This window comes from Henckelia pumila, chromosome 2 (assembly GCF_033568475.1).
Source record: "Henckelia pumila isolate YLH828 chromosome 2, ASM3356847v2, whole genome shotgun sequence".
Lineage (NCBI taxonomy): Eukaryota > Viridiplantae > Streptophyta > Magnoliopsida > Lamiales > Gesneriaceae > Henckelia > Henckelia pumila.
Genome location: NC_133121.1, coordinates 108,174,331 through 108,244,125, shown reverse-complemented (window position 1 = coordinate 108,244,125; position 69,795 = coordinate 108,174,331). Strand labels below are relative to the sequence as shown.

General features: G+C 34.8%; 8 protein-coding genes across 13 annotated transcripts; 4 read left to right on the top strand and 4 right to left on the bottom strand.

The window, feature by feature from the left end:
- The first annotated feature begins 6,118 nt into the window (after positions 1-6,118).
- Positions 6,119-8,078, top strand: LOC140884117 (probable 2-oxoglutarate-dependent dioxygenase SLC1). Of its 2 annotated transcripts, none has more exons than XM_073290791.1 (5): positions 6,119-6,139; positions 6,352-6,633; positions 6,810-7,057; positions 7,205-7,535; positions 7,651-8,078. In XM_073290791.1, the coding sequence occupies exons 2-5, from the start codon at positions 6,379-6,381 to the stop codon at positions 7,894-7,896; spliced, it is 1,080 nt and encodes a 359-aa protein (XP_073146892.1). In that variant the 5' UTR covers positions 6,119-6,139; positions 6,352-6,378; the 3' UTR covers positions 7,897-8,078. The 2 variants fall into 2 exon arrangements, with proteins under 2 accessions (XP_073146892.1, XP_073146894.1); XM_073290793.1 differs by having other exon boundaries at positions 6,131-6,183.
- A 7,343-nt stretch (positions 8,079-15,421) lies between these two features.
- LOC140882354 (uncharacterized) lies at positions 15,422-24,962 on the top strand. 2 transcript variants are annotated; one of them, XM_073288309.1, is made up of 21 exons: positions 15,422-16,342; positions 17,010-17,081; positions 17,206-17,410; positions 17,493-17,592; positions 18,198-18,293; positions 19,094-19,180; positions 19,307-19,450; positions 19,548-19,640; positions 19,746-19,827; positions 19,903-19,962; positions 20,050-20,102; positions 20,200-20,366; positions 21,754-21,967; positions 22,071-22,128; positions 22,223-22,279; positions 22,385-22,630; positions 23,382-23,446; positions 23,551-23,607; positions 23,698-23,791; positions 24,213-24,353; positions 24,440-24,962. In XM_073288309.1, the coding sequence occupies exons 1-21, from the start codon at positions 15,815-15,817 to the stop codon at positions 24,569-24,571; spliced, it is 2,751 nt and encodes a 916-aa protein (XP_073144410.1). In that variant the 5' UTR covers positions 15,422-15,814; the 3' UTR covers positions 24,572-24,962. The 2 variants fall into 2 exon arrangements, with proteins under 2 accessions (XP_073144410.1, XP_073144409.1); XM_073288308.1 differs by having other exon boundaries at positions 19,307-19,456.
- A 2,228-nt stretch (positions 24,963-27,190) lies between these two features.
- Positions 27,191-33,769, top strand: LOC140879964 (phosphatidylinositol 4-phosphate 5-kinase 9-like). 2 transcript variants are annotated; one of them, XM_073283962.1, is made up of 9 exons: positions 27,191-27,486; positions 28,404-29,786; positions 30,811-30,978; positions 31,465-31,630; positions 31,792-31,902; positions 32,119-32,306; positions 32,650-32,807; positions 32,922-33,084; positions 33,362-33,769. In XM_073283962.1, the coding sequence occupies exons 2-9, from the start codon at positions 28,516-28,518 to the stop codon at positions 33,636-33,638; spliced, it is 2,502 nt and encodes an 833-aa protein (XP_073140063.1). In that variant the 5' UTR covers positions 27,191-27,486; positions 28,404-28,515; the 3' UTR covers positions 33,639-33,769. The 2 variants fall into 2 exon arrangements, with proteins under 2 accessions (XP_073140063.1, XP_073140062.1); XM_073283961.1 differs by having other exon boundaries at positions 28,396-29,786.
- A 497-nt stretch (positions 33,770-34,266) lies between these two features.
- On the top strand, positions 34,267-36,298 carry LOC140883849 (small ribosomal subunit protein bS16m/bS16c). Its single transcript, XM_073290448.1, has 3 exons — positions 34,267-34,519; positions 34,705-34,750; positions 35,796-36,298. The coding sequence occupies exons 1-3, from the start codon at positions 34,387-34,389 to the stop codon at positions 36,055-36,057; spliced, it is 441 nt and encodes a 146-aa protein (XP_073146549.1). The 5' UTR covers positions 34,267-34,386; the 3' UTR covers positions 36,058-36,298.
- A 1,731-nt stretch (positions 36,299-38,029) lies between these two features.
- On the bottom strand, positions 38,030-41,269 carry LOC140879224 (serine/threonine protein phosphatase 2A 57 kDa regulatory subunit B' beta isoform). Its single transcript, XM_073282898.1, has 2 exons — positions 39,737-41,269; positions 38,030-38,682 (listed from the first exon to the last, which is right to left on the bottom strand). Exons 1-2 carry the CDS (start codon positions 40,910-40,912, stop codon positions 38,380-38,382), a joined length of 1,479 nt encoding a protein of 492 aa, XP_073138999.1. The 5' UTR covers positions 40,913-41,269; the 3' UTR covers positions 38,030-38,379.
- Positions 41,270-42,153: 884 nt separating this feature from the next.
- On the bottom strand, positions 42,154-44,721 carry LOC140884511 (uncharacterized). The gene is made up of 6 exons (XM_073291285.1): positions 44,246-44,721; positions 43,630-43,727; positions 43,314-43,385; positions 43,095-43,219; positions 42,554-42,626; positions 42,154-42,446 (listed from the first exon to the last, which is right to left on the bottom strand). Exons 1-6 carry the CDS (start codon positions 44,505-44,507, stop codon positions 42,342-42,344), a joined length of 735 nt encoding a protein of 244 aa, XP_073147386.1. The 5' UTR covers positions 44,508-44,721; the 3' UTR covers positions 42,154-42,341.
- A 514-nt stretch (positions 44,722-45,235) lies between these two features.
- Positions 45,236-47,832, bottom strand: LOC140883440 (uncharacterized). The gene is made up of 5 exons (XM_073289900.1): positions 47,413-47,832; positions 47,091-47,191; positions 46,092-46,208; positions 45,909-46,010; positions 45,236-45,586 (listed from the first exon to the last, which is right to left on the bottom strand). The coding sequence occupies exons 1-5, from the start codon at positions 47,660-47,662 to the stop codon at positions 45,416-45,418; spliced, it is 741 nt and encodes a 246-aa protein (XP_073146001.1). The 5' UTR covers positions 47,663-47,832; the 3' UTR covers positions 45,236-45,415.
- Positions 47,833-54,182: 6,350 nt separating this feature from the next.
- On the bottom strand, positions 54,183-60,372 carry LOC140882889 (uncharacterized CRM domain-containing protein At3g25440, chloroplastic-like). Of its 3 annotated transcripts, XM_073289129.1 has the most exons (7): positions 60,084-60,372; positions 59,516-59,694; positions 58,306-58,464; positions 56,548-56,776; positions 56,043-56,373; positions 54,962-55,369; positions 54,183-54,865 (listed from the first exon to the last, which is right to left on the bottom strand). In XM_073289129.1, the coding sequence occupies exons 4-7, from the start codon at positions 56,658-56,660 to the stop codon at positions 54,347-54,349; spliced, it is 1,371 nt and encodes a 456-aa protein (XP_073145230.1). In that variant the 5' UTR covers positions 56,661-56,776; positions 58,306-58,464; positions 59,516-59,694; positions 60,084-60,372; the 3' UTR covers positions 54,183-54,346. The 3 variants fall into 3 exon arrangements, with proteins under 3 accessions (XP_073145230.1, XP_073145229.1, XP_073145231.1); XM_073289128.1 differs by lacking the exon at positions 58,306-58,464; XM_073289130.1 differs by lacking the exons at positions 58,306-58,464; positions 59,516-59,694.
- Between the last annotated feature and the right edge of the window lie 9,423 nt (positions 60,373-69,795).

The following is a 69,795-nucleotide window of genomic DNA, read 5'->3' as shown; positions in this document are numbered from 1 at the left end:
ATATAAACATGTATACTCGCTGGCAATCTCAGTCAATGTGTACGTACCTCTAGGCTAATTCAAGTATAGTAGGATCCTAGGTTCCAAGCCTATATTCAAAAGTTCACCGTATCACTACATAAATTCTATAAGCCTTAACTAAGCTAATAAGTACTCCCAAAACTTAAATAGATTTCCGGACCATACCTTCGTCCATAGATAGCCCTTTGGAGTCGCTAGACCCGGATGACTATAACCACTCCTTGGTTATTCCAGAACCTCTATTATAACCGATAGGGCCCTCAAGTGTATATCTCACACTATATAACTGAAGAAGGAACCTCGGGAATTCGTATTTCAAAATGAAATCGAATGAGCCCTATTTATAGAAAAAGTTTCGGACGAGTTCGGGCCCTCCGAACCTGAGTTCGGATCATCCGATCTAACTCACTATCTGCATGCGAGACACGTTGAGTTCGGATCGTCCGATCTCTACTTCGGGTCGTCCGAAGTTCTCTAATTCCGACACTTGTCAAAATTCATTGCTGAGTAATCCTGCCTACTTGGCACAAACAAGTTCGGGCCGTCCGAACTTGAGTTCGGATCGTCCGAACCAGCCTTAAATCCGAAGCCAACAAGCTCACCTGAGGAGCCCCCGGTGGTCAAGTTCGGGCCGTCCGAAGTCCTCTTCGGATCGTCCGAACTGGCTCAGACAATGAAATTTCATTTTTTGCTTCTGAAGTCCGATTAAATCCCGGAATTGGTTAATTACCAACCTTTAATCATGTTTAACATATTATTATCTTAAAATGAGTTCTGGGTTACTACATTTCAAAAAATATATCCAAACCTTTCTTGTATAATCATCAATTAAGAAAAGGAAATATTGACATTTAGATAAGGATAAAGGTACCTGTGGAGAGCCCCAAAGATCAGCATGAATGTAATCCAAAGGAGCTTTAGTACTGTGAGTGGCTGTTGAAAAACTGAGTCTATGAGTTTTCCCAAGGACACAATTTTCACAGAATTCCAAATTAGTGATCTGTACTTGATCCAAAAATCCTTGTTTGCTGAGTTCTTGAAGTCCTTTTAAACTTATATGGCCGAGTCTTTTATGCCACAGCTGTGTGTGATTCTTGTCAATTGTGGTTACATTGATTTCAGATGACAAAGTTGTTCCTTGGAGAACATACAATCCATGCCTTAGAATGGCCTTTATGATAACCAATGACCCTTTTACTACTTTAAGAGTTCCACCTTGAGCCTTATAGCTAAGTCCCTTTTGATCTAAAGTGCCCAAGGAAATCAGATTTCTCTTCAACTCTGGAATGTATCTGACATTAGTTAAGATTTTGATAGAACCATCCCAGATTTTCAGCTTGATTGAACCAATCCCTTGGATTTTGCACGGTTGATTGTTACCAAGAAGAACATAACCTGAATCTGTTTCTTGAAACTCGGTAAACCAGTCTTTTCTTGGAGACATGTGATAAGTACATCCAGAGTCTAATATCCATTCCTCCCTAGGATCTTCAGTGGATATTGTCAAGACTTCAGCTTCTTCATATCCTTCAAGGACATTTGCTGTGTCAGAAGTTGGAGTGGCTTCCTGTCCTTGATTTATCTTTCTAAGGGGACAAAATCTTCTGATATGGCCTTCTTTCTTGCAAGACCAATATGTTCTTTTTGGCCTTGACTTGGATCTAGACTTAGATCTCCATCTACTAGCTGACCCCTTTCTTTCGAGTGACCTTCCTCTTACATTTAGACCTTCTACATCAGCCTTTTGAGACTTTCCATCTGCCTTCAGATCTAGCTCCTTAGAATAGGCAGCCCCTGTCACTTCATCAAGAGTAAGAGTTTCCCTGCCATACTTCAAAGTGTCCCTCAGCTGATCAAATGTTTTCGGCAGAGAGTTCAAAAGAAATATAGCCTGATCTTCTTCATCTATTTTCACCTCCATATTCTCAAGATCGGATAGCAACTTAGTGAACTCGTCAATGTTTTCATCAATTGATTTTTTTTCATCCATTTTGTAGCTATAAAACTTCTGCTTCAAATATATTCTATTAGGCAGCGCTTTTGTCATATATAATTGCTCCAATTTGAGCCACATATCAGCAGCCGTTTTCACCCTTACTACCTTCCTGAGAATTTGATCACTTAGGCTAAGCACTATCGTGTTTCTTGCCTTCTTTAGAATTTTAGCATTGTTCTCTTTTGTATCTGGAATTTTAGATTCCCCTAACAGTGCTTCATCTAGTCCAAGATTTCCCAGATGTGCCATCATCTTCTCCCTCCATAGATTAAAATCATTTTTCCCATCGAATTTCTCCACCTCAAACCTTGACGTGGACATTGCTAAAGAATGTCTCTGGCGCCAGTAGACATTTTAAAGATAATTCACCCAAGAATTTGAAGAGATGAACAAATGATTCTATCGACTGAGAAGAAGTAGTAAAACACCTGATCAGAGTCTTTAGCCCCAAGATCTTAATCTTGAGGCTCTGATACCACTTGTTGAAATTCCGAGCTCAAGAACCCAATACCAATTCACAGAATACGCAATGAACAAGCACTCAAGAACAGAGACATAAACTATCAATGAAGGATAGAGAATAAAAACAAAAGCGAATAAGAACACAAAAGGAATTACTTGGTTCGGATATTAAATCCTACATCCAAGGTTATGGGTTATCACCCATATGAATTCACTATCAATCAACTTCGAATATGTTCAATACAATCCTCACAAAACAAGATGATCACAAGCTGTAAATCTACTTTGGCTAATACACAAGACCAAAATCACTTTACTGAGTTCATCGAAGTCCAAACTCCTCAAGCTTTGCTTCGATCTCAACCTTCAATCTTGAAGATAACTGTTTGTGATATCTTTGAGAATATATCCGATTTCCAGGAGAGAAGAATATGACTTTGCTCTTATTAGATCTGCAGAAAGAATTATGCCCCTTTATACCATCGATCAGGATCCAATTCCCTTAAGTATAAGTTTAGCTCCTTAACTGCCACAACTAACCGTAGTTATAATCTTGGCCCTTAGATCAAGTCTTTTAACCCTTGAGCTGATCCAAACTGTTCATTACAACTAATGCTTAGTCAACAAAAGTCTTCACAATCTTGTCCAAATACATTGATTTATTATCTTTAATATACGTCATTCATCATTTATTTTTTACTTTTTTATCACTAATTAACTCGGAATGTTATTTATTTATTCTACTATTTACCATAAATAATATCGCATCTGCAAAACTGATGGACTGATTATTTTTCATATAGATACAGCCGTGCACAAAAAACAACCATTCAATCCCTTATTTAAAAAAATTTCATAAATAATTTACACAACAAAAAGAAAACAACCAATAGAATATCCCCGACTGAAAAATTCTATAAAATAATAATCCAAACTCAATAGATAGATAGATGCATACAAAAGTCAACCATGTAATTACAACAGGCGATATTCAAAAAGTCAGCCATTTTGTGCGTGAAATTTTAAAAGGGAGAGACGTGAGTCTTCGGCAATGGGATTGATCTCCAATATGTATTCGTAGTCACAATTCTTCGGTTTAATATATATAGATAAATCGACTCAAATCAAAACTACTACAAATAAAAGTTAATATTTTTTTATGTAAAAATAATATTTTTCATGCGTCGGATCAAGATTTATATAATAAAATTGATCTGTGAACAGTATGGATATATAATATATACATACATACACGTACATATTATATATATATATATATATATATATATATATATATAAAGACCATGTTGCTTGACATTTTTAATATTAAATTCAAGTGAACTTTTTTGAAATTATTGTTGAACATAAATTTATGCTTGTTGTTTGTTAAAATCGTAGGTTAAAATTGATTTTCTTTTGATATTAAATGAGTTGACTTATTATATATGTTAGAATTAATGCATGGCGGGCATGGCGATTCTAACAATTTTTGGGCCTGAGTCTAACTTTTAAAAGAGGCCCCTAAATCATAATGTGTGTTCATATTCTTTTAGACTAATAACAAATTTTTCGATTTAAGAAATGTGCAATAGTTAAAATATTTTTATTTTAATTGAGTAATAAGATCAAACATGTACAAAATGATTACTATAAAACAACTCGTCTAACAGTTTAGAGCTAACAATATTGATCAAATTGTTCAGGAATTTTTTTTCTTAATTAATAGCATAACCAATTCATTCAATCTTTTCATATAACATGGTTTATTGAGAAAATGTTTTGAAAAGCTTTAAATTTGAGAAATTTTGTTTTGCACTTACAACTGTAAAAAATATAGTCAACAAAATTTTATAAGCAATATGAGTATTTGAGAAATATCCATCAATTTTTTTTCAAGTAATTTACTACATCCATTGTCGATTTTGCTTCTCTTGGTAATGAGAACTTCAAGAATGTCAACTCCGAAAATAAATCGTGCTCATTATTATCATAACAACCCTTATGAGTCAGAAAATATGTTTTTATATTTGTCCAATTACACTAATATATAATAAATTTAGGGAATAAAAATATTTTTTGTTTATATTGGGCACGAGAAAAATAATTTATATTTAAAAAAAATTATCAAGAGACATAGGAATAATAAACTTCATAAATGAATTTATCAAAAAGCCCAGAAATAATAAAAAATAATTTTATATTAGGCAGTAGGCAAAGAAAAAATAATTTTCTGAGATATGAATGAAAAAAGTCCAAGAATAATTAATTTATATTGAATCAATTTACACTTTTATATAATATTTTTTCAAAATTATGGGCCCCGAAAAAAAATGAGCCCGAGTCGGACGACTCTTTGGCCTCCAAATAGGAACGACCCTGATGGCGGAGCCAGTGTTATTAAAACCGGACCGGACCGGCCGGTTCGACCGGACCGGCCGGTTCGACCGGTTCGACCGGGAACCGGTCGCCGGTCCGGTCCGGTCCGGTTCTCTCCTAAGAACCGAAAAACCGGTCCAACCGGTCAAGAACCGGTTGGACCGGTCAATAACCGAAAACCCGGTTGAATCGGTTTTCCGAATTTTTTTTATTTTTTTTTGAAAATTTAAATTTTTATTTTTAAAACTTTAAATTTAATTTTTTTTATGTATATACATTATTATTTAAAATTTTTACTTCATTAAAAAAATTTATTTTAATAGTTATTTGTTTTTTTAAAATTAAATATTTCATTATTTAAATAATTTATAACTATAATTGATATTTTGAATATATTAACATCTTTATTTAGCTTTCAAATTATGACAAATATATATTTTTTTGTCTATTTAAATATATTTTTGAGTTTTTAAAATTCAAAATATATTATTTATTATATTATATTATATAAACGGTTTTCCGGTTGGACCGTCCGGTTAAAACGGTCCGACCGGTTGGACCGTTTTTTTTAGGTAGACCGGTTCGATCACCGGTCCGATTATGAAAACATTGGGCGGGGCATCTCCTAAACCTACTTTTTATATTGAGATTATACATGTATATATATACACACACTAAACATTCACTTTTAGTTAATTAATATCTAAACAAGTATCGTCTCGCATATTCTTGTCATGCTGAATATATATAGATATATCCATGTGATTTACAAAAATAACTTGAAAACAACAAAAACCACGAAATTTCATGCTAACATATTTAAAGTCAACTCAATTCAATATTTTTTAAGTTATAATTAAATTGTATGTATGAGAAAGTTCGTGTATTATAAAATCCAGACTTTTCATGAAACCGTATATGTTGAAACGGAGAGAATTAATAATGTTTACTTAATTAATTAGTTTATTATTATTCATGTAGAAATTAGAATCTTATTTGTGGTCAAATTGTGTGGTTTTTCATTTTTTCTGATTTTGATATGATATGATATTTCACGCGTTGACTTGTGTTAAAAATAATAAGTATAAGCTATGAATAAATGGCATGGCGTATTTTGTACCTACTGGTAAACCTATACAAAATGTCAACGGTTCCCGATGCCTGGAAACTAGCTACTCACTTGGAACAATTAGCTCCACACAAATCTCCCCTGATTCTTCTATAAATAACATTCAATGTTCATCAATTCCCACCATTCCCAATTTCCAATAAAGTCCCACGCAGGTTGGCACATAATCCTATCCAAAACCCCTCATCCAAAATATAATGTAATAGTATATAATATGATTCGGGCTTATTATTATTATAATATAATACTTACAAAACTCGAAATCTTTTGTTTTTGGACTGGATCACTATCCCAACATAGCCCTGTTTCGACTGCTTTATTACAATAAGTTGAACTAATATGTTTGATTCGTTTTCGTGTGTCCCAGGAATCCTTTCGACCCCGTGAATTAACAATGTCTCCGATGCAACACGAGTTGTCACATGAAGCAGAGTACCAGAAAGGAGTGAAGCGCCTGTACGAGAACGGTATCCAGCATGTTCCCAGGAAGTACATTTTGCCCGAAACCGATCGCCCCAACGAAAGATCGAGCCGCGCCGAGCTTAACCTCAAACTGCCGGAGATCGACTGTGCCCAACTCAATGGTCCTAACCGGGGCCGAGTCCTGGCCTCCCTCTCATATGCTTGCGAAAACTACGGGTTTTTCCAGGTAGAACGTCGTTAGACGTCTCATGTCGGTTGGATTAAGTACACTTGGACAAGTTCAATTGTGACAGCTGAAAAATTAACCATATTTTCTATTTGTGACCTTACTTTAATTAGGTACATTAGTATAAACTATAAAGTTCGTAATATCCTCATTGGGGTACTAATTAATCGATGCAGCTGACGAATCACGGCATCCCCGAAGAGATAATAAACAATATGTCGGACATGAGCAAGAAGTTTTTCGAGTTGCCCTTCGCCGACAGGGAGAAATACATGTCGTTGGATATGAGGTCTCCGGTCCGGTACGGGACGAGCTTCAATCAGATAAAGGACGAAGTGTTTTGCTGGAGGGACTTCCTCAAATTAGTTTGTGATCCTCAACCAGACGTCCTCTCCCATTGGCCATGTGCTCCAATTGACTTGAAGTAAGAGTCAACTCGCGTTAACATAAAATTATGCGTATACATGCACGTATATATTTATTTATTTTCTTGACATAGTCCATAGTCAATTAATGTAATAAAATGGGGTGGGTGCTGACAATATATAATTGGTATGCAATTTATAAACAGGGAATCGGGTGTTGCTTACGCTAAAGCCACCAAGTTGTTGTTTTTATCACTCGCACAAGCAATCCTAGAAAGCCTTGGGATAAGAAACAGAGACGATGATGGGATGCTAAAAGAATTGGAAAATGGCAGCCAAATATTGGTTATGAACTGCTATCCGCCATGCCCCGAACCCGAACTGACCGTGGGCATGCTGCCACATTCGGACTACGGATTCCTAACGCTTCTGCTCCAGGATGAGATCCGGGGATTGCAAATACACCACCAAGATCATTGGGTCACTGTCGAACCCCTTCCCGGATCCTTTGTTGTTAATGTTGGAGACCACCTCGAGGTATGTATTCATATTTGTGTAAATATATATACTTGTGTTGTAAAATTGTTGGAACTATATATTAAGCTGAAATTAAACTAGTAGTTTTGATCGAGTTATTTGTATTGGGGATCAGATATTCAGCAATGGACGATACAAGAGTGTTCTCCATAGAGTTCTGGTGAATTCTTATAACTATAGGATATCGGTGGCCTCGTTACATAGCCTCTCGTTCGCGAGTACGGTCCAGCCATCTTCTGCTCTTATCAACGAGTCGAATCCAAGGCGTTACAGAGGCACTGATTTTTCGGGTTTTCTCGAGTTCGTGAAATCTCGTGACTCCACGAAGAAGAATTTTATTGAGTCGATAAAATTGTCATAGCAGATAAGGCGAAAAAAAAAAATCCAATACTAAATACACTGAATTCATATAGCAATATATACATCGTTAGCACTAGAATTATTGGTATTCTACTGAGTTCATCAGTAGAGAAAGTCAGTAATGCCTTTTATTGTTACCGAATAGCTCGAAATAATCCGCATTGATTTCTTCTTGTGAGATCATTTGAAGCTTTTGGTTGGAATACAATTATTATAAATGTTTTTGGTCCTTTTACTTAGAAAAGAAGTTGTGGAGCTCTGGTTCTTATTTTTATTTTCCCCAAGAAATACTGGTGTGTGCGATTAGAATTTAGATGAACCTTTATTTGTTAAATAAATAAAAAGTTAAAAAAACATAGATAAATGAGTCATACCAAGAATTCCAAAAATTCCAGTCCATAAATCATGTGATTATCTTAGTTCTAAACAAAAAATTATATAAGATCCCCGGTGTCCAAGTTGGTAGAGTAGGTGAACTCTCGGCTAGAGGTCAGGAGTTTGATTATCCCTACCAACATCTTCTTGGATTAGTCTGTCACACATGACTTGCCTAGTGTGATTTACCGCCTAGTGTGATTTACCAGACTAACATAGTTTGCAGGCTATTACATTAGTCCGTGTGCACTAAAAAGTAGCGGCTGCGGATTCCCACGTCACCGAAAAAAAAAAAAAATTATATAAGATCCAGTCAAAATGATATTGTTTCACCTACACTTGTTTTACACGAAGACATGTAATGTTTTTTGTAAAGTGTAATAAATTAACTTGAAGACCTGCGTGCTTTCAATTTGTCGGCCCTAGTTTTCCGAACAGTAATTAACCCATCAATTAATCATTGTTTATTTACGGCCCATAATGGTGATCGTCAAGCCCATTAGGCAACGACCAAAATCCGCATCAAGCACGATTGTAATTTGGTTTGGGCCTATGTAAATATTTAAACATAGAGAAGAGTTTAATGGCTTTTTTGTCCCGAATAATATTTAAAATCTTATTTTATATTTTGTAAGAACTTCAACACTGGAATATCTGGAAAAGAATATACTCTCGAGTATGATTCGAAAACCATGTTTAGTGCTTACGTACCCCTCCTATGGCACATAAAAAATCAAAAAATTTCTCGATTTGGATACAACCCCAAAAGAATAATTACATTACAATATATCCCGATTATTTTATCTCTAGTCGTCCAAATAATTAACACATAAAAACCTATAAGACGATCTCACGAGTCAATTTTATGATACGGATCGATCAAACAAAGTATTAGTTTTCATTGTAAATTTGAATCAGGCGACCGTGTGAGAATAACAAGATTCACAATCCTAAGAAAAAATATTTATCTCTTTGTTTATTGTCCTTAATCTTGTGTAAACATTAAATTTGTGAGCTCTTGAAATCTAAGACAACGCCAGAAATTCGATTTGCATCCATCCCATGTTTCTTATAATATTAAAACTATTATTACATATTAGGAAAAAGAATTGGAGTAGCAAATGGCATATCCTATGGAAGATGCCAATTAGATCCCACGTACACTTTGATCTCACTCTCTTTCTCCACCTTTTCCCCTTCTCTTTACCCAAAAGTGACCACAAATTCATTCACTCTTTTATTGCTTTCGTGACTTCCAACTTCTTTATAACTCCCGAACAACCCCATCTTCATCGAACCCTCTTAATATTGCCAACACCTTCCACACACACACACATATACATACATACATGTATGTATGTCTATGTGTTCAAAGAATTGGTTGTGTTAGCTAGCTAGCTAGCTAGCCACCCCCGCATCGATCACTTATTCTGATGGCTGAGCTCGGAGGAATCGAGGGGTGACGGTGGCGGTGGCGGAGGCGGAGTGGAGGTGGCTCCACTGGTTGCATGAATAGTGTGGATCAAGTGGTGGCATCATGATGTTTTTATGTAGGGCAACTTCTATCCTTTGGCACTCTCGATTCTCTTAATTATATGTATTCTAGTGTTCTGATTGTATGACCGGAAGCTCCAAGCTTGGTCTCAACTATAAATTATTGTATTTGATTGCTTTTATTTAGGCACACCTAAGCTTATTATATCAGAGGTCAATGTATTTGGGGAATAAACATTTTAATTTGTTTCCTTAAATAATTATTATTCAAATAAACATGCATATGTACTCATATAATATATATCTATATATATATATATATATATATATATATATATATATATATTTTACTATTGTAAAGTTCAAGTGGTTTTTACCGACCGATTTGGTATGGTAAGGAAGTCTTTTTCAAATTAATATTCCATAAACGTAAAATGTGGTAATGTATACAAGAAATCATTATGCGAGAGTATCCAACATTGGATGTCTAGAACTTAAGGAAGATATAAGAATGAATCTATCCGAGGAGATGATCAAGTTCCTAAATATGTATTACTATCAGTGTCCTAATACCAATTATGAGAAATAATTAGTCATATGTAGTACATTTAAGCTATAGATTTAGTAAATTATAATGTGCGCTATCATTCGACGCTAACTAAGAGCATTTCCAGTGGGTGAAGAAGCCCACCATCCATTTAATTTTCTCGCCCCTTCTAGGGGCGAGAAAGTTGCATGAGGACCATCCCTTCTACCTGCGTTGCAGGCGGGCCCCGCGCAGATTTCTTCCACGTAGTGAAGTTAACAAACATTTTTTTAAAAATTTTATTTGTTTTTATTTAAAAAAGCTTTTTGATCTAACGGTCAGATAGAGATCAAACGACCAGATTTAATAATCGTTTTAAATATTTAAAAAATATTTTTAAATAAAATTAATAATAAAATATTATTTAAAAAATATAAAAGAGTGAATGAGATGATTTTGTCGTAGTAGATCAATGTTCAATATCATTTTAGTCTTCAAAAAAAAAATTTAATAGAAAAATCTTTTTAAAAAATTTGCATAAAAATCTCAAACGGCTAGTAATTTCAAAAAATCAATATTCTTCCACTTTCATTCAAAAACAATCCAATTTCTTTCAATCACATTTGTTTCTCGTTACATCAATCCAATTTCTTTCAATCACATTTGTTTCTCATGACATACAAGAGTTATTCTTATTCTTCTTCATCATCACCATCATCAGATGATGAAATTTTCGATCCCATGATTTATCAATTTCTATTCACGACAACCAATCTATCGATTTTTGGAGCACACCGTTTTTTTGCATGAAATGGGATAGTCGACCTCAAACGTGGCTACAAAAGACACAAAAAGATCGAGAATGTATTTTCGGGGCTGGAAGATTATATAAATATTAATTCGTTGATAGTCCTCTCTACGACGAGAAAGATTTTCGAAGGCGATTTCGAACGAGGAGATTTTTTTTTTTTAGAATTTTTGAACCTTTATAGACAAATGTGTAGCTTACTTTGTCCAATGGAAGGACGCAACTGGTATGCTTGAGTTGTCATCACTTCAGAAGGTTACTGATAAGTACAATTTTTGCACTTATATTTTATATGATTTGACTTGACTTTTGTTATGTATCGAACGATATTATGCATTTTTTCTTGTTGTTGGTCTTGTTTGCAGGAATTAATTGGAGTTATGAATATTTTATTTGAATTAAAGGAGTCAGAAATATACGAAAAAGAAGAAGAAAATAGCGCAAATTAGGAAATTAAAGTGCACAGATCAGCGCCCTGGCGCCTACTTTCCAACGCTAGAGAGCGCCCATAAAGTTTGAGTTCTAGCACCCCAGCGCCGAAGAGGCATCGCTCCAACGCTGCGCTGTATCAAAATTTGGAAATTTTTTAGGTAAATTTTTAAGGAGATTTCTTGACTAAATTGGGGCATTCTCGAGAGGGTTAGCAACATATTTGGAGAGAGGACGATGACTTGAAGGTTTTTGGAGTGCAAAAGAGCCAATGAATTCGGTACGAAGACGAAAGATGGTGGCATTCGGCGACGGACTCTAACTTCGTTCTTGATTCACTTTGATACTCTATTTTATTTTTATGAATTAAGTTTGAAAGAACATGTTTATTTTATTGATTAAATTCATTATGAAATAATTTCTTAGCCTAGAGGTAGATGGATTTTGACTTGGAACCATGATTTGGATATTTTGATTTATGTATTTGAATTCTTCGCACAGTTAATTTGGGTTTTTTATTTTAATGATTTAAATTTACTGACCATATATTGAATGATTTATTGTTTGGAATCTATCACTCTAGATAGGGGATTTTGAATACGACATAGGAAAAAGAAAAAATACATCTTTGGTATTTATATTATTCGAAAGACATAAATCCACAGAAGTCGTTAGAAGAATCACATATGAACTCGTCGTTAATTAATTTTATTTATTTCAATTTTTAGTTATTTAAACTCAAACAATCATCGTAGCTCTACATAAGATTAAAATTTTATTAGTTACAAATATTTAATATAATATTGTTTTATTTATTCTCTTTATGATCGACTTGGACTCATTTTCTAGATTAAAACCCGACATCATACGCTTGCAAGCGAAAATCACGCAAAAGTTACGGATGCAGCCCGACTGCTTGCATATGATGTAGCAGGTGATGTTTTTGACGAATACTTGAGAATAGGCGCATCACCATCGACAGTGTTGGAATGTTTGAAAAAATTTTGTAGGGCGGTGTATGATATATTTTCTGAGCAATATTTGAGGCAACCAGCACATTAGGATGTTGCTCGGCTAACTGCTGAGAGTACTCGAAGGGGATTTCCCGAGATGCTTGAAAGCATTGATTGTATGCTATGGGCTTGGAAAATTTGTCCAACAGCTTGGACACGACAATATCAAAGTGGACATGAAAAGGGACTTTCAATCATACTGTAGTCCATTGCATCGAAAGATTTATATATGAATTTGGCACGCATACTTCGGCGTACCGGGATGTAATAACGACATATATCAATGTGCTGGAGAGGTCCAATATATTCTTAAACCTTGCAAAAAGTGAAGCCCCTCCAGTGGGGTTAAAGGTGAACGAGAATGAATACAACATAGGGTATTATCTTGCCGATGATATTTATCCATTTTGGGATGTCTTTGTCAAGAACATCCCTCGGCCTCTCTCACAAAATAGGACTTTTGCAAGATATCAAGTGGGCGTGAGAAAAGATGTTGAATGAGTATTTGATATACTCCAAGCACATTGGCACATTGTGAGAGGTTCATCCCGCATTTGGAATCCAATTGATTTAGATTATATAATGAAGACTTGCATAATTCTCCATAATATGATTGTGAAGGACGAAAGAGATGATATGTTCGAAGATTGTTATCTTCATGCTCGAGATTATTAATATGTGCCACCAGATATTGTTCATTCGAGAAATCATACAGTAGAGTTTAACGCCTTTTTGTAGCGACGTGTCGGCATTTGGAACAGAGATTTGCATAATAGGCTTAAGAAGGATTTGATCGAACATATATGGAATTTACATGGGGATGAATAATTAATAATGTATTTTTACTTAATTATTTGTGTTTTTTATATTTATATGTGTGTTATTTTTATTAATTATGTTTTTAAAATTATGTGTAAGCTTTTAAAATTTAATTATGTGTAATATTAAACTTTTTCAATATGCAATTTTATTTTGTGTTTAATTACTCATATATTCAATGAAAATAAAAATTTAATATTTAAACATCATCTCATGCACCCTGACAGATCCAAGCAATGAAGTTATCATCGCTAACATCATCATGCAACGAAGTTACCAAATTCATCGCACTAACATCCTCACACCATTGAATATGCTCTAAGACACTAGCCATTCCGCAATGGTTCATCTCTCGATTGAAATTATTCCGTTGTTAATGAAAAATAATGATGGAATAACGAATTAATGTTTGAGTTTATAATATTAACCGCGACTTCTAAAATTTGTTATAGGTTATTTCAAAAATATATAAGTACTTGACTATTTGCAGTGTTCTAAAAAGCACGAAAAAACGTCACTTAAGCGCGATTAAGCGTGAGCAAAAAGCTTCGCTTTGGACAAAAGCGTGAAAAAAATGGTCAACTCCTTGGTTGACCATATTAAGCGTAAAAAAGCGTAAAAAATCTTGAAAAAAGCTCGAAAAAAGCGTGAAAAAATATAATTTTTTTAAAATAATATTTAATTAAAATTAAAATTTTTAATTTTTATTTTAAATAATAAATATTTAATAATATATATATTTTTTAAAAAACATTTAAATACATCAAAATTAAATTTGTTTCGTACATTTCCTTTATTTGCAACTAAGAGATGAAATTTGATCTAACACAAACATTTTATTCTAGATAATTTGTTATTTTGATACTTACGTTTTTTATAACTTGAAAATTTATTTATTTATTCTTAAAATCTTTAAGTTTATATGTTATCGGTTATTTATTCTATTAATTAATTTAATATAATTAAAATTATAAAAAAATGAAAAACGCTTTTTCATGCTTAAGCTTGTTCTAAACTCGCTTAAGCTTGTAAAGCTTGAAGCTTGACCGTAACGCTTCGTCACGCTTCACGCTTTTTAGAACTTTGACTATTTGTAACATTATTTTTGCATGGACATGTCGGAACTTGAACATCTAATCGTGCCGGGATGAAAACAAGGTGCACAATCTAACTTGTAAACAAACAACAAAGAGTTTCGAACTGAGAATTCAAATCTCTTTGATAAATGATCAAAAACTAAAATGTTGAATTACAACGGAATTGAAATCAAAACTAAAAATTTAAACTGTTTTGCACATCTAGTGCATTAGAGTTTAAAAACTGTTTTAGGATAATAAGTTGTTAAAAAATTTGAATGAACTTATTTTAAATAATATATGTTTGATATTATAAGATGTATTTAATATCAAAATTACTAAAATTAGTATAATACGATGAAGATAATGTAATAAGTTATACATATACTAATACAATTTTAGAGTAAATTATATTAAAAAATTAAAATTATTTTATATTTTAATCTACAAAATTTTATGTTATTTGGAATTTTTTGGAAAATAATATTTAGTGAGGAGATGATAGAAATTTATTAAAATAAGTAAGACTGTAAGGGTATTTTGGAAAGAAAAATGTTAGAATAAGAGTTTTTTTTTTAAAAAAAAGATCATCCTTGTGTCTTTGTGTTGAGTATTGACGACTTTTATAATGTTTGAATTTTTTTAAAAAACAGCCTCTTGAGTCTCAAATTTGTTGATCCAACAATATATATAAATTTAAATTGCTTCTAAATTTTTTTAGACTGGAATGAAACGAAAAAATCATTAACTTAAACATGCAAAAAAATATTAATAAATATCGAAAGTTTGGTACCATGATTTTTCTCTTACGTTTCGCACAATCTGATGAATAAGACGTGGCGTTTTTTTTTATAAAAGCCTTGGTGTGAAATGCGACTTTAGTTGTAATTGTACTGTACCACACCATAGGCACCGCAGCGAGTCCGCCCCAACAAGGCAGAATGGCGTGTGTATATAAATCTATGATATTTATATTCAGTAAAAAAAACCTTCTCTCAAAATCTTTAAATTTGTTTATTCCAAAAGATTTTCGAAATTTGTTTCATCGCCAATTTCTCTCAATTTCGAGGGTTTCGCTCTCTAATTTATCCTCCGAACCACCGAGAAATTTGAATCAACCCTATTTTTTTTCTTTAATGCACGGAATTCAATCGCGTTTTTGACGCAGATCCGTACGCTGAATCCCTCTGTTTCCGTTTGCTGGTGCTGTGTTCCTGGGCACAGCATCAGTGAATTCAAAAAACAGATTAACAGGACAAAGAAGCAGAATTGAAGCCCGGATTTGGGGTAGAAATTGTTTGTCTGGGACAGTTAAAAGCGACTAAATTTTTAGTCAGGGGATTCGGGTTCTCGGACCCGAGACCGACCGGTCGGTTTTCATGGATCACCGCCATGGAACAGGGGTTAGGGCGAGTGAGGCGAATGGTTACGCCGTTTATTCGAGGAGTGGGCGGTTGAAGAGTGGAAACGGGAGAAGAATTGGATATTTTGACAATGTCGTAGAATGTTCGGGAATCTCTACTAAGGCCGCGGAGGTAGTAAGTTCGGACTGTGATGTTGCAGCCCGTCGTGGTGACTTTGTAAGTATTGGTGGAAGTGTGGATAAATTAGGCGCCATTAGTGGTACTGAAGGGAAGCAGAAACCCATGGCGGTGGGGATGAGAGATGGTCACCGGAGATTTACGCGATCAGTACTGAACTTAAAGGTTGAGGATTCTAAAGCTGAAAATGGGGAGGGTTTTGAGGTAGACGGATCGAAGGGTGCGACAGTGGCTGCATCGGGTAGTCCGATGACATCGAAGATGTCCGAAAATATCCTGATAAAAGGATGCCCTACAACTGTTCGAGAGCTCTTAGAGACTGGGTTGTTGGAGGGGTATCCAGTTTTCTACAATGGTGGCAAGAAGGTAGTATGATTAGCTACCAGTTTTGTCTTGTGATTGTTATTATTGTTGTTATGGTGGTGGTTGATTATGTTTAAATTGTCATTTTTATCTAGCTTTCATTAAAAAGAAATTCTAATTTTAATTTTAAAATTTGAAATGGGAGAGTAGAAGATGCTAAGATTATAACCTTCTTTAATAGTTTTTATCACATAGTATAGATCAATATTTTGTTTCCTAGAGATTTTTTGTATTTGAAAACTTTTTGTTGAAAAGTAAATATCGTTAAAAAAAAAATCTTCCTGTTGATGCATTATTGATACTGTCTCAAATCTCAATGTTATTTTTGTCCCTACAAAGAGGCTTTGCGAAGGACCGCAAAAGCCTTTTAACATAACTAATCAGGCAATTGACTTAGAACTTTGGATTTGTTAATCTGTGAAAATCACGGATGCTTATGTTGTTATGTGATAAAATCGGGAAGTTGTAAAATATAAATATTTGTGGGAACGTGTGTACAAGAGTTAAAAACTGAAATAGATTTGTCTCCTTAAAGGATTAACATGACTTTTTTTTAATGGTATTACAGATTGTATGAATTATGTTTAGCCTGTTGCTTTTCATCAATCACTATTTGTGCATGAAACAGTTTTGTTTCAGAGTCTTAACTATTTCGTGCTCTCTTTTCTAGGGGTTTCCTCTGCGGGGGACCATAAAAGACGGTGGTATCAGTTGTTCTTGCAGTTTGTGCAAAGGAGTTGTGGTGAGGGCTTAATTTATTTAGTAGTTTGGTGTGATCACCACCATGAAGAAGTGTGGGTGCTTATTGTTTTTTTGCTTCCGTGCTTGTAAATATATCCTGAGATCATGTCGTGTTTACATTATAGGTAGTACCTCCTTGTAAATTTGAGATCCATGCCTGTAAATCATATAGACGTGCATCTCAGTATATATGCTTAGAGAATGGTAAAAGTCTCCTGGACATTGTCAAAGAATGCGGCAAAGCTTCTGTGAAGGAGTTAGAAGAAACCATACGAAACTTCATAGGTCCCGTGCATGTGAAGGAATCTTTTGTCTGTCACAGTTGCAAGAGTGAGTGTGGTTTATCATCTCTGATCTTCTTACGTTTCATGTATTCTTATACAAAAGATAATTTGGTACCTTTGTATGCCAGATACGTATCTTGCGACATCGCCTGCAAAGGTGGAGCAACGTTGTGATTCTTGCTTGATTAATGTGAATTTGGACGCTGTTGCGGAATGTGTGACATCTGGGTATTCTTTCTATCTGAGAGATCTTGAGTCTATTTGCGTTTTTCTCAAACTCTTCGTGGATATGACCTGCTTGGAGGCTCTATAACTTTTTTTTATTAACTGCTGGACATGTACCATGACGAAAATATACATGAAGCCTGATGCAAGGTTTTTATAAGTTTTGGAAAAAAGAAATAGTTAACATGTATCGGACTCGTGCCCAGAATTGATGGTTGCGAGTTATGGATTTATTAGTAACCAGATGTTAGAGGTATGCTCCGGATAGTCCTGATGTGAGAGCTAGGGCCAACAAAAGCTCTCTATGGCCTTTGTGTCAAAATCAGAAGGCCTGTAGATGCTGATTTTCTAAATTCTTGAATTTCATTCTGACTATGCAAGTGATCTCTATACTTATCTCTTATAACTGCCAGTGTTCAATGCTATCGTAACTAAATCTTAAACACAAATTCTATGATTACTGATGAGCTATTTCAGTTTTTTCTGTTGTGCCTGACTGATGTAACTATACAGCAATTATCAAGTCATTAACTTATACATGTTGTTTATAAATCATAATAATTGAAGTTTTCCATTTTTTAACTTAATTTTTGGTTTGTCTTATTCAGCCCTTCGGAGCCAGCTCTTTGTTTTACAATTTCTGAAAATACTGAAGATCTCAACACTCCCCAAAATGAAAGTCATCAAGGAAGGAAGAAAAGAAAGTGTGTATATTATATGTTTTTTATTATTAATTCTATATTCTATGTAACACGGATACTCCAGAATTTTTTTTTTGAAGTATCGGATACGGATACGATACACAAATACGCGTATCGGATACGGTAAAAAACGTGTCATTGACTTTTTTGAAGTTTGACCAGTCGGATACGGCGAGGACATGGCGAGGATACGGCTAGGATACGTTTTTAGATACGTCAGGGCTCAATTTTAAAAAATTTAAAATTTCTAGGGTTAAATTAAAAAACAATAAGACTTTGAGGACTATTTAATAAATATACCAAAATTAATTGGGCCTAAAAAGCCCTAATCAGTAGGCTTTCTTCTCCGATTATTTTTCTGCCCAGTGCGTCTTTCTATCATCATCGACATCGTCCATCTATCATCAGTCATCCCATCGGCAGTTGCTGTCCCTCGCCGCGGCCCGCCGATCGCTGCTGCCACTAGCCGCTCGTCGCCGCTCCCCTTTGCTCGCCGTCGCCTGCTGCTGCACTCAAGTTTCTAGTACATTTTTTTTCTTTTTCCTTCTGAAATCAATGCCCACTGCCCAGATTATTTTTCTAATACTAAATTTATATATATTTAATATTTTTATATTATTTAATATTCGCCGTATCCTAGCCGTATCGTGTCTTATATTTGTAAAATTTGTCGTATCGCCGTATCCGTGTCGTGTCTGATACGATACTCGTACCCGTATCCGTGCAACATAGTCTATATTGCTTTTCCATATGCTGAAGGAAATCTTAGATTTAAAATCGTGCCACTGTGTTTTTGTCTGTAGGCATCTGGAGTTGGCTTCTGATTCTAAGTATTCCAAAAAATCATCGCCAATGTCAACGACAAAAGGAAAATGGGAGATAACAAATATGTGAGTTTTTAATTTTTATTGACCACTTTTCAAGTGAAAAGTAATTTTCATTACTTGCTGTTTAGTTTTATACTTATAGTAATAATGCAATCACTTTTTTGATATGCTTTTGTTTGTTGTTTGAAGGAGGTCTCAATCATCTTCTGCATCTAAATCCGGTGTACGTGCTTCAGTGAGGTATACAAGGTCTGTGTCATATGTGGATACAGATGGTAGTGATCCCTCACATGGTTCCCTGAAGAACAAGGCTAGTGGAAAGCTCTTAAAGAAGTTAGTGTAAACGTCTATCCTTTGTAAATTCATGCATTTTGTCTCTGGTCAAACTCGAGCAATATTTTGTACCTGAATGTTCCGTCTTGTGGTACAGGTTGTCAAATACAAATTCACTCTCCAAGTCCTCAGAAACTGAATCTCCATCTATATCAGTTCAATCAAAGAGTTCATGGAAGATAACTAAAAAGTTGTTTCCACTTAGATATTTAAATATCATTTTTACTTTGCATTTCATGTATATGTTTTCTACTTTGGCATACAAGAAAATATTCTGGTGTTGTCCTTTATACAGGGATCAGAGGATGCACAGGCTAGTTTTTGAGGATGGTGGATTACCAGATGGAACTGAAGTAGCATATTATTCCCATGGCAAGGTGAGTTAGATAACAGCTAGATTCTTAATCTTATTTTGAGTTTTGGGTTTGTTATCTTCCTTTGTTTGTACGCAGAAATTGCGTGAAGGCTATAAAATGGGATCAGGAATAGTTTGCCGTTGTTGCAACGCTCAGGTATCAAACTATCAATTTGATTTTTTTAAGTTGAAAGTTCTGATTGTTTTTGCTAATGTGTTGATTCTTGTTACCTCTTTTGAGCAGATCAGTCCATCTCAGTTTGAAGCTCATGCTGGTTGGGCAGCCCGCAGAAAACCGTCAGCCTCTCTATCTGTTTGTCTGAAATATTGTGATCAACACGTTCTATTTAATGCATATATTTTTAGCCCTGATGCGTTCCCATTTATTCTGCAGCTATATGTATATCTACACATCTAATGGGGTGTCCCTCCATGAATTCGCTGTCTCTCTGCTGAAAGGTCGTGATGGTTCGGCCAAGAATAATGATGACTTGTGCATCATTTGTGCGGATGGTGGGAAACTTGTGCTTTGTGATGGATGTCCTAGGGCATTTCACAAAGGTAAATTTTAAATTTATATGTAGATTGACATTGATTTATTGCTTGCCACATTTTCCAATTGAAATGGCACTATTATTGTCATATGATGAATCCTAATGATAACCAACATTTTTTTGTATCCTTTTGTTTTCTCCCACCCTGGTCTTGTATTTTGGTGGAAAAGGGGCAGCATTGGATGCTAGAATAACTTGAAATTCTTCTTACTATGCACTGCCAGTATGTTCATCCTGATTCATTGTTCCCCATTCTTTTGTCTGGTTTGAGTACATCTCAAGCCATGGGAGATCAATAACTTTCAGTGACTGGCAATATTGATAGCTGGTTTTGATTGTCGTGCTGCTTGGACTTCTTTTACAGGATTCTGCAGACTTGAACTGCCTAGGTTTTCCCGTGATTCTTTGTTTATTTTTGTGGAGAAATTCTTATTTATTTTTACTACTGCACCTCTTTCATGCATACAATTTAAAAGAAGAAAATACTGTGGAATTGATCTTAATAGAAAAATTATTTGCAAAAGGGGACTTCCTCGTGGCTGTTAGTTTTAGGGTATCTGGCACTTTAATAACAGTTCTTATGTGTTTTCCTAGAGCCATTTATCGGAACAATTAATTGTCACGTCACATCATCAGGAACCTGGTTGAGTTCGTTACCCAGGATTATAAGGTCTTTAAGTACTATTTCATATTTTCATTGAGTCCCTACTACTAACAGTCTAACACCCTGCCATGGGCCATCTATTGCGCTTTACGCCTTTACGAAGCCAAAGGCATTTAAAGCCATATATCAACTCATAACTCTTATAGTCTTATCTCAGTTGCCACCTTAAATAATGTAAGAATTTATTCAGTCAAAAAATATAATTTTCCGCACAATTCTGGCAGAACTTTCACCAAAAATTGAATGACGAGCTTGGATGAACTTTTACCAAAAATTAAATGTAGGAGCATTTTTGTGGGATATTTGTATTTTGTGGGTATCAATGCATGTGCATGCATCTGCCTGCAGTATGTTGCACTTATATGAGACTATGAGCTTTTGTGTTGAAGTAATGAAGGTTTTAGCCTGCAATATCTTCTAGAGAAAAACCTATTTATTTTGTACACAGAATAAGGTTTTGTCGTATATGGCTGGGGCCAAAGATTGGCATTGAATTTAAAAATTGTGCCAGTACCCAAGTTCAGTGCCGGTCAGTGACAAGACAACTGTGACTTATGTGTGACTATACCGTGGTTCTGTTCTCTCACCTGCTCATTTTCAGTGCATCATTTTTCTCAGCGACGGTTTTGAATTTTTTTTATGATGATGTGCCATTAAGGCAGAGGTATGCACTTGTGTAATGTGTCTTATTGAGTTAATTTTTGATTTGCCTCCTCGTGTCACTTTTCAGAATGTGCATTGCTGCCATGTATCCCTCGTGGTAAATGGTATTGCACATACTGCCAAAACATGTTTCAGAGAGAGAGATTCGTTGAATCCAATGCCAATGCTGTTGCAGCTGGAAGAGTTTTAGGTATTGATGCGATAGAGCAGATAAAAAGCCGTTGCATTCGCATTGTCAGGAGCCCTGAAGAAGCTGAGTTAATAGCATGTGTGATCTGCAGGTAACATACTTGCCCCTAGATAATTGGCTTGGTATTTTGGTTTTGAAACTTGGTGATAAATTTTGTTCTTTTGTTTGTATCTGAACTTCTTGTGGATAAACAGAGGCTATGATTTTAGCAAATCTGGTTTTGGTCCACACACTGTTATACTGTGTGATCAGGTATTCTTCCTGATTCTCATCTTTGTTTGTCCTTCTTAACTGAGTTACTGTGAATATGGAGACCATTTTCTGATTATAATTTCATATTTCACAGTGCGAAAAGGAGTATCATGTTGGCTGTTTGAAGAAATGCAAGATGTCTGATCTAAAGGTGCACTTTCAATGAAAAGATCACCTGTGGCTGTGTGCTGTTCTTTTGTAATGTTCTTCTTGTTTCCCTGTTTCTATTTCTGAGTTTGATCTGATTCTTCAACAGGAACTTCCCAAAGAAAAATGGTTCTGTTCTGTGAATTGCGGGAGGATATACTCTGCACTGCAAAATTTGCTAAATAACGGGGCGGAAAAGCTTCCAGAAGCTACTTTAGATGTCATAATGAAAAAGTGGGAGGGAAAGAATTTAGTTGCTGATCCAGATCTTGATGTGAGATGGAGGCTCTTAAATGGGAAAAATACTTCTCGTGAAACCCGAGTGTTGCTATCACAGGCTGTGGCAATATTTCATGTAAGTTTTGTCGCATCTTAATTTAAATGCTTGTGATTTCACTTTTGCACTGTGTCTAGAGTTTAGTTTCTTGTTCTCATAAAAGAAAAATTATTAGTTTCTTGTCTTCGAGTAGGTGCACAAATTGAGTGAGCAAGGTTTAGTTTGCTGTTGACTTGAAACATATGGTAATAAATAATAATAGTCATTTTTTGTTAATAAATGGAAGGAGCATCCAGTTTTCTTAATAGCTATAACTTCATGATTTCAATGTTCACGACCTTCTCTAGCTGTGACTTGAAGCTTCATCATAATGCTGAATGCTGGATTTGTGTAGGTTCTGATTGTCTATTCTATCCTCTGTGGCTGTTGGTAATGCACAGTATCCAAACGTGATTTTTGAGTTGTGTTATTAAAGAATTTGAATTGCATCATTATGCTAATCAATTTCCCTTGATAAAATGGTTAAATACATTGTGCGAAAGTTGGTATCATTGTTGGGCCGTGTGTTTGAAATCTCAAGAGCAGTTGGATTACTAACGAGGAAATGGTTTTGGGTGGGCTATAGTTGCCCTCACTGTCTTATCACTTATGTGGTTATTTGGCTGTATATGCGAGAATAACAATCAAATTGTGGTACTTTGGCTGTGGTCCAGTTCAGAGTATTTGAGCTGTTCATTACAATTCATTAGATATAATTCGTGATTTCGTAGTGTTATTTGTAGGTTTTTTTTTTTATGGACTTCTCTGTATTAATCTGTTCTGTTTCCAGGAATGTTTTGACCCAATTGTGGATTCAGAGACTGGAAGGGACTTCATTCCGTCTATGGTTTACGGGTATGGTTAACATCTTTTGCCTTTTGCCATGAATTTCTCTGTTGCATAAATTCGTATAACTTTGTGTTGTTGGGTGTTGCTCCCAAATCTCTCTTCATTGACAGGAGGAATATAAGGGGTCAAGACTTCAGTGGAATGCATTGTGCTATATTGACAGTAAAGTTAGACCCGCTTCTCACATCCATGCTTTCGTTTCGTCCAGCACTGCTGATGTAACATTGTGTTTTCAACAATTTTTTCCTACATTGCAGTTCAACAGTTGTATCAGTAGGGATCCTGCGGATTTTTGGGCAGGAGATGGCTGAACTTCCATTGGCTGCAACTCGTGTTGGTAATCAAGATAGGGTACGTACCCTTTTTCCTTCTTGTTTGACTCATCAAAGAGCAGTAGTTGTAGGTCTTTGGAGGCAAAAAGCTATTAAATGTTGGTGCCTTGTGTCAAAATTGAAATGACATCTATTTTGAGTGTATTTCAAACCTATATCAATTACTATTGTATTTGCTGAAGTTAATAAAAATTGGATTTGCGATTCATCCCGTATAAATGTATCCAAACAAATCAAATAGGTATAAATTCATCCAAATGTGCCCTTTTTGTATTTTAATAAAATGAAAATATTTAGAAATGATGGTGTTTGTTGATCACATTCAGTAAATACCAAATCTTGTTCGAAAACATCATTGAAAGACTGTCCTTGGTTGTTTTCTTTTTACAAGATTTTCCCTCTGCAATTTATGGTCTGTCTCATGTTGCATGCCTTTGCAGGGATACTTCCAAATTCTGTACACATGCATCGAAAAATTGCTTGCTTTCTTGGGCGTGAAACTCTTTGTTCTCCCAGCAGCTGAAGAGGCGAAATCAATATGGACAAAAAAGTTTGGATTCACAACGATTGCTGAAGAGCAGGTACAACTAGCTAGAAGTTAACCAAACCTCGCCAAACTCACTCTCCCTCGAACATGTAATGATATTTGATATTCTGTTTGTTGCAGCTCTTGAATTACAAAAGAACCTGTTGGCAATTGATTACTTTCAAGGGGACGTCCATGTTAGAAAAACAAGTCCCGAAATGTCGTATTATCAACCAAGATAAATCAGATTCCCCGCCCCCCGGCAGTAACTAACAAAGCAAAACCATTCGTCCTCAATAGCTTGCTTTGCAGGTTTGTGTAAATTTTGATGATTTGCCTGCCCCGTTATTTATTAGTCTAGATAGTTAGTTAGTGCGTGCGTGAGTAAAGTACTTGCAGTTTGTTTGTGGGTTAGCTGAGATGCAAAAGGGGACAGAACCATTTTGCCTAGTCGGAAAAAGGTTGAACTGTAAAGTTTTAGTCGGATAAAACAATTCTCCACCTGTCGGTTGGTTTGTTTCTGAGTTCTAACCAACCTTTTTTTTTTCCTATTATTATTCGAGGCTCAACTCTTTATCTTCTTTGGAATTCCTTATTTGTAAATAATGTAAACTTAATTTATTTGCTGTTTTATTTCTTTCTAAAAAAATGATAATAAAATTATTTGGTGTTTTTTTTTTCTTCTTTTCTTTGTGTGTGTTGTGTGTGTGTGTGGGTGCTGGTGGCTTTTGTTCTCCCTCTCCCGGCTACGCATGATCCCAAATGAAGCACCATCATCATCATTAATAATCCATGGAAATGATTAAAATTTGTTTTGGTTTTTTATGGAGAGTGGAATGAAATATAAATGGCGGTGGTGGCTGGCGGCCAAGATGATGGGGATTTTCGAAAATGGATTATACAAATTTACAATCGTTTTTTTTTAAATAATTATTATTCCGTCACTCAACAATTACGTTTGTCATGATTTATGGACAAACTTTATAATATTCCGGTTTTCTCTGGTGATGATTGTTTATTATCAATAATGATGAGATTAGTTGCTATTTGGTAAAATTTGTCGTTAACATGATAACTTTGAGAATCTTTACTAACAACTGTTTTCTCAAGTACAGACCTTTGAATTCTTTTTTTGAGAGGATAGACCTTTGAATTTTATTTAAAGGGGGAGGTTGATTTTTTTATATTGAGAAAATGTAATAGCAGGTGGTGATGTCATGTCCGTACAGTATGATGAAAACACAATTATTAATTCTGAAGGCAGATTATTATACTCCACAATTATATTTTTATCATGCGCCCACCAGCTCCGTAAAGAAAATTTTGGCCACAAGTAAATTTAATACTAAAAAATTGACATTGTCAATTGGTATTTAATATATTTATATTTTATATATATCGGTGAGAGCACACGTAAAGGCATTGATGTTTGATGCTACGTAATTTCGGTGGAGTTTATCCTATATCTAAGGTTCAAATTTGATTTATATATGTGAGGTTCATAAAAATGTATGAATCCCACACAATTAGATTAAAATTTGACATTTGAATGTAGTATGAGGGTAGTATTCTCATGCTAGACTCTCAGCAACCCGTAATTTGAGTTACCCCAAACCATAACATTGCAAGATTTGTAATGCTTCTCCAATCGTTAAAATACTTGAATTTGATGATATATATATAAAATCATATTTCAAGATGAGTTTTCATTTAGTCTCATTTGAATAAATTTTTTTTAATAGAAAAATACAAATGGAGTTTTAACGTGAGAATGTCATTCTAATACTTGGTAAACTATATAAATCATTTCGATAATGTCAGATTAAGTGATCAATACTAATTCTTCCCAAAATTAAACATTAACATGTGATAACATTTCATCGAACAGTTTTTTTATTTTTTTAAAAAATGTAACCATATTATTTTTTAAAAAAAAAAACAAAATTTGAACCTCTCATATAGATAGGGCTCACATACCGTACAAAAATACTGAAATATACCGATATTGTATCGAATTTTTTTCGATATATAGACATTTTTTTGGCATATCGAATTTTTGCTCGGTATGTATATGATATCAATATAGATTTTTTCTATATCAAAATTTTGAAATTTTGGTATCAATACCGAATGAATTTTTTTTATACTGATATTTTTGTTACTACACCCCTAAATATAATCGAGAGTAGTTCAATTTATTTTATTTTAACATAATTATAATGCGTTTAAAACAAAGAAAGGCAAATACATTTTAATATCTCCACTTGGGATAGCCAGAGTTGAAAGTTAGAACCCAACTTGCATCACACTAATGCGGCCTGCAGACTCCACCCACAATAAATTACCATATTTGGCATTTAAAACATCAAGAAATGGATCAGTAGAGGATTCCGCCGGTTCCATGGAGAAGCAGCAGCAGAAGATTTGATTGGCCAAAAATTACCATATCTTCATTTATTAAGATATTTTTCGATGTGTATAGGATAAACACCAAACTAACGTAACCTTGGACAAACTATATTAGTTAGATAACTCCCATTATACACAAGTTTTGTGCAACAAGAGTTTCGTTCTATAAAAAATTAATAAAAGAATCAAACTCATATCGAACTTACCTATTTCAACTATCCAACAAGCCTAGATCACATATTCATATCTTCATTTGCTAGTATGGTCGGTTGTCTACCATCAAATAATTCGATTAAGTGGATAGAGAAAACGTATGCCGAATAAAGAATTATATTAAAATATTTGTTTATTATATTATAAAATAAAAATAAATCACCTAACCCAAACCAACGAAATAATAGTCCAAAAATGAAATTATATATTATTCGGAATAAAACATGGTGAATGATGTGTGTAGAAAATTCACACATCACACTTGAAAGAGACAACATAGTCCACATCTTGCGATTGTCCATTCAAATTGCACAAAATTATTCATTCTACTTCGCGAATGCAAAATAATATAATAATATATCAATGGTCCACAGGAAAATCTAGCAACTTGAGCATTTACCTGCCTTCTTCCTCGTGGGATTGGATCAATCTTGGGTTCCATTGCTGTTAAATAGGATCATCGAAGCTTTGAAGGCTTGACTTGAATTTTTGCTGGCGAAAGTCACAACTCCCAGATCTTCATTTTCTACTTCTAGCATCTTTTTCAACTTTTATCTGAATAGAAGGTGAATCTTTTAACAACTGCGGACTGGTGTTACGTGTATGTTTTTTTTGTATTTTATTCTTTGAAACATGATGTTTGGGACCGAACTGGAGAAATTCGTGTTGGGTTTTTGCTTTAATGATATGTAATTCAATCTTGATATACGTTTGGAGTTATTTTTGTTCGCGGGGAGAAGGTGTGAGAGTTGGAACCTATTGCTTAACTTTGTTAGACTGATTGTGTCTTGTGTTGATGTTATCCTCCTTTGATTACTTTTATACATTTTTTTTTGGGTTTAATGTTTTGTCATTTTATATCAAGAGGTGCTAACTTATGAACTGAAGTTTTGGACGAAGGATATTTGTTAAGGATTTTTCGACAGTATTAAAAGTTAAAACTACGCATTCATTTCAGCAAATGTAGATTACAGATGTGGTGGTCTCAGGATTTCGGGATTTGAATATCTACGAAAAAATCATTCAATCCAACATACAACTAGAGAATGTTGGATGTGCAAACTTGTTTGTTTGAATGCAGGTGGAGCTGAACCAGATTACTGAACATCCAATGTAATTCTCCTAGAATGACTAATTCTGGAAACAGTCATCATCAGTGACTTTTTGCTGTGATTTGTTATCTTTTTTTTTTTTTTTTTTTTAATTTAATTTAATTTTATTTCTGGTGGTCGAGATCAACTTTTTTCAGTTGTGTTTTGGAATGGTTCACTGAAGTGGGATTTGAAACGCATTTGTCAAACGTGGAGAAGTTTGTGATGGATCATAGTATTGTTTGTAATCAGAAAATGTGTCAAACTCTTTTCTGGAATCACGTCACCTGTAGAAATTTGTGCTTCTGCTTTTTGGATTATCTATCCATACTTTACACCCAAGGAATTATTCAAGTCTAAATATCATTTTGTTTCATCTCCAAGGTATGCAGATGAGAAACTTCAGAGATCTTTTCATTCAGAAGGTGTTTCTCTTGGTCTTGCAAGAGTTATATGGATGCTTGCCATATGTTTAGTTTGCAAACAGAGACTTAAGAATTATGCATGTCTGGCCTTGAGGCCATTGCTGATAAGGTTGAAAGAGCAATCTCCTTTTCTGATAGGACAAAATCTCTTGATTCTATTTTATCTAATGAAAAAAGCATCTTAAGTGAATTCTGTGGGGAGGATTCTCGAGCTGGATCAGTAACCAATGGCTTTAAAACTGGTGAGTTCTTTCTTCCCAATGGGGAATCTTATTCTGGATCCCTACTTGGCAGTAAACCTGAGGGTTCCGGGAGATATGCTTGGGCTGATGGAAGCGAGTATGAGGGTGAATGGAGACATGGGATGAGGCAAGGATATGGTAAACTTCAATGGCCTTCAGGTGCACTTTATGAAGGTGAGTTTTCAGGTGATTATATGCATGGAACTGGGACATATACCAGACCTGATGGAATGACCTACAAGGGTCGTTGGAGATTAAATCTCAAACATGGTTTGGGGTATCAGAGCTATCCCAATAGAGATGTATTTGAAGGATCTTGGATTAGGGGAACCCCGGAGGGGCCTGGAAAGTATACCTGGGCGAACGGAAATGTATATCTGGGAAATATGAAGGGGGGGAAAATGTCAGGGAAGGGAACTCTTAATTGGATTCACGGGGACTCGTTTGAAGGTAACTGGTTAAATGGCATGATTCATGGATTTGGGGTCTACACATGGGTTGATGGTGGTTGCTATGTTGGAACTTGGACTCGAGGCCTGAAGGATGGGAAAGGAACATTTTATCCGAAAGGCAGTAGCCTTCCAGCTGGTCAGCAATTATATCTTCACGCCTTGCGAAAAAAAGGGTTGTTGCCTGATTTAAGAAAACAAAATCAGGTTTCTCATATTCACCATGCAACATCAGTAGACATGGGAGATGTTGAGGTCGGTGGAATCCGAAATTCTGTTTTGAATTCATCTAATAAACTCTCAAGGGGATTGTTAAATCTTGAGCAATCTCACGGGGAAAATTTTTCCCTGAAAAGGAGCTGGAGTCTTGAAGTATCTATTGAGAAAGTTATTGGGCACTACAGATCATCGAGTACATCTGACACAGTTCTAAATGGAGGAGATAATGGGATCAACATAAACCCTCCAATCTTGGAAAGAGAGTACATAGAGGGAGTCTTAATCAGTGAGCTTGTATTAAGCAATCGTTTTTCACCTTCATCCAGAAGAGCAGACAGGCGACAGAAGAGACTTGCAAGGGAGATAAAGAGGCTGGGTGAACAAATTATTAAAGGCCACAGGAGTTATGATTTAATGCTTAGTCTGCAACTTGGGATCAGGTATGATGACCATTGACAAGTGCACATTATTTTCATGCCTTTTTAAAAGTCCATAGTTGGACATTTGTGATTATGCTATTAGGTTTTCAGAGTTGGAAAATGTGTTTTGGATTTCTATCCAATTAAGTGGTAATCCTTTTTTTCTTTCTCTAAGAATTTAGTAATGCAACTCTGATTCAATTAAGAGTGTATTGCATGTCCTGACTTCCAAAATTGAATGCAATTGTCCTTTTGCAAATTGATTGGATTATTTTGTAAGAATCCTGGATTAAATCAATCAGGAATTAAATGAATAAGTGTTCTGGTCTATTCGACTCGCTTGTTGAGTTCCTTTTTGGAATCTTTTTGATTAATCAAGTTGGATTACAGCTTTATCAAGATTGAAAAACTTGGAAGTTCCTTCTGTTCGTGTGGAATTTCAATTTTGGAAACAAGCTCTAACATTCCGTAACTTGTTATTATTTACATAATTTATAGTTAGTAAAAACAATATCTTGAATTCTTATCAAACTTAATTTCATGGAAGAAATGTTTCTGAAAAAACAAAGCTCAAATGCTCCATTTATGCGTGATTTTCATCTTGTGTGTAAAAACTTGTAATGAGAACAGATTTGGGAGTTAATTGCTGGTTTCATTGAAATTAGTGAGCGTGAATAATCATATCTATCGGCTAAGAATTATATCTTGTTTAACAGAGAGGTCATGCCGGATATTTTTTTTAGACCCATATTTCATTTTAAATCGTTTTTCCGCTGTTTTACTATTAATTATTTTATTCGATGATCATTAAACATAATTAGAATAACCGGGCCTCACAGTTATTCTTTACATTTCCTGTTCTTTGTTTAAGGCTTGTGCCCATGGATACAATCATTATTCTCCTGCCATTAGTTGATTTTGAAGAATGCGTATTTTGCTCACAAAACAAGAAAAATCCACACTATCATATTAGTCAGTTCTTAAATCGACCCTTTTCTTGCCCTTGTCGTGAATCACTTCTGAATAACAGTTAGAACATGATCAGATATACTGTGGGGAAAATTACTCCCATACCAAGTCGAGAAGTTAGAGCAACAGATTTTGGTTCCCATGCAAGCTTTTGGATGAATTTTCCTAGAGAAGGCTCGCAATTAACACCTCCTCATCGGTCTGATGATTTCAAATGGAAAGACTACTGTCCAATGGTTTTCAGGTGCGTTTCTCTGACAGAAGCTCCTTTGCCTGTGTGGATGTTCCTCTCTTGATTCTGGCTTTTAATCTAAAAGTGTTTCAACTTATTTATGGAGACCTTTTGTTTATAAAATTTTAATTAACATTTTGTGGTAAGCATTAATTTATTAGTTTCATTTTTCATGCTTATGTTCTTGCTTTCTGCAAATGCGCTTGCATATTCTCATTTTGAGAATCAACTTGATACACGTCTTACTGAAAATCTCTAGCCTTGTTTCAGCTCCAGATTTTGTTCTTTTGGACTTTAAATTGCACCATTTTGTTTCCAGTCACTATATCTGAAACATGTGGTGCTTATACTGCTTTGGCCCAATTAAACATGAAATGATTTTGTCTAGATATATTTCCTTTACTTTGCAATTCAACAACGTTCGATTTCAGTGTTATTAGAAAATGAAGTTCGTTAAATTTTTTTATATAAAAATGATACATTTTGTTTTTCTTCTAGGAATCTGAGAGAGATGTTCGAGATTGATGCCGCTGACTACATGATGTCAATATGTGGAAATGATGCCCTCAGGGAACTTTCTTCTCCCGGTAAAAGTGGTAGTGTGTTTTTCCTGTCTCAGGATGATCGGTTCATGATCAAGACATTACGAAAATCAGAAGTTAAGGTCTTATATCTCACTCATAACTTTTATTGGTTAGCTTGTGTTCTTGGTGTTGTGAGCTGTCTAAAGTGATGTGATATGTTCTTATGATTCCGTGGTTTTAACATTTTAAAATAGGTATATTATAGTTACTAAAATTATATGTCCCATGGTTGCATTTGTAGGTTCTGCTGCGGATGCTCCCAAACTATTATCGTCATGTGTGCACATACGAGAACACCCTGATAACTAAATTTTTTGGTCTTCACAGGATTAAACCTTCTAGTGGTCAAAAGGTAACTAGGATTAGTTTTAGGACGATTATTTTGATTTATGCGACCTCAACACAATTTCTTTGTTATCATTGGTTCTTTTTCAAAATCATTGCCCCCGCTGCCTCTTTTCCAGATGACTTGTCTTGGAAAGTATTTCTATGCATGTGCTAATTCAATCGACTTATTCCTTGTCTCTCAGTTGTTGACTAACCTTTTTGCTCAATATCTGCTTGGCAGTTCCGTTTTGTCGTCATGGGAAACATGTTCTGCACTGAGTTAAGAATACATCGGAGATTTGATTTGAAAGGTTCTACTTTAGGACGTTCTGCAGACAAGGTGGAAATTGACGAGAATACAATACTCAAGGATCTAGATTTGAATTACTGCTTTTATTTGGAACCTTCTTGGCAAAATGTCCTCCTACAGTAAGTGGCTATTAAATTCAAATTTAGGTTCATTTCCCTTTAGGCCTTTACTTTTCATCACCCGAAAACTAACATCCTGCGGGACACATTGCTCTAATTTTCTTCTAGGAGAATTCCATGTCATAGAGCGGAGATCATTAATCAAACATACGTTTTTATGAAACATGATAAATCTACTTGCTTTATTCTTTGTTCTTTTCTCTTTGCTTGAGATGGAGAGTTAACCTTGAGTGGATGCCGGTGTCAATCTTGAAAAGAAAATTCAATGATTATCCTTCGGATTGAAGTATCATGTGGTCTATTTGATGGCATAGTAATGTTGCTGTTCTGTTCTACTATCCAGACAGATCAAAACAGATAGCAAATTCTTGGAATCAGAGAACATAATGGATTACAGCCTCTTGCTAGGTGTACATCACCGAGCACCACAGCATCTGCGCTCTCATTTGTCTTATAGTCAGCGTATTTTGGTAGATGGACTGGGAATTGTTGCAGAAAATGGTAAATTTTGTTCCCTGTGGCATGTAAATCATGACAAAATCTGATGTACCTTCTTCATGTTTTGTTTTCTAAATTCTTTAGTTTACTCATATCATGTTGATCTACAACCTCCAGAGTCAATGGAGGATGAAAACTCTCGGCAAAGCCTGGTTTTGGTCCCTCGCGGTGCTGGTGACAAAGATGTCGTTATTGGCTCTCATATCAGAGGCAACCGTTTACGTGCATCATCTGCAAGTGGCAACGAGGAAGTAGATCTTCTCCTTCCTGGTACTGCAAGGTATCGAATAAGCAGATTTTTCTCCAGCACATTATATGTTTTCTTTCATCCAAAGTCCCTTAAATTACAACGATGATCAGTCGCCACGTTTTCTGAGAACTTTACAACTGTTTAAACGACAGAAGATTGAAGCTTTCTGTGAAGATATCAATATCAAGAAACTTACCTTCATTGTGGCTGTCACATATAGTTGTATCTCTCTCAGGACTGTCATATGTCTAGATTAATATATAGTATAAAAGATATACAGTAGAGTGACTTTGATGTTTGTTGACAGATTTCAAATCCAGCTTGGTGTGAATATGCCAGCTAGAGCAGAACACAACTCTAGAGGAGATGATGCTCAGATCTTTCACGAGGCATATGATGTTGTCCTGTATTTGGGTATCATCGACATTCTGCAAGAATACAACGTCAGTAAGAAGATGGAACACGCATACAAATCGTTTCACTTCAATCCCCTGTTGATCTCTGCCGTCGACCCTAAGTTCTATTCTGAGCGATTTTTAGATTTCATTCAGAAGGTTTTTCCTCCAAATGTGGTGAGGAGTTAAGAGTGAGAGCCAAATAATTGTGTTCTTTTGTATCTGTGGCTCAGTTCACTAGCTAAAACTGTTATCATTTTTTTTGTATCTCTTCCACCGGTAACTATTTTGTTATGTTTTCTTGAATTTTGCCTCCTATTTATCTTGAGCTTTTGTGTTTTGCGCCTCTAACTTTTTTTTTAATTTTAGCAATCCACACCCTATTCATTTTTGTAACCTTGAAAATTAAGGTTGCATTTGGATATATACATTTGAAGTGAAAATTTTCAAATTTATAATAATAAATCAATTTGTTTGTTTTGGTAAGTTTTCTAACTACAATGAATTCAAATCAAAATTAATTGTTTTAGAGTTATTGTTGTAGTTAATTTCAAAGTCATTTCAAATTATTTTAAATAATCTTCGAATCTAAATCATCGTAATATAACATATAACATATGTTGATATAATCCAAAATCGAATAAATACATCAATAATATTTTCAATTTCAGAGTCAATAATATATATGGTACGACATCCCATCAGATTGCTTATATAGGTTTGATAACTTTCGCATACTTGTGTTTTTTTTTTTTTTTATTTTTTAGTGAATTAATATAATGTTAGTAATTATGAACATTTCTTAACGTCCAACCATTCATGAGACGAGAGAAAAAAATTTGCACTTTTTGGTTGGAAACGATGTCGTTTTGTTAAGAGTCCGTTTGATTTAAACCCCAAAAACCCTAGGCAAATCGGAGAAGGAGACAGCGAGAAAATGGTGGTGCGTTTGCGGCTTTCTCGGCTGGGATGCCGCAACAAGCCATTTTACAGAGTAATGGCTGCTGATAGCCGATCCCCTAGAGATGGAAAGCATTTGGAAGTCTTGGGCTACTACAACCCTCTTCCTGGTAACTCATTATCCCATCCACAAAGTAATCTTTTTCCAATTTTAAATCGATTTGATTCGAATTGTAGTTCATCAGCAGATTTAATCTCGCATCATCTCATCTGGAAGCTAATTGCAATCGGTGCTTTATTTATTTATTTTTGGTAAAAATTTCTGATTCTTTCTGAATTTTGTGGAATAATGCAGGTCAGGATGGCGGTAAAAGAATGGGTCTTAATTTTGATAGAGTGAAGTAAGTGATTTCAAATTTAGTTTGAGTTTGCGGGAGGGAGGGAGATTAATTTTTGAGAAATGCTGAATGTGAGGATATGTGTTTTTTACTTCTCTTGGTTTGATATATAATTGTTTTATGCTTTGAATATGAAATTGAATGGATGATCTGTTTATCAATGCTTGTGGAGCTATTCATTGCATGAAGGATAAGCTGTAGATTTCCTGAATATTGAACTGCATCAATGTTTTAATATAGTTTACAGAGCATCCTTTTAATACATTTCTTTTTTCACCTGCTGTAAGAAAATGATGTATATATATGCATTTATTTACCGACATTCACTGGCATATTGTCATCTTAAATTTTTGCTAGTTTGTACGATTTAATCGAAGATTTGTTGATGAGTTATTTGTGATGAGGCACAAACATGAAACGATTGCTACATGAGTTCATTGTCTGTTTTTCTTTGTATGAATAATGTGGAACTGCATACATGTAGGAAATCCATACTAGATTGATGTATCAATGCAGTAGTTTTATTTTAAGTCCTGGATATTGCATTTATTCGACCGAGTTCTAACACCATTTTGTCCTTGGCCCTCTAATTCAATCTTGGGTATTTATTTATCCCCCCTTATAAACATATGAGAAGACCTTCCTTGATATTGAGTAGCATGTGTCATGTTATTATGTTAAATACATTTTTACCTGTTTATGTTAGCTCTTTGTTTGACTATACTGTCAATATAACCTGCAGAAGACCAAAAATTGGAAGGTCCTGATTGACATACACTTAATCCTTGTCTCATTCTTTGTGAAAGCTGTGTGATTTACTACCAAATAAGTTACTGAATTTTCATCAATTTCCTCTCATGAGTTGTACATTTTAGGGTACATGCATAATTGAAATTTAACATCTGCCCCTGTTATATAATTCCTATGCTCTTAGTTTGAAAAGAACAAGAACTTCTTACTTGATATGCTTGTGATCATGAACAGTTTGAACTGCTGTCCCAAAATTGGCTTAATTAATGAAGTGTATGACTTCCTCTTTCTTGTGCAGGTACTGGCTCTCTGTTGGCGCACAACCCTCGGAACCTGTTCAACACCTCCTCTTTCGAGCTGGCTTGTTACCCCCACCTCCAATGCTTGCAATGGGACGAAAAGGTGGCCCACGAGATACTCGCCCTGTTGATCCTATGACAGGGCGCGTTACAACACCTGAAATAACAGAAGGTGCTGAATCCGATCTTGTCCCTGAAGATAATGAAGTTGACCAAGAAGAAATTACCAGTTCTTCTTTATATTTAAATCATCAGTGTTGATCAAAGTATTTCTTGCAGCCTGCAGTGATGAATTGAACATCGAACGTAATATAGAGAAGCCGAGGCCTTGCTTTTTTTGTTCTTTTAACTAATATATGGATTTTAGAACAAATTAAATTCGTGTAATAAAGTTCACTTTTGCTGTATTGACTTGATGCTTAAAATACATTTATACAGGTACAGTAGAAAATATAACATATCAAAGAACGTGATAATGGGCCTTTTGCAGGGTGAAAATTTTAATCTGCGACCCTTTATTTCATCAATGGGTGTTCAAATTATAAAAAGAAAATCATATTGTAATGATGCAAGTATTAAAATTTATATTAGATTCGCATTTAATTTTGATATATCATTGCATACAAATTAATTTTAAAAAAATAAAATATTTCAGTGCATTGTGGCTAGTTTAAGTTATTGATACATCTGGAATGTGAAGGAGTCGCCAGAAAAGAAGAATGCTTTGCCTCCACGAAAGAGCTTTGACATCTTTGGTCACAATCACATCATGTGGCTGAATGAAACTAATGTTTTCCAAATTGTCTAGACGACGCTGATTAAATATGATAAAGATATATTAAGATAGTGTTTGAAATTTTTAAAAATAAGTGTTTTTGGATTTTTTATTTACAAATTTGTTAAAGAAAATATCTATAATAACATTTTTTTAGATAATGCAAACAATAACTAACTCCGTGATAATGTAACGTCGAGCGCGGATTACTAATTTCAGGCTGGGAAACACAGCCTGTATTTATGGAGAGTGTGAGTGTATATATATAAATGTTATACTTTCATTTAGTTGTTTGTTATTGTTTAATGCCAAAGAGAAACTAAAGTAGTGTTTGGATAACAAGTATTTTTCAGCTTTTTTTAAACAAAATTTTCAAAATTTTCAAAATTTTGTTAAGGAAAAGCTGAGAAGTGTTTCCTAAAAACTATCACAATACTACCTTATGTGGGATGGAGGTTATATTTTCTATCTATTCAATAACGGAATATGCTGCATAAATAAGGCAGTTAATTTCAACTTTATATACATTTTTTTAAAAACTTTTAAGCGTTAAATGTAAACCTTAAAATATTCGGCTTGTAGTCATGCGGCAATCATTAAAGAACATGACAAATTCAGAATAAAATCTAATAAAAGTTGAGGGCATAGACAGCAGGAATCATGTGCAGTAACTACTGCCAGGCTGCTAGATGCCCGCTAATCAGCCACCTCGTTTAATACGTTCCTTAATTAACAATTTTTTTTCTCAATTGATTGCATCTACTTTCTATTCATCTATACTATATATTAAGCAAGAAAACCTACTTTAGTTAGTATTTTGACATGCTCAACTTTAAATAACAAAAAGACCAACAAAATTATCAAATTGTAAAAAAAATGACATCATATTAAAATCAATTATATATATATATATATACACAACACATAATTTTGCGAACAAAATTACATTACACACGTAATATGTTTGTTGCCGCTAGTATCTATCAAGTGAGAAGGGGTCAGATGAAATTTTTGGTGCAAATGGTGAAAATAGAAGGAAAAAAGAAAAAAAGAAAACCCACTAAAGAGTCCAACCACAATTTAATCCAATTTACCCAAAAAAAAACAATGAATGTTAATCTTCAAATCAGCAATCAATAACTAATCCAACTTTACAAAAATAACCCACAAAATCCACACTAGCAAAATTACTAGTACAAATCAGATACACTGGTCACTACTTTTGCTCCAAAAAATCACATTTTACCATCCAATTGCAAAATTCTCATGTGCCCCTATTATTTTTTTTAATGAGCATATCACACTTGTTTTTTTTTTTTAAAAAAAACATGAAAAAACAAAAAATGTACAAGTACACAACGTGTAACATAACTGTGTATATAAAATGTACCAACACCTACACACGGGATGGATCTAAAAACTTTGATGGACGCTGACTCAAACAATCAAAATTCAAACCCCAAATCGAATCATTGGTAAGAATCAAGAAATTAATTCTCCTCATCAAAAGCTCCAATATATGAGAGTAAAAAACTAATACCACAGGCAAAGAATGTATAACAGATACAAGGCACTTAACAAGCCAATCTTAATTTTCAGCAAATTTAAAAACATAACAATACATCTAAAATCACATTGTCGACTGCTTTGCCCGCATCATTAATTTGGAAAATTCAAGATTAATTCAAAATATTTTTAGATGATTACCATTGAAGCCAAGAAAATAGACCTCCATGGTTTGCTCATCCATCTTTCACATGATCCCCCTCATCGTAGGTGACAACCAATAATCAATAAAAATGTCAGTTTCAGCCTCCTTGAGTGGCAGCAGCTGCCAATCGCTGCCACAAGAATTCCCGTTGATCTTCCAGTTCCCTGGTTTTGGACTCCCTCTCTGCATACTGCCTCTGGCACTCTTCAAATAACTCGGTATCCATCTCCACAAACATTTTTCGTATGTTAACAGTTAGACCGTGTACTGCAGGGTTCCAGTGGGACTGGATATTCTTTTCCAATGCTGCAAAGATGATTGGCAAAATAATACTGCGATTTTGAGCAATCAATCCCACTATGTGTTCATTGTTCCATAGAAAGAGAGCTCGTTCTGCAACCTGCAACATTAACAACCTAATGAAATAGCATGCCAGTGAGTTTCAACCTGAAAGACAGTCTACAAAAATTTCCATTTTGTTCAGCAAGCATATTTATTAGCATGTGCAGCCCAGGTATCGAACACAAGTTCATTCTTTCCTTAAATATATTGGGAACAAGAGGCTCAATTGCATTATCTGAGCTTTTCTCTCAAATTTCTCATTATCTGAGCTTTTCTCTCAAATTTCTCTCCGCTTACAAATACCTTGTCAACAAGAATCTAAACAATGACTTTGAATTAGTTTTTGGTTAAAAAGAACTGGAAGGTGATAATATAGTGGGAGCATTGAACTGCTAAAGGTCAATGAGAAGATGGATATCTGAGTTTGTTTCTACTTTCATAAAGCTGAATTTATACGTGTTTTCATCACCACCATCAGACTAAGACCGGTAAGTCCCATCTGACTTTATCAATCGCTAGAAAACCTGCAATTTCCAAAAAAGCAGTAAAGCCAATCGTAAGGATAAAGACGAACAGCATAAATTCAGGTCTTAATCCGTGAGAGAAATTTTCTACAAAATACTTAACTAGCTTATTCCTCCCTCAAGAAGATAGACCAAACTAATCTTAACAACTCAATAAAACAAGTTGATAAAACTAGATAGCTTAAATTAGGAAAGAGGATGGACTATCTGATTTAAAATTCCATCACTTGTGTTCTGCATGTGGTAAGAGAGAGTACAAGTATGAAAAGAAAACCACAAAAAAGTATGGACATCCCTCTTAAAAAATCAAATACAGTTTTTAGAATATTGAAAAGGTTCAGAACAAAATAAACATATTATAGATGCTAATATACTCTAACAAACATTATAAACTTCTTAGGTAAGGTTAGTGTAGCAAACATTCCATGGAAACCACCAATCCACTTTCAGCAGCATTAAACAAGCTACTAACGAAAACAAACTAGAAAATTATACAGCACACATGAAAGAACATAAATAACATAAAACTTGAACAGAAAGCGCTGTGCAATTCATCACAAGACAATTATCTTGGTAAATTTCTAGCACCTGAAAATGGGAGCTGTTGAGGCAACGAGCAATTTGCCGGAAAAGAGGGACCATGCAGCGCTGAAATTCTGCAGCCTGTGTTGCCTCCAGCACTTCCTCAAGTTCCCCTAGAAAGAGCACCTCCTTTTGGCAGTTGGTGACTGGCCAATATTTCAGTAAGCCCCTTATCACGGTATCTGCCAACTTATAGTCCTTTTCCACAAACTGTGTGATGCAATAAGACAACTGCTGATGATACGTTGCTACCGGCTTAGGTTTGTGGAGTGGTATCAACGCCCTGATTAGAAACAGCTTGTGCTCCTCCTTCATTGGCAAGGCAAACCCATTTATTATACTCCCAAGTATCTCCAAGAGTTCGGCTATCCCACTGTGCCTCTCTGTCTCATATATAAACCTATAAAAGATATTATTTATCGCCTTTCTAATAAAGGGCCTATGTACCATGAATTTCCCATATATTCTATGCAGAATCGTTTTCAAATACTCCCTCTCCCTTGGATCTTCAGAATCGAACAATTCGAGCAACTTCAAAACAAAGGAATGATCAATGTAACGCTTGGCAATTTTTGTGTCTGTATCCGACGAAACCACATAGCGCAGCAGCAGCTCATAAACAAGTTGTAAATGCGGCCACGAAGGCTCGAGATACGGCTCCTCCTCCTCAGGGTCCGCAGTCTCAGATCCGGTATTTTCATGGGAGGCCGGGGGCAAGCAACGGAATATATTCACAGAGATCATTTTAACCATCTCCTCTTGATTAGATTCAGTTATTTTACCTGATCCAGATTGAATAAAATCCACGAGCTCCACAAGAGTCTGCCTTTTAATCTCCTTCTCCCTCAGCATCTTTAAGGTCTCTGAGAAATCAAAACAGAAGCAGCAGATTTGCAGTTTCCGCAGAAACAAATTCTGACGCTCGGCAACCATAACATCTCTAAACATAGGTAGATTCTCAATGGTACCCGTGGAAGGAAGAGGAGGCGGCACAACTGCAGCAGAAGCTACATGCTGAGGCTGATGTGAATTCGAAACTGGCCCCCCGCTTCGAGAAGCATGATTGATGACAACATCAGACGTAGAAACGGATTCCGAGCTCCGATTCTGCGGCATATAACCATAATCAGCATCCGATTTGGCCACCTTGCGGTGTCCCCTCTTCATTATCTTGTTAAACATTCTCGCCCCCCACGATTCACAATCAAAACCCTAACCCTTTACAAAACATTTGCTCATCCATATTTCAAAAATTCAAAAGTACAGGCAATAACGCGCACAATATTCCGCAACGATTAATAATGACAAAAGATCAAAACAAGTACAAATGTTAATTATATGGAATAAATGAACGAGTCAACGGATCTACGGTAGAAGCCGGAGGAAACAAATGTCAGGCGAATCCGCTAACGGCGAGTCGCCGGCGGTAGGAACATTCCGGCGATGAAACGGACAAAAGACAGAAGAAAGAAGATATATATTAATATTTATGATTATTATATACACAGACAGATTTGTGAAGGAGAGAGGAGGACCAAGGTGGGGATAATAAAAGAATGAATGATTATTGATGCCAAATATATTTGACCTTTTGGAACTTATTATTATTAATTATTAAATAAATTGAAGAGGATAATGTTTATCTCCCAAAATTATATGTAATAATCTGATTCTATTATTTTAGTAAAATTACAATTGATTTATAAAACTATCAATCAATCGAATTCAATTAAGATTTTTTTATATCGATCTTTCTATGGGCATTGAGGAAATCTCATATTAATGTAATAGTAGGTAAACTGATTTATAAGTCAATTAGTATTTAGTAGTGCGTATTGTCACATAGATTTGTTTGGAAATATAAATTCTATAAAGTAATATTCCATTTTCTGCTTATTTAATGAAGGTTTTAATATAATAAAAAAATTGTACAAGAAGTTAATTATATTAATTTAATAAAGATAAATTAGTAAAATGTAAAGAAATGATTTAAATATGAAAATTGAATCACGTAATTGGGACGAATAAAAAAAGATATGTAATTTAAATAAGTGAGACGAAGAGAAGAGTACACATTTCCAAAAAGTGGGAAAAAAATATCATAACTTTAAATTAAAACGTGAAATGTCGATAACGTGTAGCTCATTTGACAGCAAAGTCCCAAATTTGAGACGAAATATTGAGTTCGAGACGAAGTATTGTAATAAAAATCCCCTGCCCCAACTCACAGAAAAAAATAAATAAAACGTGAAGTGTATGTGGAAAATTGCATGAGTTGATCCCAAGAATCCAACTTACTTAGATTGCAAGAAGATATCTCAAATTTCTTGTTTTTACATGCTTGTTTCTCGTTTCAGGGAACCCAGGTTACGGTTGGGATCCATATAACAATTATCGGAAAAAAGAATCCTTGAAAGGAAAATTTGGGTGAAATTATAGATCAAAAGTTAATACATGTGAAATGTTTATACCATTTTTAAAATACTATTCCACGCAATATTGTCCATCTCTGTCTAATGCGTAAACTATAAATAGTAGTTTGTGTAAAAAAAAACTAAAAAGAGAACGAAAACAAAAATCTCCAGGCAAAGACGCCTTTGATCGCGAGGGATTAGTAACTGAGGCCGAGTTGAAGACCAAGAGCTGCATGAACTAAGAACAATGTCATAATCCCACTGCCCAATATTCCATGAACATTGCGCAATCCCGGATTCCCCTGCGCAAAACAAACAAAATCCAGAATAATACACACTATGTGTGCCCAAGAAAACACGAATCTTGGAAATTCCAAATGAAGATAATATAATCCCATCTTGGTTTTACCTCAAACAATGCTGGTAGTATTGTCTGAACTGTCAAAAGAGTGAGTCCTATGAAACCTGTCACAGCATGAGGACTGGAGAATACAAAGAGAGTAAAGAAACCAAGTCATGATCGGCAATATTTTCAGGTTTCTGGAGTGTTTTAGTCTTCTGTTGTGGTATTATTCGAGATCATATAGCAAATGCTGTTTTGCCATTTTGGGATTGTACTGGTGTTAGCTCTAATATTCGAGCTGAACTCGTGACCATCTTATGAGGATTGGAACTTTGTGAGCAAAACTATCTCCCCCCTTTGGATTGAGATGGATTCCTCGATTTCATTATTGATCATTAGAACTGGGAGAACCCACGGGAACATTTGCTGTATTTTACCCCAGAATCAGGCTATTCTTGTCAATTACCCGGTCGGTTATACTTGTATTTTTTGTGAAGGCAATGCATTAGCGAGTTCGACTTTTGAGAGTATAAGGTACTACTTCTAGAACATGCCAGAAATACGAGTCTCCAGCAAACTGATGAATGGATTGGGAATTAACAAATACCTTTCAAAAATGGGTTTATCCGATGTGAGAAGAGACGTGATTCCACCAGTAGCTCCAAGAGCAAAGAAGAAGAACATTCCTCCAAGAAGTTTAGGATGCAAAGCTTTGGCCTTAGCCTTTTCTTCCTGAATGAGCATGAAGAAACTTCAATGCAAACTAATGATAACTAGATAAATGAAGAAAATTATTAGTATTTAGTTTTATATATTAGCATGTTACCGCATTGTCTGAGAAACGAATACGGAAACCCAAATATGTTCCGTATCCTCCCATGGCAAACAGCACAACCGCCTACAATAGCATGTGAAGTGCACTATAAAATTAAAGAGAAGTAAATACTAAAGAGACATTCAAGATTATGATTCCAACTAATTTCATTGCCTATTAAGTTTTATTCATTTACTAGTTTGCCTTTCTTACCAAATTTTTTTGATTGTGGAAACAATATTTTCTTGCTTTTGATGGAATTCTATATTTACCAACTACTCAAGATACTGCACAGCCGAGTTTCAAAAATCAGAGGAAAGGAAGTTACCATGTTACCAGGGTGACCCCACTGGATTAGCCAGTCAGGCAGGTTCCATGACTTCACAAGTTCGACGAATGGGTCGAAGACAGATGTCACAGTTGCAGCTTGGAAAAAATTATCAAGATCAATGCAAGTTCAAACATTTGGAATGATTTTTGTTTGTGCTATGATATATGGATTAACCAGAAACTCCCCCCTCCCCCAGTCAAACTTGTAACCAAAGAAAGAGCTGGTAAACATCAAAGACTAAATCACTTTTATACTAACTCTCGCTTTTCTATTTCATTAGTCAATCTCCTTTAGATGATATTCGCCAAGAGAAATCGATTTGATTTAAATCAAAGCTAGTTCCTTTTCAACATACAGATCATAAAAATACTGAGCAAAAATACCTCTTTCATTTTTGGAGATATGAGAAGGCTGAGAATTAGTCAATAGCTTTCAGTAAAGATAATCTTGAAACAAAATAACACATCATGGCTGCATTACAAGGCTGAACCTAGTATTAATCTGTCCAAAGAAATCTACTACAAGATTTACTCGACCCTTAACAGATACACAAAAGGGTATGATAAATCCACAATCAAACATTATTTCGCAAACATGAATGTAGCAGCATTACCTCCTGGAAGAGCAGCTAAAACAAGCAAAGGCAAAGGGGAGAACGAATACAATTGGGTTTCAGTGGACTCTACAATTTCACAAACATTGCTCTTCTTGTTGATAGCAGAAAGAGTATCCAAAAAGACCCTTATTTTTACAGTGACAGAGAGTGGTCGGGAAGAAAAGCTTGATGGGAAGGTGGTGAAATTCGAACTGAGAAGCATAGGAGAAGAAGATGACTGTGGTGTAAAAGAGATACAGGAGGCATTTACCACAGCCATTGTGGGTACAAAGTGAAGAAAATGCGATGTATTATTTCCCTCTTGATTTCGTTGGAATAATTTTAGTTTTCATCTTTTTTTTTCTTGGGATAATTGTTAAGGTTTCGGAAGAGGTTGGGAAGATGTGGGATAGGCATTTTAGGCAATAAAGGAGACACGATTCTATTTTCTTCACCGGAAATTTTACAAACAAGATGGAATCAAACGTTGTCATATGTTTGGATAAAACAAATTTAAATGTTATTTTGCAAAAATAAAACAAACCCTTTCGGTATTACAAATTCAAACAAGAAGTGAAAGAGGTTCAAGTTCAACTATAAGGAAGGCATACCCAACCTGTGAATTGTGATTCATCCATCTCACCTTGTTCATTTTGGTAGGCAGAGACGGAGCTAGAGGGGAGCGGTGAGGGCGATCACCCCGGCTATATTTTCAAAAAATCCTAGTTCCGTCCCTGGTGAGTTTAACAAACCGATTTATTTTGAAAAGCATGTGTTATTTCATGTATATTATTCCCCATAATAGGACTTCCTTTTCCTCAACTTTTAAATGAAATCTTGAAAGTCTAGTTGCATCTTACTGCAATGTGTCAATGTGCTTGTACTCCCAGGAATGATTCAAATGTTTAGACATGCTCCCCAAAACTCTGAAAAATTATACACGCTAGCACTAATAATTAATAAACAAAATTTGATTCACAGGTAACGCAGAAAAATGAGGTAGCCATATAAATGCAATATGGGTCTACTAGATAAAGAGAAGTTATATTAACAAATGTGCATGTGCTATGGGTACATACAATTGATTATATTCCAATAATTTTGTACATGAATTTACAAAAAATAACAATAAAGTATTTACATAGGCAGCAATAATGGTTAGAATTTTAGAGCTGTAAGTTTAGTTATCTATAGGAAATCCCATTGCCAAAAGACCTTGTCCACAATCCCGCCTCCACTCCTGACCGCAAGACGAAGAGTCTCCGAGGCTGGAGGCACTCCCCATAGCAATGGCACCGCAACGGTCATTGTTAGCTTTTCGTGCAGCCCTTCTTTGCTAGCTTTTCTCGCCGTCACAACCTGAGTTTCAACAGTAGCACCATTAGTACCGCCACTTGAACTGAAAAAATTCATGCGTTCTTTTTCAAACAAGTGCATATTTTGCGTAACACTGAATCACTCATCACAAGATTATTGGATTGGCCAATGAAAATGTTGATTCATACACACAGCCACATGATTTGTACCCAATAAAGATGAAACAACCACGAAAGAAGATCAGAGGAACCAAGTGTCGCAGTGAGTTGTCAATTTCATCAACTTTCATGGGACTGGAGGTATCATAGAGGTGATATATTCCATCAGATATTTACAGATACGAGTCAAAGCATAGAACAAGTACCTCCCCACCATGCTCCAAAACAGTATCTTCCACAACATCACAAAGCATCTCAATCGAACGGCAAAACCCAATAATACAAAGTCGTCTACCCACATCAAGTCCCTAACATTGATCGCTTCTCATAAGTTAACCGAAAGTTGCTGACACAACAAAGATTTTCCAAGTAAAAGGGAAAAGATGTACATTTGTTGCCGCTATGTCAAATAAAGCACCAAGGCAGAGGCTTTGGTTTGGATCCATGTAGTTACTCTCTTGAAACCGCTGGTACCTTTGAGATAATTTGGCCTTCCCTTGCTTCTTCTGCGTGCCAGAAGCATACAACTAATCATTTGACTTCATTAAGAAATAGAGGATTCAAAGGTCGTATAATAAATAAAATAAATATATATTCAAAAAAAGCTATGTTGTTGCCGAGATATTACAAATAGCCCCCAAGAAGCTATTATTATATTGCAGAAGTCATATTTAATCAAGTACATCATGAACTACAACTAACGGATCGTGTAAACAAAGGAGCAATAGTTCTTATCCTTGCCGTTTTTTTGCAAACTAACAAGCATAAAAACTACTTCAAAACAAGGGAAAAGAATATAACTAAACCAACTAAAAATTCAGAACTTAAGGATCTCAAACTTTTTGAAACAGAATCCTAACTAGGGTAAATCCATAGTTAAAGAACATTTTTGAGCCACACATGAAGTACTACCACAGAGCAATGAACTACCATAGAATTCACTGAACGCACAAGGTAGACAGCCAAATTGGGATCGAATTTAGTTTCTAAACAAATCTCAAAGCTAAGAACTTTGTTATGGTGGTAAAACATCGAGACAAAATGCTGCAAAATACGAATTCATTCTTGCTGGAAGTTTTAATAACCTAATTCTTATGTGCATATAGTAATCGGATTTAGTTAGACGGAAAGAGTAAAGGATCTTCTTCATCATTCGAAATGTCAGATCCATATGCCTGTTGTAGATTTCGGTGTGCATACATTGAACAAACATATGTATTTTAGAAATTACGTGATAAGAACATACTAATAAAACCACAAACAGCACGCTTCCCCCGAATTATCAGTTTCTTTTCCAGAACTGGTTTTTGAAAGAGTCAAACTTTGATGCGATTCAATCAACAACTCAAACACAATAAATAAAGTAATTCAAGCATACAAAACCATACATCAGAAGAAGAAACTCGGCGCGGGACAAGTTTTCCGCCAATTTGGATCAGCCCATCGGCAGTAAATAAAGTAACTCTCTCCTCCGGAATCCACTGAATAGCTGCCAAGAAAACAGCACAAATCCAAAAACCCCCATAAATAATAAGCAAGTCCCATCAAAATCTCATCACATTACACATGAAATCAAATTCCCAAGTCAATCAAATCCGCACGCCACATGTATGGAAACTACAAGGCATAAAAACCACAAGCTAACTCCGATTCTTTTTCTTTTAAACAAACGAACAAATTCATGTATCAAGAGACAGAAACCAGGAATACTTGAATCAGCGGTGTCAGAATTCTGCCAGGGGTACAACCCAAAGGAATCATCGTCTTCTGGAAAATACCCCGACCCAGCTGCCCTGGCGACGAAGCGGCGCGGTGACGATTGGTGGCGATGGATTTGGAAAGGAAATCTCCGAAGTGGGAGAGAAGTAGAATGAAAGGAAAAAGTCAAGGACATGGGCTCGCTACAAAAAGGAAAAGACGAAGAAAGGGATGAAATACAAAGGGTGGACGATTCCGCCATTGTCGATCACTCCTCGTGACAATCAATTTAGTGGGACGTGGGAGAATCAAAAGACGAGCAAGAAATGAATATCAAGAAAATGGATGGAGACGAGAGGAATCTTGGCGATGATCTGCAGAAGGGGAAAAGGAAAAAATGAAAGCGAGTCAGAGGCCACATGTTTTTTCGGGAGAAAATTAGACGCTTTATTATTACTCACATTACATTGGTGGTGGAAAGATGACACGTTTACGCTTTGACATATGGGATAATTGCTTCTTTTTTTCTCTTTTTGTTTTTTCCCATTTTAATTCCCATATTTTGCTTCTTTAAGGCCTCCACAATGGTAACACCCCTGTCATCGTTCTTTTATGGTCCTCACTCCGCCACATCAAAATCAAAAATCTCATTTAACTCTCCATTATAACAAAAAACTCAAACAACTTTTTTATGGACCCCACACTCAATTCAAATATATCAACAATCAATTTATTTTACATATTTATATATATATAATTTTTATAAATAGTTTAATTTTATTAATGAACTTGTGAATTTTTTTATAGTTAAAGAAAATAAATATATTTTTTTTATAAATATTTAATAATTTAATTAATAAAAAAATAAATATAATTTAAATTCAATTTCAAAATTTTGTAACGTTACATACAGATTTTTATGTTAAAAAAATAACTAGCAATTTATTTTATATATTTATTTATTACAAATAGTTCATAATATTCCATATATGATAGTGAAAATATTCAACATTAATTAATAATTAAAATTTAGATTACATAATGCTTCAGTAGATAATAAGAAATACATAAATTAGAACCAAGATTAAAAATAACTAAAATACATCTACTCTATTCCATGTTTTCTTTTAAGATTAAAAATAACTAAAATACATCTATTCCACATCTACAAATAAATAAATATATGTATATGTATATACATATTAACGGTAATAATATATATTATTAAATAATTAATAAAAAAAAAGTAAAATGCAAAGCTTTTTCAATTAGCCCCTTACCAATTTTCAGATACAAATTTTGGTAATTTCAAAAAAAAAAATGAAGTGCTAATATGTTAGTTCAATATGTGAGCACTACATTGTGGTTATGTTAGAGAAATATATCAAAGGAATTAATCAAAACTAAAATTTGATTTATCGATCGACGATGTCGATTAGCTTCAGTCTTGTTTTTCTCGATGGAGACACTAGTTGGATTGGGTTATGTAGCCTAGGTTTGTTGTGTTTATGATTGTATAGTCTAGATATGCTCGAACTGTTTTGTATATCTATGAACTGTTTTGTATATCTATGATAAGTATTATATTTGTCGTTAAGAAAATATCATCTTACATGCATAATGCATGATTTTTCCCCCCTATTGTTCACGAAATAGTGAAGTACTTGGCTCTTGGCTACTACGTGCAACTAATATTTAAAAATAAAATAATTATTCATCAGATATTAATCAAATAAATATTATATTTCAATTTTCACGGATTTCAAGTCTTAAAAGACATTTGATCTAATTTTATGTGAGGTTTCTTAAAAAAAAAAAAACTCTTGCCGACGAAATTACGGTTCCACACTTCCACGATTTCAAATTTTTTTATCTTTTTTTTAATTAAGTCTTCGAAAACATTAAAACAACCCAACATATTTCTTAATTAATCTCCCCATCTTTTCTTTTCTTTTTTTTTTTTTGAGAACTTAACACAAACCTATCATCAAAATTAATAAATCAAAAATTAAATTATAATTTCACATTAGAAAAATGCTAGATGTAGTGTACTTACACCAACTTACAATTTCTCTCATTAAATACAAAATTTTTCATAATAAGAAATAAAATATTATCCTTGGTCAAGAAAAGTTTTGTAATTAATAAAAAATATGTAAACCAAGGTGTACATGGTCTAAGGTGTACATTTAATTAACATTACGATATTTACATATTATTGATCTGTTACGATCGTCAGATTTCAGAAGTAAAAAACTATATAGATTTATTAGGGATGCAAAGCATAAAAGTCTTGCCTTGGCATCAAGAAGAATTTAATGAAAAAAGAGTAGAATTGTCTGAAAGCCACCCAAAACGTCATATTTTCATGTAGAAGAAGATCGTAAACGTGTGTGTGTGTGTGTTACCAAATTTTAACGTTTTCCGATCTCACATATGATCAGTGATTAATAGGAAATCGGAAAAAACATGCATTAATTAAGCTACTGAAATGCTAAACAGTACCATATATTTGGTTTAAAGCGGCTGAAACCAATGGTGGTAGATCACAAACAATCATCGTACGTACTTGTATGCATATATGCTTATACGAATGTCTTCGAGATATATGGATCATATATATATGTACGTATGATCGGAAATGGAACTGCCACAGATGGAAGGAATTATATATGATCAGAAATTAATACACCATGAATGAAATCAAATATATATGAAATCATGCATGCATACATGCAATTTTCTACCAATAATATCAAGTAATATATAAAAAAAGTGATCAACAAAACCCCACCCACGTAAACATGGTTCTTCTACGGTTTCCGGGTTGATAAAATTCAAGAATGTACATGAATTAAGATGCCATCTTCATCTGCATCAGCATCTGCACCTCCCATCGTACCGTTGGTGTATGTATAGAACGGATCGAGGTGCAGGTGCAAATGCAGAAGAAAAAAGCCATCTAGTACGTATAGCTCTTGAGTCTTGGCTAATATTTGTGCATATATATAGAAACACACACACGCGCATGCATATGGCGGTGAGTGTGTTACTTAATTATAAAGTTATACTTAAGTAAACACAAATGGACAAATACATTGTGCTTACTTAATTATAGCCTATAGGAGATGGACAAGGTGTACATAAACAGTCATTTGTCCGCTTGTAAAGTCACGTGAAGTTGTACCCGTACGTGGACTTGCATGCCACCTTGGAAAACTGTTCTAAAATCCAAAGGAAAAATTATACTTCCAAAAGCCCCTTTTCATTGTTTATCAGACTCCCAGTTTCGGGGTTCTATTTCCAATATACCTAGGAAAAATATAAATATAATCAGTAATTTTTATTTTTTATTTTTTTGGTGCAATTTGCAGATTAAGTTTTTAATTTAATTAATGGGTGTGGAACAGAACAGAACAGAGCAGTGCATCTGCAGGACCATACCCCATGCATCTCCCGCAACCCAATTAATATACGTCCAAATTTGCCACTTGTTAGTTGGCATATATTATATAGAATATGCACAATTTTCAATTTCCTATGGTGGCTCTTTGGGACGACATTGTGATCAATCAAACAAACGCATAGGAACTTAATTAATTACTTAGCAGTGCATGCATGCCAACTTTTGCATTCAATTAATAATGGCTCCATATACATGTCATTTCATATATATTATATATGAACGTGAATATCCCAGATGCATGCATGAATGAATTGATATGTACAATCATGTATCGCGGCACACAAAGACTTCTAGCTAGCTAGTTGCCCCTAGCTAACTCATGAAGAAATCACCATTAATTGTTGATGCTAGCTCTAAGGTGAAAAATGATTAATTACATTATTGTTAGACATACATACATATATATTTATATATATTAATTAATTGAACATATATATATACACAACGATGACTATATATTTTTCTTGAAATTTCGATTGCATGTTTGGAGAGGAGATCACGTGTCAGCACGTGAAATTGTACGCATGGACATGCTTCTAGAAATTAATGGAAAATTATACTTCCAAATTCCAAAAGTCCACTTTCTTTCGTTTATCTGAATCCATCAAGGATTATTATATTGTCAATATCAATATAAGTAGCCTAGAAAATGATAAGATATTAAATTTGATTTTTTAATGCATTTTATGTATGTATGTATGTATGTATGTATGTATGATTATAGATTAGTTACGCACAATACTAACAGTTAACACTAAAATTATATTATAATTTATATATATATAATTACTTCAGGACCAAATCCCATCATCTAGTTCTGGAAGATTTCATTCTATCTGTATAGCACTGTTCTAACAGTGTATTTAAGGGTGAAATTTATAAATACATGTGTAGTTCATAGAAATAGAAACTTAATAGTCATTCCGTTCCGTATATGATTTCACAAACGTTATATTCTAGAATCATGCATCGGTGTTCAATTTTTCGCATAAGCGCTAGACGGTTGCCTATCGTCTTGATTTTTAGACAAGTTGATGTCTCTGAATATTATTACATTAATCGTGGCTTAGGCGGCTCAAAATCAGGCTAGCTAGAAGACCACATAGATTAATATTTAATATTTTTTATTTTAAATTTTTTTAAAAAATTATTTGTCATATTTGTCCATCAATTTGTATCAGATGATCACTTGAATTGAAATTCAATAATGAGGAAATAGGAGATCAGAACTATTAAGACGAATACGAATAATTAGATGTTTAGGCTAAAAAACTAATAGTCTAAACATTCATCTAAACGCTATTCGATAGGTGACCGCTGCCCTTAATTATTAACTATTAATGTTGTTTAGAACATTGATTTGTCCTAGATATATTGTCGGCACACAAAGACACGAGTGTGAATTGAAATCATGGACAGCTTCTGTACGTTTGCAGTGACAAGTTGAAAGCAGCTTGAAACTTGTCGTGCTCAAAATCTACAAGCAAATAACATGCAACCTTCAATTTTTAAGATGTACGTACGTGATATCTAACAATAAGTGATTATAGATTATTTATTTTACAAATTGGCTCGAATACGTTCATTAAGCAACCCAATCGCGAATATTTCAGAAGATCTCTAGTTGTTGTAAGTTCTGATAAAAAATTTGCCATCCTTGATGATAATTAATTACATTCAAGTATAAATACAATTAAAGCCAACATCGATCACAAATGCAGTGTTTAATGGAGTCTGGCACGAGGCAATGAATGCATACATTCCCAAACATTGGCTAAAAAACACACGATCGCACAGGATACAATCAAATTAAGAGCAAATTTGCCAGAGTTATGTAGGCGTGGATGAAGTAATTTAGGAGTGGCACGTGTAAATTTCGCCAATAAGAAGCAAACGTTTATGTGAGACGGAGCTTAAAAGCTCAAAGAGAATGGTACGTTATTGGGCCATGAGAAAATAAAATTAGCTGCAGACCCCATTTTCGAAGCACAAGCTGTATTTCTCTTCTTGGGCCTTTACAAAATACCAGCACCACAAATATTTTTCTGTTCACAAATATTCAAAATTTTAAAAAAATTCTAAGAATGCATAAACAACCACCATTTTAATGTACAATTTCATGCCATGCATTTAAATAATAATTAATTTGAATCCATGCATTATGCAACAGTAACACCAAATAATGAGATGTCATGTCACTTACGTCTGCATATATTTAAGTTGGTAGAGTAGATAAACATTTAGTCAGTGATCAGGTATTTGATTCTCTTACTAACACTTTATTGAATTAGTCTATCGCACAAAGCTTGTCCGATGTCATTTAATGGACTAGCATGATTTACAATCTATTGTATTAATCTGTAGTTTACCCAGTACGCAACTGCGGGTTCCATGTCTCATATAATATATATCTATATATATATATATATATATAAAATAATTTTCAACTGCCCAACCATTCCTGCTCATCTCGTTCTTGATCACCAAAACTCGGTACTGGGTTTTAGTTTTTTTTTTTTTTTTTAATTTTTCGTATCACTAAAACACGGTACCGGATTTTAATAGTCAGGAACGAGTTGGGCAGCGAAAAATTTATATATATATATATAATTTTATTCTAAACACAAGCATAAACTCAATTTATTATTTCATGTAAAAAGCATTTCCGAAAAATATCATATTAACGAAATACTTTGTACCCCTCCTCATAACCCGACCTCTCACTCGCGTAAAAATTCAAACTAACGACACAATGGACATAATTGTTAAACAATTTAAAGAAAGATAGAAGTTTCAATAGCCTTTATAGACCTATCTTTCATCTGTGTACTGTATGCATGTGCCACAACTTGGAAACTGGATCAAGATATGAATCCTCTCACGTTTCTGCACATCCAGATTTGTTAAGCATCAATTCAAGTATTCACCTTCTACACCTCAAGAATCGCCGTAGACCACGAGAACGAGCCCCTCAATTAGCTAATCTGTAAAAATTTTGTAAAAAATTCTCTAATAGTAGTTGAGAGGGGCGATTGCCGTTGTTCACTCGCTGGTATGGTGCATATCACTATTTACCTCCTTCATTTGATTCATCTCTGCCTCAAATATCGATAAATTATGAATTAAGGCTTCAACTTGGTAGAGACGTGTAACCAACTTTCTCAGAAGATAGACCAAATAAAGAGTTTGGGATAAGCAAGAATGGTTAGCTACTTAACTTTCTTCTGAACAGATCCCATAGAACATGGTATGTACCTCCATTTTCTCCTCATATAGAATGACTGAGAACTGCACCTCAACAGATTTCCGCATTTCACAAAAGGAATTAAGATAGTGTTTGGAAGCAATCCCAAACAATACCTAACCCGATTTCCAAACTAATGATAGCACCTTAAATGGTAGCACCAATCATCATCTTATCACCGTCCATGAGACGAAGCCAACTGGGTTATAATTAAGCCTTCTTGACTCTGCGTCTAACTAGTTCCTCTTTTTCTTCAAAAGTGAGGCAGCTCGTAAAACTAATCTGTCAACCTCATCAAGATCCGACAATTCTGCATCTTTTCCATTTTGTTTCTCTTGAGGAGAATTGGAAGATACTTGGTGCAGATGGTATTCAAAATTTTCCTCTCCACTAGTAGTACGTGCTGTAAACTTTTCAAACTTGTCCAGGTATAGAGGTTTTTCTTCTTTTTCCTCATCCTCATCATCAGTGTCTGTCTCGAAAAGATCTGACAGTGATTCGGATTCTGAACCCATGCCAGATCCAATCATTGATACATAATCGCCAGTGACTTCGCCATTTTGAGCTAACAATTCTTTCAGTCTGTTTGACCCCTCAGAATCACCACCAGAATCAACATTACAAACACCAACTAATTGCTTTTCACATGTTTTCCTTTCCGCCTGCGATTGAAGGAGCTCTAAATCCTGCTCAAGTTTTGGTATGTATCTTTTTACTGCTCTCAGTGCATCCCTATATTTGGATTTATCCAAGGCCTGAACTTAAGAAAATAGGAAAAATAGGCGCATTAGTTTTTTAATTACGGATGCTAATGAACCAACATCATAGAGCAACGGCAAAAAATGACAAACCTTTTTTCTGGAGAGAGTTGTCCTCGGAGACATTATCTCCGTTGGTGGCTGAGAGTAGTTCTTTCCCCTGTACATAATAATAATGTTCTCTTCTTGGATATCGAGCACAATGCCACCACTCAGTCTTGCTAACTCGACAGCAATCTCCTTCACCTCTTCTGGAGAAAATGTCTTCACTATAACTTTCAGTGTTTGGTGCTTTTTCCAATGCAAGTGCATGTTCAATATCACACCCTGATAGATTCCACGTCTTCCAACTGGGACATAATTCTTGCATTTCTCACCCATCTTCAAATAGTAGAAGTGCTCTTCAGGGGTTAATATTTCTGGGTCATGTGTAGTTTCTGATGACTCCTTGGGTTCAATTTTATCAAGAGCTTCGAGCAATCTTTCCTCTTTTCTCTTAGCCTTGGTGAAACAACACAAACGGACCCGACAACAAATTTGAAATCAGTTGCTGTTTCAGTTATGTATCCTCATGGACAACAAAGCAGCTGACACAGGTAAAATGTGCGCCATGCAAATTAACCATGCGGAGAACAGAGAAATGTCAATCCATACTTAACTTAGTTCCATTACTTCTTAGGTAGCAGGCAGAAATCATTTCTTTCCTATTAGTTTCGATGATGCAAGTGTTCGTCGATCATACTTTTACTTCACAGGTTCTATGATGACTATGCTACACCAGGTGTTCTTCACCCGATGCAGCATTGCCCTTCATTGGGCATGGGACCCACACATTTAGAGCCAAGATCCACCGGGTGAAGAACACTCGGTGAAGCATAGACGTGCCATTTTACTTCTATGTGTTCATCTATGCAGGAAAAACAGAAACATTTAAGAATGTTTTCATGAGGCAGAACTCATAGTTGTGTTCATCAAAACGAATTCAGAATGTTAAGACTTCAAGATCGCAAATAATGAACCTTCATATAAAAAAGACTGCACGTAAATAAACTTGAGTCTTCAATGAAAAATATAGATTTAACATTCAAAAGTAATGAAACCACATAAAGTAACTAAATCAGTGGACTAAAAGTTTCTACCTTTGTTATTCAAAAAAAAAAAAAAAAGTTTCTACCTTTGTTAATTTGTATAAAACCTTTTCTTCTGAGGTCATCCTTTCATAGTCTTTCTTCTTCTTATACCTAAAAAACTTCAACCACCTCACCATTGCTCGTTTTCCTTTCGGTCTTTTCATCTTCTTCTCCGTAACTTGACTCGAATCATCATGGGAAGTTTCATCTCTTCCACTCTGATCCACCAGAGGCTCCGCAGTCGTCAAAACTTGACCCGAATGAATCCAGGAAACACCTGAAAGATTGTCCCATCGAAGTCCCATTTGATAGTGGAAAGATTTCTCGGCAGCAACTAAAATGGATCTGCCAAATATCGTGTATACACATGTCTCCCTAAAAAACCAAACAAACAACAGTTAGTGTTAAACCGTTCATAATTTTAAATAGCAGTTTCTTTAACTCCAAAAGTATTATTTGAATTCTTAGATATGACGTCGTAGTAGAATTTATATCCATTGATTCAAACACATATATTGAGTCATTGACAAAAGTGGTTAAAAAGATTACCTGGTGTTATGAAGTATGGGGTAGGATTGAGAGAAGAGGGGCAAAAAGTAAAGATAATTGGCCAACGGAATTTTTAGGTATTGAGATTTATTTGCCAAATTTCTGATCGCCATGTTTCTCTATATCTTCTTTGATTTGGCCACTTATGGTTGAAGGACCGAAGCAGGTGAAGACATGCTTTTGGACATCGTATCTGTTTGATGCAGAATGATTTGGAACAAAAAAAAATCTGCAATAAAAAGTCACGTCAGATTGCATTTTGCGAACTTTTGACATTACATTCAAGGGATTTGTATTAAAAGTTCTGGTTAGGGGCTTAGCTCCTTAAACTAAGGTTAGGAAGGTGGGAATTAAAAAGGAAATATAGAAACAAAAATTTAGAAACATAAAAACAAATGTTGCAAGTAGGTTGTTTGATAAAATTATCACTGGTACTTAAAAAAGAATTATAGAAAAAAAAATTTAGCTGAGAATGTAAGCTCCCTACAATATCTTAAAAGATGTGAAAGAATTAACAAGCCACAAGATTGTGCAGTAAACTTTTCACTGTTACCTTCAAACGAGTTATGGATAAATTCATCTTCTGAGTGCTACTTGAATAATAAATCAATCAATTCAAATCAATAATTTTTGGAGACTAAATATCAATGTCTCGTCTAACGATTTAAGTATTTAACCTATTAACTCTTAAGAATGAGTTTGGATACTAAAGTTGTAGCTTAAAAAACACTTAAATATGTCTAGCTTTTTAAAGTGTTTTTTTTTATAAAAAAAAAAACCAGAAGGGGTTTCAGTGTTTTGGATAAATGTTGAAAAGTGTTTCTTTTAATTAAATAGAAATAAACACAGAAGCCAAAAAACCAAAATTTCTAAGTTTTAAAAAAGCAATTAAATGTTTTTAAAATAATTTTTGTATCCAAAAGCTGGGTTTTTTTAAAAAAAACATTTTTTTTAAAAACGAAATAAGTATTTTTTTTCTTGGATTGACTTTTCAAACCAAATGCATTCTCTTCAACCATGAATAGATTACTTTTACATTGACCCCTCGGGCTTGGTTCTTGGGTATCACATTTGAAAACTATCATAACCTATATAATACTAATAGTCTTTAGCTCAGCTATTTCATTATTAAGTATTATACTTTTTGTGACGCATCACAGACAGGAATTTTGCATGAATCTGTGGCAACAGGACTCAAACTGAAACTCTATTTTCTCTAACCCTAATACCTTCATAGAAGGATCAATCAGGCAAAAATGCAACCATTCGGATAAATCTCTTGTCAATATATGTGCTTGAATCAATGGATATAAATTCTACTACGACAACATATCTAAGAATTCAAATAATACTTTTGGAGTTAAAAGACTGTCATTTGAATTATGAATGGTTTAACACAAATTGTTGTTTGTTTGGTTTTTTAGGGAGACATGTGTATATAGGATATTTGACAAATTCATTTTAGTTGCTGCTGAGAAATCTTTCAGCCCTCAAATGGGACTTCGAAGGGACAATCTTTCAGGTATTTCTTGGATTCATTCGGGTCAAGTTTTGATGAATACGGAGTCTCTGGTGGATCAGAGTGGAAGAGATGAAACTTCCCATGATGATTCGAGTCAGGTTACGGAGAAGAAGAGGAAAAAACCAAAAGGAAAGCGTGCAATGGTAAGGTGGTTGAACATAGAATTTGTATTCACGATTTAGGATGCAACAATTATTTCAATAGCAATTACCAATCATTAAATGCAAAACCCAAACCTCCTGATGCAAAAATCCCAGAAACAAGCACAAGAGAATAACTAGACAAGGGAGAAAGTCGCCTCTAACTTCTTTGCTATTAGCAAAGTAGGGCAAAACCAGGGTCCTAAAAACAAAATCTTGAAATGAACTCTAAGATCGGATCCTTAGCCTTGCAAGCTGCAACAGAAAATTACATAAAAAATAAAAAATCCTACAAAAAACAATGTTTCCAATACAAAAGCAAAGGCCAAAAATTGGGGTCAAGCCTCGAGGCGCGAACATTATTACCATGACATAAAAGCTTAAAACTTTTTCACACAGCACAACTATCATTTATAATTAATCAAGCAAGAACAACGTGAATTCTATCAGTCATTTACAAACAACAAAAATGTTCAACACAGAACATTCCAATACCCAAACAGTATTCCACTTTTCCCGCTTCTTCAACACAAATTTAACTCAAAAGGGTGCAGATATATAATTTTTGCTGGAACTTAACGCTTAAAAAAACAAAAATATTCGACTGTATCAAGAAAGATGAACGAAAAGAGGGGGAGGGCACTAAAGTCTAGGGGTGGGATTGGGTCGAGACCCGTCCCGTAACCCTCCTACCCAATTCCCATAGAGAAATTATTTTTCTCTCCATCCTGTACCCGACAAGTGTCGGGACCCGAATGTTCGGGATCCCGTCGGGTTGGGTAGCGATATCCCGTCCCGATAAATATTTTTTTTCTAATTTATGGAGACTCTCAAACAACTTCTTGGTACATTACAAATAAATTAAACAACTATTTGGTTCATAATCATTAAAAACTAAAACATTTTCTTAGTACATACCAAACACACTAAAACATTTTCCCAACCAAAGAGCAGTTAGAAATGCAACCATTACATAAAACTATAAATATATACCAAGCACCACTGACAAATGACCGATTCTTAAGAATACCTAAAAAATAGTTAAGGTAACACTATATATACATATGTATAAATAAACAAAGCAATGTTGCCATTAGTGATTAGCCCATTATCATTACATTACTGCTGCATATAATTATATTCTGTCCATATTCTTTCATTACTAAAGCGTCTTTTTTTAAAAGATGCTCGAAATCCAATAGCTATATATTATCAAACAACCTAGTCATTTAAAAGATTATTTTTCATAGCAGCCAAACATGGGTGGATGAAATCTTGAGTGACATCTGGAAGAAAAGTCGTATACCTGAAGAAGGTCTTAGGAGAATTTGGCGTTGGAGAGCCAGATGAAGAAGCAGCTGCAATGCAGCTCAACAAGGCATCAACTTAAAGCTCAATCAAACCCATAAAAAAATCGAACGTCTCATTCACGCGTAGAAATCCATATTGGATATTCCACTTTCTGGCAGACCTCAAACCCAAATTCTTGAAAAATAAATGAAATAGTGATTATTGTTATTATTTAAAACTCAGCACCCAAATGTAAGAGACTAAGATCAGAGGCCGATTATTATTATTATTTAATGAACCCAAAACGTAAAGGAAATACAGGGATATAAAATTTCAATTTCCGACCAAAGAAGGAACAAAGTATCAGAAATCAATCTTTGCAAATGTTGACGCGGTACCAAATTTGACAAATAGAGACCACCCCTAACAACACAAACAGATATTATTTTGAAATCGTGATTCAATTCCAGAAATTAAACAAGAAATAGAAAATGCACACATCCATGGATCATTTGAGCCAGAGATTAAACAAAAAAAAAAACCTGAAATAAGCAATAAATAGAAACTCCAAAACGATGTATTACCTGGAACAACGAACAAGGATGGATTTTGCATAATCTAGAACATAGTGATTCAATTATTCTGAAATCACGAGAGTGAAAGTGTTTTTCCCATATACACTGCACTCTTTAGAGCAAAAGAGAGCGGCCCGCAGAAGTGAAAAGTGAAGGTATAACATTGAACCGGGCCGAACCCCGATAAAAATAATATTATTAATATAATTCGATCGGACCGAGATTTCCTTCGGCCGGAAATTATTTACCGATTCCCTATCCCAATATTGAGTTGGTAGGGAAAATGTTGGGATGGGTTCGAGATGGAAAGTGAAAAAGATCGAGATTTCGGGTATTTTTTCCGATTTTAGTAAAACCATCCTAGGTTTTCATGTATTCTATAGAAGAAAAACGTACATTTTTGCAAAAGCAATTACGAACCGGTCATGTGAAAGTTCTAGGCACAAGCAATTTAAGTAATATAATTCAAAATCTACAAAATACGTTCAACAAATAATTTCTATAAAAAAATACACCCAATTTATAATAGTTAAAGACTATTTATAATATTCATGTAATAGTAGTCTCCTGTCTCCATATGCATTTAAGGCAAGATATTTCAAAATTTTACCTGTAATCTTTCGATATTGTATTATATGGAAATCTCTTTTTTTTTTTTAATTTTCATTATCTTAATATTTTGTTCATATATATAAATGGAGGCAGTAAGTCATGTTGATACTTCCTCAGCATCGATACATGAAAGATATCATGAATATGATGGAGACAATGCTAGCTCTTTAATTGGATATCATGTTTGACAGCTGATTAAATATATATATATATATATATATCTCGGATTATAGGAATCAACATTCCAATGTGTGTTGTATGTAAAAATATCTTCATTCATACACGTAACATCTTAATTATATATCCTTTTCAGTTACCGTGTTTAATGTTTCTGTAAGAGTTTATTGGCTAAAATATTTTCTGCACTTAGACGGTAGATTATTTTTTGCTGCAATTTATTAAGTTCATTGATTACTGTTGCACGTATTCGAACCATAGTGTATCTTATATATATATATATATATATATATATATATAATATATATATATATATATATATATATATATGTGTGTGTGTGTGTGTGTGTGTGTGTGGGAAATCATCTGTGGTTGCGCAACATGTATATATATCGAACAGGATTTTATTGTCTTTGTACAGACTTTTAATTAATTCCTGGCATCTTCCCAATTCTGATGGCTAGCTCCATTGGCAGATGATGCAGCTTGCAGTATATATTATCATGCAAAACATAGCTTGCGTTTTCAATTTGTGGTCTGGGAAAGAATGCATGCATAAGTTATGCTCAAGCCTTGAAAAGATCATTAATTTTGTCAACATATATCCATTTATTTCCTGTTTGCTTCGGAATTAAATTGGCAAAAAGATCATTTTGTCAAATGGGGCCTGCAGCTACTGATCAGGTGTGCTTGACAGAACACAACAATTATAAAAAATTTACATTTTTAATTATCATGCAAATAAAATCAATGCATGGGACTTCTTGGGGTTACTATGGCAAGGATTAATTCCTAAATATATACTTATGGATGCATCATACATGCTCTCACAATACATATTTTAGTTAACTAATTTCCATCATTTTGGTATGTCTTGGCTGAGCTTTTTTCTTTTTATCATGGCAGATAGATGATCTGAAACAGTTGGCGCAAGAGGTTCGCGAAAGCATTACATGCAGTAATCATTCAAGTTTTAAGCATGCATGGCTGTAGCCAATCCAGAACGAAATGCATGCTAAGAGGAAACTTAGAATCGCAGCAAAAAGCATATGGGAATTAAAAATATTAGTAAGAGAAGGAAAATCATGTCCATGAAAATGGGAATTAAGATGCGTGCATGCATGGGGTGGCACATATATATTCTACAAGTATATCATGGTTGAAAGGAATATTAATTCCTTGTAAGCGTGCTAATTAGAATATTGAATTTTGCGACAAAAGATTTGATATGATATGGTTAAATATTCTATGATCTCGATAATATATTTAGGATAGATATTTAACTTAATTATATCTTGATATCGAATTGAAAGGATTTATGAAATATTATCAAGATATGAATTGATATGATAGGGTAAATATTTATGTGCTATTATCGAAAATATTGAGATAAAATATTTACCTAGATTGAGTATTATCTTGATAAGAAAATATTGTGTATTATTGATTATCATATATTATCAAGATATTATCAATTATATTTAAAAGAGTCTTATTCCTAACAAAGACTAATTTCCTTATTTGTGTAGGACTCTACAAGGAAATCCTTCCATGCTTGGACTCTCATCTATAAGAAAGGATTTCTGCGCACAAACAAACGTACACTTCAGAGGAGAATTCATAAGAGCTTTCAGAGAAAATCACATAGAAGAATTCGAAGATTCTGAAGAAGTTTTGCAACCATCGTTGTTGCATGTCCCCGTGTCGCTGTTCGTGTTGAAGACATCAGAGACAACACTGTGGAAACTGTGTTGTTGAAGATATTTTCTGTCTCTTCAATTTAGGCTACGGGAGTTGCATCCAATTTCTTTTATACTCTGTTGTATTTTAGGATGCAAGTTTGATTTCTCAACTTGTTGAGAAATTTAGGATTTAATGATTTTTCGTAAAATCACTAGGATTACTTTGTAAGACTGATCTTACATTTACTAGTGATATTTAGCCCTAAGGCACCCGCACGAGTTTTTATACTCGTGCAAAATTAATTTCTTGTGTTATTTATTTTTATTTATTTTCCGCTGCACTGTGTTGTCGTTGATGTTGTGACACCGCGGACAACACTGACTCTTTATTTTAACCTACAATTACAATACGATTTCTGTTAAGTGGTATCAGAGCCAACTCTTGACTTTACTAAGAGAGATTCTGGTTATTTTTGTTTTGTAGGTTTATCATGGACGTGCCGGTTGTTGACGTCAGATTCCGACCACCGGAAGTCAATACGTCATATTTATGTGAAGATTCAATTTCTTTGATCACCCAGAAGTTTGAAGATTATTTGAAGAGAAAAGACAAACAGAAATTTGGACAACAATCTAAGTACCCTAGTTTTCTTGCTCCTAAAAATCTGTTGAGGGTGTCACCTACTCGAGAACCATCTCGACCAAGGTATGTTGTTAATTATGAATCTAATACTAAGAATTTTGATTATGTACAATGCAGGGAATGCAATGGATATGGACACTACGCAATTGAATGTGCAAATCGATTCCACAAAGGTATGGCTATGTTCTTGAGTGATGATGACTCTGACAGAGATCAAGAACAGAATGATGAAGAAGATCATACCTCCCTGGCTGCATTGTTGAAAGAAAAGAGATGTTTTCAAGTCAACCCACTGGGTGTTGCCTCCGGTGTTGCAACACCAAGTCGCAACACCAGTGAAAAATCAGTTTGCTTGAATACATCTACTCTTGGTAATTTTGGTGATCAGGAAGCTGTCACTGATGATATAACTCTAAAGTGTGTACAGAATCTTTATGAGGAGTTGTATGCTGATCGGATCAAACAGAACAAGTTGAACACAACTCTCTCTAAAGAAAATTATTATTTGAAGTCTGACATGGCCAAGCTTGAAGTGATTTTAGGTAAGAAAAATCTTGAATTCTGCAAGGATAAGGGGGAGCTTGAAAAGGTAACTCTAAATCTTGCTAAGTTTAATTCAAGTACATCTAAGCTTGATTTTATAATGGGTAAAAATGGTAAGGCTGGTCTAGGGTTAGTTAACAGAGTGTTTGAAGTTGGAGAATCATCAAAACCAACTGTGCTTGTGAAAGAAGGTAGCAATACTTCTAGCACACCCATTGTCGCTCCGCCATTCAAGAATTTTTCATCAAAAGAGCGTGTTCCTCCTCAAAAGCCAAAGCAATGGAAGCACCATTTTATGTGTCATTACTGTTTCAAACCAGATCACATCAGGTCATTTTGTTTCAAGATCAGGAATGACTGCATGTATTGGAAGTCAAAGTTGATGTTGCCCCCCGTGTTGCACAACACCAGGAGCAACACCACCAAAAACAGACCCACAACAAAGAAAATTTGGGTACCAAAGTTTGATTTTCACTATTTTGATGTTTATACTTCCTTGAAAACTAACTTTGCAGGTTACTGGTACTTTCATAGTGGAAGCTCACGTCACATGACAGGTTCGAAAGAACATCTCATGGACTGTATTGAACAAAGACGTGGTAAAGTGAGTTACGGAGGTGGTGCAAAAGGAAGGATTGTTGGCAAAGGAACACCGAACATGGAAGGATTTTCAAAGTTTCACAATGTGCTACATGTCAAGGGACTAAACTCAAATTTGATATCTTTTAATAAATTGTGTGATGATGATTTTCATGTCAAGTTTGATAAAAATACTTGTGAAGTTATTGATTATGCTAACATATGTGTTTTGATAGGTACAAGATCAGCAGATTACTACCAATTTGGAGAGGAACGTGTCTGCAACTACATGAAAGTGAATGATCTTGATTCATGACACCAAAAGTTGTGTCATGTAAATTTGGAGGCATTGAAAAATCTGTGTAAGTATGAAGCTGTCCAAGATATCGAAGGAAAAATTACTAAAGATGATCTGTTGGAAATTTTCAGTCCATTGAAAGATTCAAGTGTTTTCTCTGATTTTGCAACATCAAGCACAACACCGGGTCTAACAGTGACTGAAATTGAGGATAATCAACCAAGCAATGATTATGTTGTTTTGATAAATGATGATAAGGACATTTCAAGCAAAATACAGAAGAACCATCCATCATCACAGACTTTTGAAGATGCTTCTGGAACAATGCAAACTCGGATGAAGGACAAAGTGTACTATCTCAAGGTGATTGGGTCAGTATGCATGAGTTTCATGTCCACAAACGAGGTAAGGTTGATTGAATATCTTCTTGAAATAGACTTCAAACGAGGTAATTTTGATAAAACCATTTTTATTCAAAAGTCCAAAGGTGAAATACCTGTTTGCCTAGTTTTTGTGAATGACATCATGTTTTGTGCTTCTTCTGATCAAAAGCATGTTGATGATTTTGTTGAATGCATGTCTTCCATCTTTGAATTAAGCATGGTAGTTGAGTTGAGTTATTTTCTTGGTTTTGATGTTAAGAAAATGCATGATGGTATTTTTCTATCCCAAAACAAGTATCTCAAAATTTTGGTGAAAATGTTCTGTAATGAGAACACTAAAAGTATGAAAACACCAATGGGATTTAGTGAAAAGTTGGGTAAAATGGTGTTGCGGCCGGTGTTGCCAACACCATGTACCACATCATGATTGGAAGTTTTTTGTACTTAACTGCAATTCATGTTGATATCATGTTTAGTTTATGTTTATGTGCTAGGTACCAATCTGATCCAAAGGTAACCCATGTAAAAGTTGTTATGAGAATTTTGAAATATGTTTCGGGTACATTGGATTTGGGATTGTGGTATACTAGGGATACCAATCTTGTTGGTTTTGGTTGTGTTGACTGTGCTGGAGATTTTAATGATAGTAAAAGCACTATGGGAGGGTGTTGTTGTCTTGGAGATAGAACTTTTTGTACACAACCTTTTTTGATGAACCAAACGTTAGAGGATTGTGGATTTCGTCAACCTCCCATTTTTCATTGTGATAATTTGAGTGCGATTGACATTTCAGAAAACCCAGTTCAACACTCTCGCACAAAACCCATTGACATTCGGCGTCACGTTATTCGAGATTTGGTAGAAAATGATATGATCCGAATGGATGTTGTTGGAACTAATAACCAACTGGCAGTTATATTTACAAAAGTTTTATATTTCGAGAGATTCTTCAATCATGGGAGGTCTCTCAGCATATGTGCATTATAACCATTTACTGATGTTGTCCTCGGTGTTACAACACCATATACAACACTGTTGTTTTTTTTGTCATGCATTGTTAGGATTTTAGGCATTCTGCATACACTTTGTTATGTGTAGTGTTTAAATCTCTGTTACAGTGATTCGACTGATGCCAAGTTTTTCAACAAAATTTTTATTAAACACACTGACCCTTGTTTATGGAACTCTGACTAAACCACTAAGTAGTTGAGGGATGTACGTGTATTCCATGTTCTTGTCCCATGTGAAAGGTGGTTTCGCAAATTCAGTGTTCAGCTTTTTAAAAAAGTTTGATGACCAATGTCATATGTACAAACTTTATCAATAATCGGAAGAAAATGGAAAAAGCTACCTAATTGAGTCCAATGAAGACTGTTTTTTTAGTGTGCAGGCTACCACTTCTGAAAATTTTCTGAAATCAAGGGTAATCAAGTGTGTAAGTTTCAAATACTTTTTTAAAAACTATGGTGTTGTTGTTGATGTTGTCAACGTGAGAGGCAACACTACACTTGTGAACATATCATGTGCATGTGGTTGCATTTTATTTTTATGTTACATTCTGTTTTAGGCATAAAATAAGACATGCATATGCATTCAGAATTGTGAATATTTTCTGTTCAGGGTTTGACGTTCTAAACGAACAAATTTGGTGAAATACTCTATCTACTGAAAATTGAATTTTTGTGATTGACAATGATTTAGTGGAGTTGAGCCGATGTGGATTTATTTATGGGAATTTTTGATTGCTTTCAATCTCGGATTATTTTCATAATTGGGTTGGATTTTATTTCCTCGATTTGAAAAGTTTTACCCATAATAATTTTCGTTGGTAAGTGTTTCTGGATGAGTTTTTCAGAATGTGACTGTTTGATTGTTTGAATTTCTTTTACTGACCAATTAATTTCTTTTAAGCATATATTACTCATTGATTTGATCGTTCTTATGCTTAATTGGTCTTTGAAGTAATCAAATTGTCTTCCTACATTCTCTCGCTTTGATTAACCTTAAGCTTATCTGCTTTCTGTGCTAATCAGATTGTCTTTTTGTTTTGGTTTTTCCAAACATTTGCCTACTTCTGCTGTCATTGAGGAAGAACCTGATGCAGATATGCAACAGAAACTTGCAGATAACAGGCCAAATATTTATGGTAGTTCATCTTTCATCTCTGAGGATGACGAATTTGAGGAAGCGAATACTAAAGATTCTGCTGGTGATGATTTTGTGAATGGTGTTGCTAACACTGGAGGCAACACTATTTATGCAGAGTGTGACATGTCACTTTCCTTATATCACAATTTATATTCAGAAGCTTCTACTGTTGATTGACATCTGTATGTCAACCATGAGTTCATTGAAGAGAAGAAGATTGATCTGGATGCTTGCAAGAGGCAGAATTTGGTTAAATTTGTTCAAGACTCGAGGTTTTTTTGTTGGAAAACGTGTTCAGATCAATTAATAATTGATACCCGATGCAGCGGAAGTTTAAAAATTTTATTTTATTATATGGAACGATTTCATATATGGGCATCAAAACTTTTACGATTAAATTTGTTCAAGTAAAAATAAAACACAGTTAAATTTTTACCTCGTCAAGCAAAGGCTTGATTGTGGACTCCAACAGAATTTAATCTGCTCTTCTTGTAAATCCCGGGAACCAATGACAGTCACGATCTAACTCCGGAATTAGGTCCACGAATGAAACACAAAAACCCTCTGATTGACTGCACTAGAAATCAATCAGAAGTTTTACGTAGAGAATAAACAGATATGATCTGTTAATTCGATTTGTAATTTTTCACCAAAATCACAAGTCGAATTTTCTCCAAAAGGGACAGAGGAATTTTCGAAAATCCTCTTGAAAATTATATGTAGTGTTCGAAATTTCTAGACTGAATTCTCTGATGAATTTCGAACACTGCTTACATATTTATAGATAATTTCTAGACTATATTAAGTTATAATTATATTAGGACTCTAACTCCTTAGGGCCCACAATCCATAACTTAGTCCAACAAGCCAAGCCCGTTGTTCTAAAAATTAATATAAAATTCATCGTGACTCCGATTGATAAACTGATTTCACCAATGTGCACAGAAACCATTTCTGCATCTTTTAAAGTCAAGATAATTTTTCTGAATCCGAATTCAGTGATTTCCAAAAATGTCAATCCCTATGTCATTTTAGGAAATCTCACTCCCTTTTAATTAAGAAGTCCAACTTCTCTTTCATTAAATTTAACTCTTTAAATTTAACTATCTCTACGGGATTTTAGTAATCCATTACTTGTGTAACCCTCAATGGTTCAGGAATACAGCTAGCCGTGGGCTCACAACTCCTTGTGACTCGGAACAACAATTTCCGACTTATCCATCGAATCATGGTAAGAGCGCCTAGCAACATCGCCCCATGATTCCCTAGGTATTACTGATAGTGTCTGCAAGAACCAGTAGATTTTGGTTAGCGTACAGTACGGTCTCTTCAACCAAATATCCCGATCGAATCAACAACCATTGGTGCATCGAGAGTCGTTCGAGATTCGATAACTATGCATAACATCTTGGAGATCTATTAGTGACATCGCATGTGTTACTAGGAACACCAAGTAACCTAAAACACATCATGTACTCTGGCCAGAGATTCGTCACACAAATATCTCCTCAGATCGCATAGGATATCCACACTCGCAAGTATGTGGTGAATCCTTGACAACAAAGCATCGACTCCTATATGTGTCGTAACTGTACCTAATCCCGACACCTGATGACCCCAATAGAGTCGGTAAACGAGTCAAAGTACAGTACTAGCATATAGAGTCTCAATGATGTTTCAAGTAATAAGGACTAATGGTGTACAATCAAAACCGCGGACTTTATCCACTCGATAAGTGATAACTACTTGGAAAGTTCGAATAGGATAGTTCGATCATTCATCATATGAATATCCATTTGCATGTTTTGAACATCTCTATGTTCCATACCAATGAAACGTGGTACTCGGCATCGCAAATGCTAGTCTCAATCTCGAGCGATCCTTATCCTTATTTGCGGACGGCTCAATTGACTAGGAACTGTTTAGAATATACAGTGACTATAAGATGTGTTTCATGATAGCCATCCCCATGTGCTACCACATCTTACATACACTATAGTATATTCAAGGTCTTTATCAAAACAACAATAGTATATCATAATATAACATTATGAAGAAAGATAAAGTCAATGCCATTATAAAAGTGTAAATTATATTAAACAAAAGATTGTTTATACATAGAGTCACAAAAGACCTTAGCCACAAGTTGGCTAACCGAGCACCCACTCTTTCACTTTTTGCTACTGTCTTTGCCTTTGTTCCTAACAGTCAAAAGCTTGTTTCTGGAACTCTTTGCAAACCTCGCTGCTAGTATAGATGCTGAGCAATCTACCAAGTTTGACAGAATGTCTGTGCATGGGCGAATAGAGTTTGATCCAGTTTTTATCACTGCTCTATGTCGCAGTTTTGATGATGAAGAGATAGGAGTTTTGCTGAAAATCAATTAGTGTTGTGAAGAACGAGACTCCTTCAACCAACTTTATTGTGGTAACCAAGTACAAGCTCTAGTACTTTTTGCAGTTGAAACTTGATATCCTTTCAAGTTGGTGAAGTTGATATTCAAGTTCATATTCCAATTTGCTGATGGAGGTTGATAAAGTCCACAAATTTGCCTTTTCCATCCCTCATCTTTGGGATTCTTGAATTATATGGCTTTATCCGAGACATTGATGAGTCTGTGTCTCTGGTTGGTGAAGAATTGAAGGTTGCTCATATT

Excerpts from the sequence above, each read along its gene's own strand:
- LOC140884117 (XM_073290791.1), top strand. The coding sequence starts at position 6,379 with ATGTCTCCGATGCAACACGAGTTGTCACATGAAGCAGAGTACCAGAAA. Across the intron at positions 6,634-6,809 it reads AAAACTACGGGTTTTTCCAG|CTGACGAATCACGGCATCCC; the intron begins GTAGAACGTCGT and ends TAATCGATGCAG. Across the intron at positions 7,058-7,204 it reads TGTGCTCCAATTGACTTGAA|GGAATCGGGTGTTGCTTACG; the intron begins GTAAGAGTCAAC and ends ATTTATAAACAG.
- LOC140882354 (XM_073288308.1), top strand. The coding sequence starts at position 15,815 with ATGGATCACCGCCATGGAACAGGGGTTAGGGCGAGTGAGGCGAATGGT. Across the intron at positions 17,593-18,197 it reads GCGGAATGTGTGACATCTGG|CCCTTCGGAGCCAGCTCTTT; the intron begins GTATTCTTTCTA and ends TGTCTTATTCAG. Across the intron at positions 22,129-22,222 it reads CTGTTATACTGTGTGATCAG|TGCGAAAAGGAGTATCATGT; the intron begins GTATTCTTCCTG and ends CATATTTCACAG.
- LOC140879964 (XM_073283962.1), top strand. The coding sequence starts at position 28,516 with ATGTCTGGCCTTGAGGCCATTGCTGATAAGGTTGAAAGAGCAATCTCC. Across the intron at positions 29,787-30,810 it reads AGTCTGCAACTTGGGATCAG|ATATACTGTGGGGAAAATTA; the intron begins GTATGATGACCA and ends GAACATGATCAG. Across the intron at positions 32,307-32,649 it reads TGGCAAAATGTCCTCCTACA|ACAGATCAAAACAGATAGCA; the intron begins GTAAGTGGCTAT and ends TCTACTATCCAG.
- LOC140883849 (XM_073290448.1), top strand. The coding sequence starts at position 34,387 with ATGGTGGTGCGTTTGCGGCTTTCTCGGCTGGGATGCCGCAACAAGCCA. Across the intron at positions 34,520-34,704 it reads CTACTACAACCCTCTTCCTG|GTCAGGATGGCGGTAAAAGA; the intron begins GTAACTCATTAT and ends GGAATAATGCAG. Across the intron at positions 34,751-35,795 it reads CTTAATTTTGATAGAGTGAA|GTACTGGCTCTCTGTTGGCG; the intron begins GTAAGTGATTTC and ends TTTCTTGTGCAG.
- LOC140879224 (XM_073282898.1), bottom strand. The coding sequence starts at position 40,912 with ATGTTTAACAAGATAATGAAGAGGGGACACCGCAAGGTGGCCAAATCG. Across the intron at positions 38,683-39,736 it reads TCAACAGCTCCCATTTTCAG|GTTGCAGAACGAGCTCTCTT; the intron begins GTGCTAGAAATT and ends TTAATGTTGCAG.
- LOC140884511 (XM_073291285.1), bottom strand. The coding sequence starts at position 44,507 with ATGGCTGTGGTAAATGCCTCCTGTATCTCTTTTACACCACAGTCATCT. Across the intron at positions 43,386-43,629 it reads GGGGTCACCCTGGTAACATG|GCGGTTGTGCTGTTTGCCAT; the intron begins GTAACTTCCTTT and ends ATGCTATTGTAG. Across the intron at positions 42,627-43,094 it reads GATAAACCCATTTTTGAAAG|TCCTCATGCTGTGACAGGTT; the intron begins GTATTTGTTAAT and ends TGTATTCTCCAG.
- LOC140883440 (XM_073289900.1), bottom strand. The coding sequence starts at position 47,662 with ATGGCGGAATCGTCCACCCTTTGTATTTCATCCCTTTCTTCGTCTTTT. Across the intron at positions 46,209-47,090 it reads GCCGAGTTTCTTCTTCTGAT|AAGAAGCAAGGGAAGGCCAA; the intron begins GTATGGTTTTGT and ends TCTGGCACGCAG. Across the intron at positions 46,011-46,091 it reads TTGACATAGCGGCAACAAAT|GGACTTGATGTGGGTAGACG; the intron begins GTACATCTTTTC and ends GATCAATGTTAG.
- LOC140882889 (XM_073289129.1), bottom strand. The coding sequence starts at position 56,660 with ATGGCGATCAGAAATTTGGCAAATAAATCTCAATACCTAAAAATTCCG. Across the intron at positions 56,374-56,547 it reads CCCATACTTCATAACACCAG|GGAGACATGTGTATACACGA; the intron begins GTAATCTTTTTA and ends TTGGTTTTTTAG. Across the intron at positions 55,370-56,042 it reads TTTTATACAAATTAACAAAG|GCTAAGAGAAAAGAGGAAAG; the intron begins GTAGAAACTTTT and ends TGTTTCACCAAG.